The following is a 71,543-nucleotide window of genomic DNA, read 5'->3' on the forward strand; positions in this document are numbered from 1 at the left end:
CCTTGGAGCATGTCACGTTCAAGAGACGTCCAGGCGAGCGTTCCGCTAGCATGATGTCGGTCTTGCCTGCTTCGATCGACCTTGTTATGCCTGCTACGGTCGAGGGGCTATTGCGCCTGCTTGATCGAACGTGGGCTTGATGTGCCTAATCGACGGACTGCTGCGCCTGCTTCGTTCATGGGAGTACGCCAGGTGTGACGATGACCTTGGTGGGACCGGTTTCCTCCTTCAGATATTTGAGCCAAGAATGTAATAGAACTTGTATGCTCCTCTTCCCATAGACAACCGTGCATGTAACCTTGAATGGATGTGGACCCCACCATGTATATGCCTCGACCAAACGTTACCCTGTTGCACATGTTTGATAGGCATGTGGGCCTGCCTACTTCGCTCAACTGTGGGACTTATCATGCGTCTGCTTGATCGAACGTGAGCTTGTTATGCCTGCTTCGGTTAAACGTGGGGGTCCACTGTGTGCCTGCTTTGGTCGAACGTGGGACCCGATGTAAGCATGCTTGCTTCGAACATGGGCAGATGTGCATGCTTCAATTAAACACGGGTCAACCGTGTACATGCTTCAAACGTCGGCCCTGTGCTTCGACTGAAAATCGGCCCTTCTGTGTTCGCCTATTTCATTCGAATACCAGCCTTATGACCTTGATCAACTCCGGCTTCGTGGACTCGACCAACACCGGCCTTGTTTGCTGACGTGGCTCAATACCAGCCTTGCTTGCTTTGCCCGAACGTGGGACCCGCCGCGTGCCTGCTTTGCTTGGGGCCGGATGTTGCCTCACCCAACACCAGACTTGCTCCTTGACCAACACCGGCCTTGCCTTGACGAACACCGGCCTTGCTGACGGACATCGCTGCCTCGACCAACACCGGCCTTGCTGTCTTGTTTCGTTCGACCACTGGACTTGTCCCGTATACCAGCTTTGTTACTTCTACCAACACCGTCCTTGCTGCTGTGACCAACACCGGTCTTGCTGACTAACACCGGTCTTCCTAACCAACATCAGTCTTCCCTTTGCTCGAACGTGGCACCCAGGCGTGCTTGCTTTGCCCAAACGTGAACCTTGTATGTTCGAACGTGGTGTGGGTCCCACTGAGAGCGTTGAAGCAGCTTCTGAAGCGAGCAGGTCCTGGAGAGCATTGAAGCAGCTTCTGGTGGAGGGAGCGTTGAAGCGGTTTCTGCTGGAGAGAGTGTTGAAGCGGCTTCTGTTGGAGAAAGTGTTGAATCGGCTTCTTCAAGAGAGAGCGTTGAAGCAAGCTTCTTGTGGAAGAGCGGTGAAGCAGCTTCCTGTTCAGTTTGATTTACACTTGCGAATTACATGCTTCTTGATTGACCGTGTTGAAGAAGTCCCTAACTGACGGTGAAGGAACTTCATGCTGAGCCTCAGTCCCCAAGCGTGATTTACATGGTTCTATCTTGTATGGTCGGTGAGTTTACCATAATAAAGATATCGCCATCTCTCTTCCGTGACTCTACTACTTCTCCGTGGGAAAATAAAATATGCAGAAGTTCGGATTACCTCTGTCCATAGTGGTTGTTGCTACGGTGAAGCTTGAACAACGGTTCTCAACCGCAGCTGCGATCAAAAGAGACTGGGAGGAATATGGCGCGAACTTGGCGGTCTTCATATAGTGGTAGAGCTCGTCTCATTATTAGAGGGAGAAGCTAATGATGGAACCGATGGCTTCTTGATGTTGCCTCGTGGAATAAAGAAGAGGGGGACAGTCCCCTGACCACGAGTATCCATTGAGCCTTCGACTTGATAGATGTTGTCACGCTGGGTTCATGAGACCGTCTTTACGCCTGCGTTGTGCCTCACAGACGTCCAGGAATATCACCGGCCTTTGACAATACTTCTGCACTCTTGAGTATATATTCGTCTTTGGACATCTTGGAACGATAGCGTGCTTGGATCTCTCTAAATTCACCATCTTTGAGATGGGCAGTGCTAAGTGTCATACTCCTTTGCCATTATCATCTTAGGATAGTGTCTTTGAGGAGTAGGGAAGTTCCTTCATGCGAATGACTTAACTAATGATGAAGATCTTGACATGGAGAATCTGTATGTACCTCTTAAGACCCAGGTGCAATCTCCTTTGGTAACGCATCTACTTCTTCTACGGGAGACGAAATTCTGAAAGCGTCTCTCATTGATGTTGCTGTCGTCGATCCAGACATAGAATATCTTGGACGTAGTTTCATCATTGTGGCGGTCGTGCATGTGTTATTGGAGTTGGAGTTGGCGATCTTGGACGCGCAGGATGTTGTATCTCGGTGGTCTTCCTCTTACTTCTTCAGCGGAACTTCTTACAAAGGCTGAAGATTGTATTGCCCGTTGGTGAAATATATGTTTCCACGAACATTGTGAGGCTCTTCATTACTGGCAGGCTTGCTGTTTCCAGCAGAGCAGGTGCTGTCGTAATTGCACCATGCTCATACATCCTTATCTGGTTGTAGCCGCTACATCCATCCATGGAGGAGAACATGTCGTGTTCACTGGTAAAATCTACCAACATGTCGATGTTAGGTAGAGGAAATCGTCATTGGGGCAGCATTCGTTCAAGTCTCTGGAATCCATGTAACACCTGATCTCGCGCCTGAATTGCCTCGGAGATTGTTTGACTGGCTTGGATCGGAGATTGTATGAATTCTTACACAAGGTCGAGTTGATGGAGATAGGCCTAGGAGATTCCTCATCGTCGAGATCATCAGTTGTGGAGTTGGTACCATCTTGCAGCTGTCGTGGATCATCCAACACCTCTTCCTGTGGATCGTTGTTGTTGTAGCATTCCGTTGGGCGGAGAGACTGGGTAATAGTATCCCCTGCTGATTGCTAACAGAGGTGTCGGTATACAGTTTTTCCTTTCTGGTCACGGCTTGCCACGAAACATGGTTTGTGGCTTCACCAGATGAAGAGGAATGACTTGTCATCAAAGGTGCGTCGTGGGGATTAGCCATCAATAATGCAAGTCGGTCCTCCTCCTGGATTGACGCCCACGTGGAGAGTCGGATGCAATGGACTTTGTCTGATCCTTCCGTGGATTTCCCTCAGTTCGAACAGTTCTACTTCGCATATTGGTGCGTAAGGAGACAATGATGCAGGAATACGAACGACTTCTTTATCCAGCATAGTCTTCAGGCATTGGTGATACGTTGAAGGGACGATCTCGTATGTGTTGGTCTAGTTTTTTCAAAGTATGTCATTGTGGTAGGATGCCATACGATCTTTCCTGAGAGAACCTTGGCCATCCTTAGGGTCTTGAGAGTAATCAAATTCGAAGACGCTCCCGTGTCGATCAGGGACCTCTTGAACTATGAATCCTTGATGCGTGCAGTAACGTGTATGGCCCGGTTATGACCTTCTTCTGGTTGATTGCAACAAAACATCTCTGCCCTTTGATTCTTCGAGAGGTGTAAAAGTTCGCATAAACTTTCCACTAGAGAAACCTCTTCCTGATCCACCGGCCTCCGGCTCATAGTGAGACTATTGACTTGAGGAGGATCGTTGTGAGGATCAGTCCCCAATGTAGGAATCTCCATGATAGGACCGTTCATATCTGATGTCGCTTCTTTGATCAGGTTCATGTAGGTCCGCGCCGCTGAAGTACCTTCTCCGGGTGCGTTGAATGCATTCCTTGTTGGTTTCAGGGGATGTCGTGGCTCTTGTGGCAATCGATCAGTTAATGTCTTAAGAAAAGTGAGCACCTCTTTCTGAGTTGCAGCCATATCCGTTTGAGTCTTAGCAAGGACTTCCTTCCTATCCATGCGAAGGTATTGGGAGATGGTCCTCATCTTTCTCCTCCAGCTCCTCGTTCTGATGAAGGGGTTGAAGTTGTTGCTCTGGTGACCGCCGGAGGCGTTACACTTTGAGGAGAAGACGGGATTTGCGGCTGCTCTGTCTCTAGTGATGGGAGGTGTTACACTTACTGGAACATCTCCTGCTCCGCCGGTGCTGGTAATAGAGGAAGCAATTCCACGAGATACATTGATGGTATTGACTGTCTGCGCGGTGACACCTGAGATATCAACACCTAGAGTGTTGTCAACGCTAGTCCCGTCAGGATTGGTCGCTGATCCAGACCTAAGATCCACCATTTTCGAAATCAGTAAAATTGAATTGGTATTGAAGAAATTGACTTCACAACCGAGATATTAATCTCCCACTGTGGTCGCCAATTGTTTATGGGTGAAAACTATTCCTGCCGAATTTGGTAATTTGGGGTGTGTGGATGAGGAATGAATCTAAACCCTAAACAAATGCACTGCACGGGAGTGCTTTGTGATTCGAGAAATCAATATGTACAATTCTGTCCTAAACCAAGAAATGGTCGTTCCAGACTTGCTTCGGTCACAAAGTGAAGGAGATGGGGTTGATCTTAGGGAGGGAAGCGAAGAAGGTGTTGAGATTGTGAAGGTGTTGGCTATGTATGACTTGTATCAGAAAGCTGAACTGGCTTGCAGAATGTAAGCTATCAGTTCCGGTGTTTGAATACGGTTGTATCAGCACTTGCTTATGTTGTCTTGTCTTTTTTGAAAATAGGGAGGAGAACCTATTTATACAAGTCATTGAGCCTAACCCACGTCTCTCATGGGAAGTGGATAAAGTGGAGTGATGGAGTAGTGGAGTTGAGTGTGTTAGTGTTACACGATCAGTCTTGCCCACTTCTCCCATCATCACTAACCGTCCATGACTTCCTGACACGTTCTTGTGATGGCGCATTGTGCGCTGCACGCTCTAAACCGCCAGACCAATACCCTAGTATGTATCCCCCAGTTTGTGACATGATTGATGTCTCGAGTATGTGGATCGTGGGACCCATAGAAAGTAGCATGTAATGCTAGATTAAATAACTAAGTTATTTAGTAAGTCAATATTTATGAAATATCGTGTGAATCCTATGCATGTAATGCATCGAATGTATTTAGCATGAGTGAAGCATCACTGTTTTAAGGCTTAATGTAGTAAGTCACGATTAAACGTCTTAAAATAGATACATGTCTAGCCATCTTCAAGTGATCGTTTGGGGCTGTACAGGTAAGTCCTGACTGGCCGATCACTTGGTGTGGTAGAGTGACGGATGGTAATCACCACGAAACCTCATTGACCAGTTAACTCCTGACCAGAGTTGTATAACCAAGCAGGTGAAGTTGAACGGACGAGATGATCTTTGAGACACTCATCTGCGACCGTTAGTGGAATTAGGGTTTATGAAGAGGTGCGCAAGCATCACTCTTCAGCTTGGTCGAATCCAAGCTTGGGACACGATTTTGGCAAGGCCGATTGGGCATGCGTGTAGAAGGCATGCCGGTGTACATGTCCATACCTAATTGTCTCGTGAAAGTGTAATCTAGATCGCTCAATTTGTCCGGAAAAGAGGAGTGGCTAGGATTAATTTGTGACAGAGATTTTGTGCCGCAAAGGCCGCGCGTCATGCTTACTTTGGGTGCGCGTTTCGAGGCGACCAAGCCTGGTCGGTCTTGGCCGATTAGTCTGGTGTGCAAACGACAGGCTGGTGTACACGCATGTATTTCATTGTCCCATAGAAACGTGATCTAAGCCACTCAATTTGTCCGGAAAAGTTGAGTGGTCGAGATTAGTTTACAATTGGGAGGTGTGACCACGCCTAGTTTGGGCGTGCGAATCGAGGAAACCATGCATGATATGTCTTGGCCGATCGGGTTTGGAGATAGATAGTCCCACGGTGATCATGTTGATGCGCACCGGAACTGACTAGTCTATTCCTGGACCCTTCGTTCGTGTATGAGAAAATGGACGCTCGTGATGTTCAAACCCTAATTAAGGTTTCACCGGCCGTGCGTCATGCCTTGTTTGGGCGCACGAATTGTAATGATCAACTATAGTTGGTCCTGACCGATCGGTCATGTGTGTAGGACGGCCCACGGTGATTGTGTTGACATGCTCTGGGCCCTTTGAATCTACATCTACACCCTCTATCTATGCCTGCGAAGATGGATGGTTGAGACTGCTTCGCGACACATGTAATATGCTGCATACCCTAAATTAGGGTTTCACGTCCGCACTGCTTTGGCTGGACGATTTTGCAAGCCATGCTACCCTTTTGAGGAGGCCGACCATGCGGGGCCCGCATTGGGTCGGTGGTGAATACTCCAATACCTGCTTGAGGGTTATGGATTCGATCTGAGCCATCCAATCATGCTGGTGAAGTTGGATGGTCGTGATCGTTTCTGAGGCTGATATGGACAGTCCAGATGCTCAATCGGGCTAGCATAACACTCCGAGAGTTATAGCCTGTACGGGTATTTCGTACATGCTTCATTATTAATGCTTGGAGATTCGTGTTGCTTTGCTGAGAGCAACACTCAGTCGTCATGCCGCACCAATGATAAGAGTGGAGCAGTATAGGAAATACAAGGCTGGCCATACATTAATAATGTTATAAATTCACAAGGTATATGGGATTGTTGCTACATGCTCCATTTTAGGTGAATTATTAAAGTGGAGAAGTATTCATCACTTATCAGTGGCTTTATCCTTTGCAGGATGTCAACGCATAAGTTTGATTTTACAATTTTAGCCCTGAACTAAAATCCACCATCAACAGACTTGATCTGGTTAACTTGTTAATCCAGATCTCGGAAGATCTAAACCCGACAAAGAAGTTTCGATTTTAAGCAGAAAATCCTTTGTCACGGTCAAAAATATATCTCTGATTAATTTTATGAGATAAGAGAGTGGTTAACAAACAGATTAATACTTTACTATTTGGAAGACGATCGAAAGGGTTGAGTGCTTAAAGTATTTAGAAAAGCTGAAGTAACTTAAGATAGTGGACTCTATCTTAGGATTCACGTGCGTTGGCCAGATTGTTGTAGGCGCTGGGATACTGAGGAAACTTGGTAACTAGGGGTAGTTTACTTGGTCTCAACTATACGAAGTTGGCAGTGTCTTTGTATAGCGGCTTAATTCTGAGAGTATTCAAAACTGGACTAGGTCCTGGAGCTTTTCTGCATTGGTGGTTTCCTCATTAACAAAATATTTTCGTGTCTTTACTTTTACTTTCCGCAATTATAATTATTGTTTTAGTTATAATTAAAAGTAAATACATTGTACGTTAATCCCAAACAATTGGGTTGATCCCTATAGTTTTAGCTTCGATTTCGCACTAGTAACTATATACTAAGTGTATACCTTGTGGTTGCTATCTTCTTGACAATATCTTTCTATATTATATCAAGCACGGTATATGATTTATGGGTTGATATCGAAAAGATTGTGTTGTACTTGGTACGTCTTCGTCATTTCAGTTTTAACTGCTTCACCTTCATGATCATTATATGTTGGATTTTCCTTAAAGAAACAAATTTTAAAGATCCTCAAATTCTAATAAGACTGTACCTTTATCCTAATATTTTTGATAGGGGCTAAAATGTCCTCACTTAAGTGTTAGTTGTTGGATTAGTGAAAAATAATTTGTACTTCGTTTTTTTTTTCTTTTTTGAGAGTTTTACCTGTATAACCGACCTACGATTAGGATTGAGGCAAAAAAGCCGTCCGTAAGAACGTTCTATGGACAAATCGGTAACAAAAACTTAGACTGAGATTCTTCAACCCAGTTTCAGTAGGGAGTTTTTTTCCCTAGCCGCAAGGAAGATCTATGACCAAGTCGGAAAGCAAATACTCAACCGTAAAAATTCTTCAACCCAGTTATAAGGGAGTTATTTTTTTTAGCAGTAAACGTGAAAAAATTAACATAATGCTGGATTTTAGAACTTATTCGAGAAAATTTAACCTATTTCAAGCACCAAAAAAGTGGATGCTTCCATTCCTAACTTAAATCTCTTTAGATTTATTTTTCTAATTAATAGATAGATTTATAATTAGATGAAAGAATAATATAGGAATATTTGTAAATTCAAAGGGGGCAAACACATTTAAATGCCCCCTAACCAACTGCCTAGATGATATAATCTCAATACTTGAGGAGTACTGTACATCAGTTTAGTTGGATGTTTTAATTAATAATCAAACTTGAGAATTGAGGGTCTACTCAGTAAGCATGACGTAAGCAGTTCTTCCCTGAATTTGATTTGTGAAAGTTCTAATGAAACTACTAAATCTTTAAGCAATTCTTGTTATACTCAATTCAAGTTCCTATCTTTCTCTATTATCGGTTATCTAAATCACCTCATCAAGATTGTATTCAAAAGCTGCAAACACAAGACTACTTACAACACTACTGAAACCAACAAGGAGATTACCATTACTCCCCACCCTCAAAATCATCTTACTGATCCAACTCAAAGCCCTAACATTACTGCAATCACTACTGAAGAAGCTCAAAATAGCATAAACATTCACCAACATTTCTTACAAAATACTGAAGTTCTTGGGGATCTCATCCCTCAAGTCACACAAAACATTCCCGTAACTACTACCCAAAGCCACATTACATTCACCACAGTTAACACATTTACATACCAACAACAAAATACAAAAATACCTAAGAACAAAGCCGTCCGCCTGGAGAAAAGTAAGCAAAAGAAGTCCACCATTTTCATCATCTGCAGCAAGAAAAAAAAGGAGAAGAGCAAGTACCGAAAAATCTAATTCATCAAAAACCTGTTAATCATCTCCAAAATTTACCCAAAATCTAAAGATTTGGTTACTTTCAGTACTCTAGAAGAGACTTCTAAAAGTCCTCTTCATCGTAGCTCCAATTCTCCTCCTCTGCATACTGCTCACTATAATCATTGCCTGATGATACAGAAGATACCTGACTGTCATCTGATGACGAACTCCCCTCACTATCACTTCCTTCAATCTCATCATTCTCATCCTCTAAAAGCTCTTCATCATCACTTGGTTCTCCTTCACGCATGGTTCTGGCAAAGATCTTTGGATTGGCTCTCTCATCATCGAATCTTCTACGAAGTTTCCTATCATGATAAGACTCCATTCTCTTCCGTTCATCTACAAAACCGGAATCCTCATCACTGGTGTTCATCTCTTCCACTGGGTATTCAAACATATTTTCAGACTCGTCTGAATCACTCTCAGTGGCACTCCCCAAACCTTTCGGTTTCTCTGCTCTTGCTGCTCTTTCCTCATATTTCCGATCAACCCTTTCAAAGTATTTCACCTTCCAGACCTCAAACAAAGCATCAATCTTCTTTTTTTCTCGTCTCTAACGAACCAAGTCTTGTGCAACATTTTCTTCACTTTCTCATCTCTGACGAATTCTCTCCAATGCATGACGATTTATTTCCTCTAGCAGATCATTCCTCAACTTCTCTAATTCCTGATATTGCAATGACAAGGAAAGAGCTTTGGCTTGCTCGTATTCTGCCGATGATAATGGTGGAACGATGGGAAGAGGACTTTGCGAGTTGTCAGGAAGGTTTTGATTACTGATATCGACAATCCTCTAAAAATCTCTCATTTCTCTTAATATTTGCCTTTTCTGGGTATAATATTTTCGATCATCTGATAACCCCATTTTATAGACTCCTAATTAATACCATTCATAGCTATTTATGGTGTTTGGTTAAGAGTCATATCTCTAGACCATGCATGTCAGTTCAATAACCCATACACGGTACTCAGAACCATCATGACGCTTTGAAAATTATCCCACACAATCAATTTTCTCTAACCTTTCAGTTCTGGCCTAATTGCATCTCTTCGACCTTACCGCCCCAACACACCAAACTTAATGTTCTACCCACTTCTAGCCTCTATGGTTCCACCATTATGAGTGAAATTGGTAAGCCACCAAACCTAGCATTTTTTTTCTTAGGTATTAATCTTGGTCTATGATTTTATGCAGGTTCAGATATTGCAGCACCTGTTAGGAGGCACCATTGGCTCTTGGGGCACGTCGAGTAGCTATATGAATTACCATAGCATCAACTATTTCCTAATCAATGCTCAAAACCTTATACCCCAAAATAATAAATATCCCACTAAATCAAATCCTGAGTTTACAAATATCTCTTTAGTTCACTTCATTGTTATTTCATACCACCCCTCATTACACCCCATCTACCATTATTACATTTGGAAGCACTCGAATTCTGCTACACAACTCAAAAGTAAATAATAAATTAAAAGTGTACCTTAAATCTTATGAAGCAAAACCTCTCCTGCATGAGTCCTATAATTATTATACTTTTTGTGCCTCTACCATTATTATGGATGTCTTATTATCCTAGAAGTTGGATTTGATTACATCAATGAATTATCAGCATGGCACTACTATCACGGATTCTGCAGATACCACTGATACATTGCCCAACACCACTGCTACTGAACCTTACCAACACATACCCAACCTAAATCTTTCACAATTTCATTCTCACTTTACCAACAAAAACTCTAATCTACCTATCAGACTTTCCATTTTTAAGGTTCAGTCTTCTAGATAGGCTTATACTTACTTATCTCTGGATATCTCCATGACCTGTCTTTATTCTCCTCTGATCCCCACTATATCTTGGCATTATCAACTCCAAATACAAATATATATTATCTCAACATCCAATTCTAAAATTGCAGACACCCACTTGACCCTTAAGATCACCATCTGTTTTATTGATTGTATGGAGGATTCAGATTCTTCAAGTGATACCTATTCTGCTGCCTATATTCAAAACCTCTCTTATCAAATGTCTGAGAAGCTTACTTTACTCAAAAATATTCCTTCTTCCCTATCTGAACCAGTATACATCGATAAACAGTCGTTCTAGCTGAGAATGATACAAATTGGAAATGGTGTGTGGTGGGTTACCTATGCAGTTAGACTTTAGTGCCCACCTCTTCTATAAGATATTACCTCTGCTCTCAGTGTCCTTTAGCTCAAACTCCTACTGTTACCAACTTCATTGAATTGAGAAACAAAGTCCTTATCAGATTCTTAGCCGAAAGTGATTTCATCAGGGTCAATGAACAAATCCCTTGGTTCGCTTGTGGATTCCTTATAGTTCTACGAGTGGTTCCACCTACTGGTTGGCTTGCAAACTTCCAAGTTTCTTTTGAGGAATAAATGATATGGTTTATCTTATGCAATGTTCCTAAAGAATGCGTTGAATTTGAAGCAGCTTACACTTAAACTTGGAGAACTTCTTGATGCCAAAGATCCATATGGTAATCATCCTCTCAAGAAGAATGTTAAAATCTATGTGAGTATCCCCATCAATCGAGCTCTCCCAACTGGTATTCCTTTCCTTACTAGAGGAAGAGGAACCCCTTCTCATTGAATGCAGGTAATTCAAAGTCCCCAAGGAACTTTTGTCACTCTTGTCGTGTTATCGATCATAGAGATGATGTCTTTCCTAATTGGATGGCAAAACAAAAGCTTATTAAGGAAGCTAGCTCGTCTGCATCAAAATATATTTACTCATCAGTTTCTAGACTCATGATGCCATCTACTCAAGCACATGAGCTTCCTATAATTGTTCCAAACATCTCAACTGTTGATTCCATATCGACTCAAGTTGAGGTAGCACCAGATACGCAAAGTCAAATGTTGTTATCTACTGGTTATCTGGGTAAAGGAAAGGTTGCAGTTGTTGCCCAAAATTCAAGTGCTACCAACCATGAATCTCCCAATTGCATGATTAATATGGGCCTGTTTGGTAGCAGATCTATTACTCTCAAGATTCATGAAGTAGAAACAAATCAAATCAAGCAACTCATTCCTTTGGTCAACGGCTTACCACTTATTTTAAATATTGTCACTAGTCAAGCTGAGGTTTTCCCTTCCCTGAATCCTATCCCTGAGTCCAGCAATACAGGACCAATTCGTCCAGTAACTCAACTAGAAGATTCAAGACGACGACAACTCCTACTCTGAAATTTGTTATGTCAAAAGAACAAGTTTTATCTTTATCATATGAACATGATTCTCTAAAGAGAAAAATTAATCCCCATGCTGATCCCAGAAAAAGGACTAGATCATCCTCTTCTCTCCTGGTTGATTCTACTACCAACTCTCTCAAATTGATAGCTCTGAACCAGATCATTCTACTCGTTGCCCTCTCATCACCAAATTGGGTGACATCTCCACTTTCAACTTGTCTCAATGTACCTTCAATACCCATCCCTCTCCTGATGATTTTGGAAACTTCAATGTACCTACTGATGCTGCTTCAAATGGTAATGATGTTCGCAACAATTCCTCTCATGAGGCTGCTAATCTGAACCTGGATGCTACCCAAGGAACTATCTATGCTGGTGGAAATAACAATTCTCAATCTAATGGAAACCAGGACTCTGCTAATCAGGTTCCTTCTTCTCCCACCCCTATTGTCTTTCCTTCATTTCTTGCTGTTCCTTCCTCTTTTCCTGTCAATAATGTGAACATTGTATGGTGGAATGTGCGTGGTCTTGGAAAAAAATCAGCTAGTAAGGAACTTAGCATCCTCCTTAGGAATGTTAACCCTGACATTATTTTCTTGTCTGAAACAAAAATGCATAATGAATTTGCTGCCAGAAAACTGAGGAATATGGGCTTTCCTTGTACTGCAAATGTGTCATGTGTTGGAAGAAGTGGTGGTCTTGTGCTGGCTTGGAAGAAGGAAATCGATCTTACTATTGTTTTCACTAGTAATAGGGGCATCTATGTCACTACTAAGGATATCATACATTCCAAAACTTGTCAAATTTATTTCATATACGGAGAATCTAATAGTGCCTTAAGACAAGCCTTATGGGAAAACCAATGCCTTATACCACCTATACCAGTAGATGAACCAGCTTTCTTTGTAGGTGATTTTAATGCTCTCCTAAGTCGTGAGGATAAAAATGGTGGTCTAGAGGTTGATGACACTGATTTTTTTAATCTTAGGAATTTTTGTAATGTGTTTGAATTACATGATCCTGGTTTCTCTGGTTGTAGGTTTACTTGGTCTAATATGCAACAAGGTAATGATCTCATTCTTGAAAGACTTGATAGGTGTCTCATTAATCCTTATGCTGAGTTGTTATGTCCTAAATTATGTGTTAATAATCTTCCCAGGGACTCCTCTGATCATTTCCCCATGCATATTGGTTTTAATTTTGAAGTTAATTTTATGCCTAAACCTTTCCATTTAATTGCCATGTGGATGGAGGACCCTACTTGCAGGGATATTATAGCTAATGCTTGGTATGTTAATGTGATTGGTTCCCCGGCTTATAAACTTAAAGCTAAGATGCTTAACACAAAAAAGGCCTTAGGGATTGGAACAAGATTTCTTTTGGTAACCTTCAAACCAACATCAAAACTACTAGAGAAGAGCTGGTTGATCCCCAAACTCTCAATCCTTCTGATTCCTCATCTACTTCTAGATTAAAGGCTAGACTGGAATACCTGTATAACCTTGAGGAACTTTACTGGAAAGATAAATCTAGGATATCTGACTCCTGGAAGGAGACAAAAACTCTCCCTATTTCCATAGAGTCACCCTCTTTAGGAGAAAAAGGAACTCCATTAGCTTGATTAAAAATTCTCTTAGTACTGTTTGCACTAATATGAATAGCATAGGTACTTATTTTGTGGATTACTTTAGAAATCCGTACTCCTCCCAACCTCAGCAATTTCAAGATGAAGTTTTAGAAAACTTACCAGTCAAATTCTTCCCTGAGAATAACTCTTTGTTAAATATCCCTCTCACTGCTGAGAAAATAAAAAATCATGTCTTCTAAATGGGTGGTAAAAAAGCTCCTGGACCCGATGGCTTCACAAGCTTGTTCTACAAGAAAAGCTGGGATACTGTTGAAGAAGTTGTTATTGACATGACCCAAACCTGTTTTAGAACTGGTCATTTAACAAAAGTTTTCAATACCACCAACATTGCTTTAATCCCTACGGTCCCTCTGGCTGAATTAGTTTCCCAATATAGACCCATCATCTTATGTAATTTCATCTATAAAATCCTATCTAAAACCTTGTCTAATAGGCTCAAACCTCTGATGGATAACATCATATCTCAGAATCAAAGTGCCTTTGTCCCAAAAAGATGTATATCTGACAATATCTTGATAGCCAATGAGGTTGTCTATGTTGTCAACCATCATAAGAAGAAGAAGGGCATTGTTGTTATCAAACTTGATATGTCCAAAGCTTATGATAAGTTAGAATGGTCGTTTCTTAGTAAAGTTTTACTTAAAATGGGTTTGTCTGATCACTAGGTTAATCTGATTCATCAATGTGTTTATATTGTATGTTATTCTGTTTTATTGAATGGTCGTCCCACTGACCTTGTCAAACATGATAGATGCCTGAGACAGGGAGATCATCTGTCCCCTATCTTTATATCATCTGTTCTGAAGCTTTATCTGCTTATATTGATAATTTAACCAGTAAAGGCTTAGTTGAAGGAATTAAAGTTTGTAAGAATGCCCCTTGCATGACACACCTCTTGTTTGCTGATGATTCCCTCTTGTTTTCTAAAGCTACTGACAAAGATTTTAGAATTATTAAAGACCATCTTCAAAAGTATTTTTTAGCTTCTTGACAGGAAATCAACTTTGATAAATTTGGTATCTTGTTTAGTAAAAAGTTGCATGCACCTCTTATGAACCATTTGTCTAATATTCTGGATATCCATAACAAAGATCTAGGGGAGAAGTATCTTGTCACCCCTATATCTTTTCAGGCCTCTAAGATCCAGGCCCATATGGGTATTCTCCAAGCTGTAGATGGTAGGATTACCTCTTGGCTTCATAGACTGTTATCTCAGGCTGCCAGAACTACTTTGGTTAAGCATGTTGGTCAGGCCATTCCTCTATACCAAATGGTTGCTTTTCTTATTCCCAAGTACCTTTGCAAAAAGATGGATACTCACCTTTTTCAATTCTGGTAGGGAGAGATGCTTGACTCTAAGGATAGAAAACTGCACCTTCTAGGATGGGATGCTTTGTGCTCCTCTAGGTCTGAAGGTGGTCTTGGTTTTAGGAAATATGAATTTAACAACTTGGTTATGTTAGATAGAAATGCGTGGAAAATCATAGAGAACCATGACTGCCTTTTAGGTAGTGTGCTGAAAGCTCGTTATTTTCCTATGACTGACTTTCTTAATGCTGCTTGTCCTGCTGATTGCTCCTGGACTTGGAGAGGCCTTCATACCATTAAAGAGATGATTAAACCCTTTATTTCTTTGATTGTTGGGGATTGTAAATTTATTGATCCCTGGTGTGATAAATGGATCCCTACTTTAGGTTCTGTCACCCCTAATCCCTTGGTCCCTCCTGACCCTTGTGTTAAAGTTTCTTATTTAATTGATGATGCTACTAGATCCTGTAATTTAGAAAAACTAATTACTCACTTTGATGATGCTTCTGTTCAAAAGATCATCACTATTCCCTTAAGCCAGTTATGCACTCCTGATAGGAGGGATTGGGAGCTTTCAAAGAATGGCAGTTTTTCTTCGAAATCTGCTTACTTGGGATTAAGAGGGTCTGGACGCTCCCCTAGTAATAAACTTTGGAAGTGCATTTGGAAAATTAATGTCCCTCACCATATTCAACTTTTTACTTGGAAAGCTGCAAGAAATGTTCTACCTGCTAAAATTGTTCTTCAAACTAGAATGCCTTTGCACTCTGTTACCTGTAATAGATGTTCTGATTCTCATGAATCTATTATGCATGCCTTTGTTATGTGCCCTTTTGATAGCCATGTTTGGAATCTCAGTGCCTTATGTGCTAATACTTCTGCTTTTTCTTCGAGTTCAATGATTGATTGACTAAATTTTTGGTAGGTTGACCCTATTTATAGAATTCTTACTAATAGACACTGCATGTTTGTTGTTGTCCTGTGGTCTTTATGGACTAGTAGAAACAATTTAGTCTTTGGAAACCTTCAGGAAAATCATGTTGCTGTCATCCATAGAGCTAATGCTATGCTCCTCACTGTTAAAACCAGAATCCAAAACCCACATAGTCATACCATTTCCTTTAGTGACCACTGAATGCCCCCTACTTTTGGCTGGATCTAATGTAACGCTGATGGTGCTTATGATGACATTATTAGGGATAATGATGCAGGCTATGTTATGAGGGATTTCTCCAGCAATGCTTCTTTTTGTGCTTCTATTGTCTTTGATGTGGAATCTGCTGAAGAGGCTGAAGCTAGAGCTATCTGAGCTGTTTTGAAGAAGGCTGTGGAATCAAAGTTAACACATATCATAGTGGAAAGTGATGCTCAAGACCTGGTTTCCCAATTCTCAGCTGGCTATTTTGATGGGAATCCTATAACTGATGCAATCTTTAAAGATATTCAATTTTTTTTCTTATTCTCTTGGTGATTGTATTTTCTCTTTCCAACCAAGAACTTGTAATTTTGTTGCTCATGAACTAGCCAAATGGGAAAAAAACAACAGCTCGTCTATGTACTGGTCCGTCCTTCCTGTTTGGCTTAGGCCTTTTGTTGAGGAAGACCATTAGCCTTTTTGAAGGCCTTTGCTTATTAAAAAAAAAAGAAAAAAAAAAGAAAAAAAAATCATTGAGGAGTACCTCTATTGGGGAGTCCTCCTGGAATTTGAGGAGCCCTTGAAACAGGCTTTTATGTTTTAAGTTAACTCGAGTTCAGTCCCTTCAAAGTTTAGACTTTAGAAAGAGAGGAAGGGAAATGTCAAAAGAACAAAATCGGAGGTGATCCATCGATTCAACAAAAACACCTGCTGGTAGATCTTTAGTAAGAGCAAGTGTAATTTGAAGGTTTCTGAAAATCTGAGAAGAAGCAGAGATCAACAGATACAATGCTTCCCACAACCTCAAAAGGGCGCGCGTCTAATGTGCGCCCAAATCCAGTCTTCCCTCAATACCTGAGAAGAATTGTCAAGGTTTTCTTCTTTTGCTTATTTTCGCTTACTGTAAATTCTTTTGGATCTCATCTTCTTGCAGATTTTAGTTTTATCACTATTTTGTATTCTATAATTGTATGGATTTTCTTTTCAACTTTAAATTACATATTGTAGAGAACTATAGCAGATTTTTTAGATGATTCAGGACAAAAGTCGTCAGAAAACATGATATTTCTCAGTTGTAGTTCAAGTGCAATTAGTTAGAGCTTTTAAATTCCAAAATTGAAGGGGTGGCAAGGAATTTGGATGTTCTTATGCATAAAAGGTTTGTAGGTTTTGTGACGATTTCGTATTAGATCTAATTGTTATCTACTGAAAGCACAGACACAGATGATTTCGATGAGTTCATATGGTTGTAAAATTTTAATTGAATTTGAGTCTTACAATTTACTGTTGTAGACTTGTGGTAGTCTAGTGGTTCTCGAAATGGTTTCAGCTGTTAATTCTGATGAATTTTGGAGATACCATACTGATTTCTCATTAGAAATTCTCACATTATTTTATCTCAACGTTTGTCTTTGTTTGTATTTCCTTGTAGTGGCGACAAATGGATATTGAATATACGTTTTGGCAAATGCTGAATCTATGCACTTCTCCAAAAGTTGTGTATGTATCCATTCTTCTCAGTTAGTCCATCATTTTATTCACCATCGCTATTTTTTGATAATTATTTGTTTGGCATCTCATACTATGAATACTTGCAATATCACAACAATAATAAGTTAGTTGTCGTCTTTCAAACTTCACTTACTACTGCCATACAGTACCTTTTAAGAGTGTAATGATTGGGTTGGAACTGCATTACCCTTAAGTAAATGAAGCGGCTTCATGGTCGATAAGAACAAACCTTGAGAAGTTATTGAAGAACGTTTGTATCAAGATGTTACTCTGAGATTCTTATCTTTTATTGTTTTTGTTTGCGTCTGCATGTTGGGGACTGAATGGTCGAATACAGCTATCAGCACACTAAGTATCACAAACGTAAGTATCCAAGCCACTATTAACCTAATGGGTTGTTTATCCTTGTTGTTGCATCTGTTAAGTACAGATATTGCTAGATCGGAGTTTGTTGTAGAAATGACTATCTTCAACCCGTTTTAATATCTAATCTGCTAAATCTTAAGAAAATTTAAGTGTCACATTCTTGCTTTGCTAAACCATTCAAACAAGTTTTTTGATGTTTTTTGGTTGTAATTTGTAATACAACACCTTGTCAGTAATATTTTATATCAGTTTATCAGAGAACACTGTGCATTATATATACATGACATTTGATTTATCACTTGATCTCAGAAACAAAGAACCAATGGGCACGAGATGATCCAGCATTCATTGTTATTTGCAGCCTCCTTTTGATTGTTGCAACTTCGGCTTACTGTGCTGCGTATGTTCTCTCTCATGAACTTGCTGTCTTTTTCTTGTGTTAATAGACAATAAGAATTAAAGACTATACAGGTTAAAGACTATATAGGTCCCCTTTATGAAAAGCCTAGCAACCATGTTATAGAATATCTAATTTATTAAATGTATACTCGAATTTTAATTTATTTCTTCACGCTTCACCAAGTCCATGAAGAGAAAGTATATCATCCATATGGTTATATTTGATTATTTGGTGAATAATATGTTCATCTGTAGATGTCAGTATTTCCAATAGAACCTGAGGGAAACTATGAAAGGTTCACTGAAGCGTAATTTAGAGTCCTAAGGCTATGCTAGTTTTAAGCTCTTTGTGTAACATTAAGCCAATGACTGCAGTAATGCATATAGATAATTGTCATTTTTCTTTTCCTTTTCTTACGTTTGTTTTTATTTCTTTGAATGGTTACTCTGCTGCTGCTGGTGCTTATTTTGTTCCACCTTGTTGTTTCATTATTTCAGGTTCAGCCATAGCGTGGGACATGCTATTTACACAGTTCTTTCAGTATTGATTTTTCATTTCTTAATAACTGGAGCGATTCTGGCAACATGTTGCTGGTAAGCTGTAACATCAATGGATATATATGAGTTTTGAACTATGGTTCAATTTGCACATTTAGTCCCATGACTATAGCAGATGACGGGATCGATTTTTCTATAAAATTCTGCTATTTGTATTGGCTGTGCAGGTTTCTTACAAATTCATATCTTCGCGAGGAGTCTCCTAACAGTCATGTGGTTGAACAACGTGTGGAATGGTAAATCATGAAACTCTACTTTGTTCTGTATCAGAATGTTGTTGCTTTGTTTTAGTTCAGTGGCGTACATCTTTTTCTCATTATCCAATGTAGACTTCTGGACCATCATTGGCTTCTATGCTAGGATCCTGTATTAGTATCAGCATCATGTTTCCAACTTCATCCAACTTGGTATGTGCTATATTCATGTCAGACCTCACTTAATTTTGAAACCTTAAAAATCTACCAAAGCCCTCATGATGCATGAACAATTTTTAATGTGATAAATTAAGTAGAAACTGTATTTGAAGTTGGTCTTAGAATCTTGTGATCGTCCAATGCGAACGCGTTTCAGCAGATGGATAATAGCAACCTTGTTTATCTTGTAGTAGTTCCTGCTGTGCATTAACCCTTTCCTATTTCTGTAAAAATTGTGGATTAAACCCATTAAATACTCCTACCACCTACTTTTATCATTTCCAATCTGACTGAAATCAGCGTGAAACCTGGTCTCTGCTAACTGTGCTTTTCTCTTTTTCATGAAGGCTTTATGCATTTGATGTTCACTGCAACTCTTTCTTCCCAATGTTCGTTCTGCTACATGGTAATTGCTTTTTTACATTTGAATTCCCATTCGACTAAAAGTTTTCGTTGTAATGAACAAGAATAATTGTGTGACTGATACCTTTTTATGTTATGCCAGTGATTCACTGTGACTGATACTTTTTTATGTTATGCCAGTGATTCACTACTTTTTATCACCTCTCTTGATTGCACACGGTTTCATCCCAGTTCTGCTATCAAACTTGCTTTTCATGGTTGCGGTCTCTTACTACCACTATCTCAACTTTCTAGGATATGATGGTAAGTGAAATTTCTTTAAAAAAGATTCTAGGATATGATGAGGAGGAAAATAGATTTCTCATACACTGCCTTAGAAAATTTTCTCCAAGCATTAAGTGTTGGGTTTGCTTGCATTCAAGAAGGCAGGTCCACCATTCGCCCTCCTATCTCACATACTTGATTAAGATTCAAGATTCAAGCACTATAAAAAGAATCATGAAATGAATTTCTAGATTACTTGATTTACTTCCATATGTTAATTTCCTGATTAGATTTTTTTGGATTACTTGCTGCAGTATTACCCTTCTTGGAAAGAACCACATTCTTTTTGTACCCGATCGGTATTGTCATCATCCTTTCACCCCTCAGTAAGTATACACTTAACATCTGATTTCGTATTTTTGTTATCTTTTCCTCCTTATGATAGCAGGTATTTATTTGCTTTTCTTCGTTTGTAGTGATCTTGAGTGGCTTCAACCCGACAAGATACATGATGAGCATGTATTTCAGCTAGTAGATGTATTTTACTGAGGCTAACAGTTCGAGGGGAAAACATATGGAGAAATAGAATGATTCTTAGTTACGATATATGAATGGTCGATTGATGTTTGTATTTAGAGTAAAAATTTGAACTTTCTACATCAAATTTGTCAATTTTGCCGATCCTGTCTTTCTTTTTCTTCACAATATAGCTCTTTCGATAACATAGCCAGTATCAGAGGGAAATAATGCTTATCCCTTGTAATGACTAGTGATTGCTCAACTGGTAACTTGCATAATGCCCTTACTCGGTAAAATCAAACACTTTCTCTTTGGTAGGAGATATAATGACCAATGATATAGGAGAATGGCGAAGACTTAAACAGTATATGCACCAGGCAACCAGGGCAATCGTAGTCGATAGCACATCACTTAAATTTTGATGTAAATGAAAACCCTTGTTTGCTGAATTACTCATTTGGTTGAAGCTAGGCGAGGCTGTAGTCGGAGACTGGAGTTTTATTGAATAGAATTTGAGGATTGTCGAATAGTACCAAAATAGTCAGGTTGGCCGAGTGGTCTAAAGCGCCAGACTCAAGTTCTGGTCTTCCAGAGAGGGCGTGGGTTCAAATCCCACATCTGACAATTTGTTTTTTTTTTTTTTTATTAGGGACAAAGTCGGGATAGTACCGGATCACCAACTAAAGTATTTCAGCAACCGACACTTCTTAACCACATTGAAGAAATTATTTGTTTCCTTCCCGTAATAGGATCAGTCAGGACTCAGGACCACCAAAGTGCCTGCAAAAATGTAGAGTCAGTTGGGTGCTATAATGACGTTTGGATGTGAATGATGGAAGATGGGGCAGCTACACTTTGTTGCGTTTCAAAGCAAGCTTACCAACTTTTCTTGTGTTCACTTTTACGAAGACAAACTTTTCAAGGCTTCACTCTTACTACTCAAAACAGGAAACTTTAATGGTGTTGGAATTATTAGTTTAGTCTATCCGTTTCATTTTTATTTAGAACATAATTTTGCAGGTAACTTTAGCACTCAACAGTTTAGCAGTTGAGTCGAACCCTGTTTGTATCTTAAGAGAAGAACGAAACTGAGGACATACATTTTACACTCAAGTTCGAAGCATATTTTCACCATAAAAATTGCGCAAACAAAAACTACCAACAATCCAATTATTGGAAGAAGAATATAAAACAACAAGAAAGAAGCAGATTTTTTTAAACACAAAGATGATGTAGTTTTTCCCACCATTTTTTGTTCTCCACAAATTTTTCCTCCACTAGTTCAATCCCCACACACGCGCTATCATAGGATTTGGAATGATTTCAGCTCTCAAAGATCAATTTTGCTGCCGGCCACATCGACGACAAACCTGTATCTTACATCATTCTTCTCCAACCTTTCCATTGCTTTGTTAATGTAATCCATTTTCACCAATTCAATAGAAGAGGTTACACCTTTTTCTTTACAGAACTCAAGCATTTCCGACGATTCTTCCACGCTTCCGATGAAAGTCCCCGTAATCGATTTCCTCCCTGTACAAAATTCCAAGACAGAAATTGAGAACAAACAAATGAACAAGGTAAGTTGAGTGTAAAATAACCGGGATATACGACGTACCGAGCATGATCATGGGAGTGATAAATTGTAGAGGCTGAGCAATGACACCCATGATAATGAATCTACCATCGACTTTCAATAAAGGAAGGTAAGGTTCAAGTGGATGAACAACAGGAATGGTATCCATAATATAATCTAGAGTATCAACTGCTCTTCCCATTTGTTCAGGCTCGGAGCTAACGATATAATCATCTGCACCAAGATGATCCATAGCTTCTTCTTTTTTCTTGTTAGATGAACTTATTACAGTCACATGATGACCCATTGCTTTTGCAATTTTGACACCCATATGTCCAACACCACCAAGTCCTAGAATCCCAGCTCTTAATCCACTTGTTGTTAAATCAAATTTTCTCAGCGGACTATAAACTGTCAACCCTGCACATAAGAGTGGTGCTGCTTGTTCTGGTGCTAATCCTTCTGGTATCTTCACTACAAATCTTCAAAACAGAAATACAAAAACAAACCCATTAGAATTTGAAAATGATTTTCCATTCGGGGTTCATGTTGTAAGTGGTGAACTTACTTCTGATCAATAACCATTGTAGAAGCAAAACCTCCTTGAGTTGGTTTACCATCAGTATAGACATCATTGTAATTCCAGATCTTCTTGTTACAGTATTGTTCAATGTTTGAGGTACATGATGAACATTCTCTGCAACTTCCAATGATTAATCCAACTCCAACACTATCACCAGCTTTGAATTTTGTCACATCTTTTCCTACCTCAATTACTTCTCCTACTGTTTCATGCCTGCAAAGATTGATAAAAAGTTTTAGACTTGCAAAATCCACAATCAGCAAAAATATATAATGCTAACCAAATTTTTGTTACGTACCCAGGGACCATGGGGTAGTTAGACATGCCAAGATCATTCTTGACTTGATGAATATCAGTGTGACAGACTCCACAGTATGTAACCTTGATGTATACATCTTCTGGACCTGTTTCCCGAAGAGCAAAAGTGTAAGGAGAGAGTATCCCTGATGGGTCTGTTGCTGCCCATCCTGTAGTTGTTCTCTCGCTTCCTACACTTCCCATTATCTTTGTGGAGTTTTAAGTTTGCTGAGTCCTGAGAGAGAAAGAGTGAGTGGAGAGATGGGGTGATTAGCAAATAATGGAAGGAATAGTCCGATGAAAGAATATTGGATTGGACTAGGGAATTTATAGGGGCCAGAAATGCCTAACTTTGGCAGTAGGACTTGGAAATTAGAGGTAACGTCATTTTCACTTACCTACTACCGTTGTAGGTGAGAAGCAGCACATCAACATCATCTACCGTATAAGAATCTAGGATTAGTGGTAGAAACCTATAGATGTCTATTACTGGATCATCTTAAAGAAATGCCTCTAGCAGAAACAGTCTTTAAGTAGTTTTAAGTTTTCTAATTCGCAAACTAGTGTAGAAACGCTCTCTATAAATTTTGTGGTTCATACATTTTGTGAGGTCCATTCAGTGAGTGCTGGGAATTTGCCTGTTGACTACTGTGAGTAACGAAGGAACAAAAAAAACTAGAAAAATGAAGGAACAATGAGTGCTGGGAATTTGCCTGTTGACTAGTGTGAGTAATCGAAGAAAAAAAAAACTAGAAAAACGAAGGAAAAAAAAATCAAAAAGATTTGGACCATTTCTCGGGATACTAATCTTCTCTGTATCGTTCCAATTTCATCAGACGTCCCCAAAGGAACAAGCTGACTTCACAGCTAGCTGTATATATACCGGTATATGCATTGTGAACCAAGCAATGTGGGACTAACCAGAGCCCAGATTTAAGTCTACTTAACTTATAAATGGCAAGTCCTTGGACTACGTCGAAGGTGCGATACTCAGACTCGCAACTTATGATACACATACTCAAACTACGGTCTATGCAAGTTTTGCTCGTCAATAATGTGAAGGGAAACTTCAGGTAAGGTGAATTTTATTTCCGTCCTGAAATGCAATTGGAATCCAGTGTTGTTGTACATTTTAGGTGGGGAAAATTAAGTTGCACCGAACACAACAACTTAAGAGGCTCCTTGAAGGTCACTTATTTCACAATCCAAATGGATGGCCTAAATCCTTTAAAATTGATAAATTTTTGTTTCTTTTCTTGATTAGCAAAATGTATAAGCTTGTACGTATTCTCAACCAAACACAACCAATCTTATTTATTGTTACTCTAATCTCTATATCTCACTATTTTTATGCAAACAAGTGGGTAGTTGTCAGTACCAAACCCCAATCAACCAAGAATGAGCTACAGCTTACAGGGGTGTAAAAAAGTTCAAGGAAATAGTAAAAGAGTTAACTGTAGAGGCTCTGCAGATAGTATGCAACATGACAGTATATTTTTAAGAATTACTTTGATCAGTTCAAACATGACCAAGACCAAAAGGTAAATCTTGCTACAGAGCTGAGTAGGAAGTATGCAGCGGTTCTTCCTGCGGTTTTTCAGTCTTGTTCTAGAGAGGCATTATTTTCCTTGGCCACTCGTGAGATCATTTTTGTCTTGGTCGAGGTACAGGAGCTATAAAAAGTTTGGAGAGATAGCAGTACATAGAAAAACGACTGCTTAAGAGTCTAATGGTGTCCAATCTATTGATTATGTTTATTCATTTTAAAAACAATTGGTGATGCTACAAAGAAAATTTCTATCAAAAAAGAAGAAAAAATGATGCTACATAGAAAATGACAAGAGCTTAAGATGCTTATCTCATTACCAAACTGAATAAAGAAAGCAAAGACCATTTCTCAGACAAAAAACAAAAAAGAACAACAAGAACTTATATCTAAATCATATCTTAGAATAATAATGAAAATAAAATCCTAGTTTTCAACAGATTCTACATTTGTCCTGCCAGAAGCTATCATCTGCCCAATCATCACCAAACACGGTGAATTACGTTTTTAAAATGAAGTTATCAAACATTAATTAGATAATCTTGTTTCTTTGATAATGGCCTGGTCGTATTGTCGGTTCACAGGCAAGGTCAAAAATATCTGGCTGATGGTAATTTACGCAACCTAAATTCTCATATTTTTACCAGTAAATCCAAAACTTCTGGGAATAGAATTCATTGACATAAAAGCTACATTCCTGTTGTGGTGTTCCCAGAATGAAATTTTCAAGCACATGGCTTTGAGGGTGTTATTTTTAACTGGGAACCGTAATCTGGATGCAATGTTTTCAAATGATAATTTTATACTATACTCAGTTCGAAATTCTGCGGCAAACTTTTGCAATAATGAATCTACACTAAACTCTTATTTCATAAGTATACTTACAAGCCCAAGCCCCGTATTGGCCCTATGAGTTCAAGATGTCCCAGCTTCTTTGCATGTGTGCAGGCAAAGGAGCAACAAAATCGAGGCTCTCCAGCGTCGACAGATCAAGATCAGAATCCGAGTGAACATGTTGCAGGGCCATATGCACATCCGGAAAAATCATCTGCCTGCAGTGAAGGTGTAAATGAGGTTCCTTCTCTGAGATGCTTCCACTCTTAGAATCAAGAACGAAGAGAGGCATCTTGGGAAGCTTCTCAGCGGATCTCTCCTTTGGGTTGGTCCAAGGAAGACCTTTCCAATTCTTGTGAGCTTGCCAACCGTATTTGTAGTCTCCAACTATTGGTGTCCCCAAGACCTCGGCACAGTGAACGCGAAGCTGCATTACCAAAACGTAGAATGAGAGGATTAAGAAACTGAGATGCATTTCACGATCACAACTTTAGGGGTCCAAAAAAGAGCCAAACCTGGTGCTTTCTACCGGTGAGCGGGGACAATTCTATCCATGTTAGACCTACAGAATGTGTACGAAACATAATACAGTTATCAAAATAGTGCGATACTTCTGATTATAAGTTTAAAATTAATTCAGTTGCCAATAACCAAAAAAAAAAAAAAATGCTAAAGCAAGGGGAGGAAAATAGTCATTCCACAGCTATGTACTGAACAGATGTGATAGTAATATAGAATATAGATAATACCACGTTCTTCACTAACCTTGAACTGAAGATTGAACGAGGCGATACTCCGTGATAGCATGCTGAGATGGCATGTTGTGGTTATCATCAACGGTTATTCTTTCAGATTTCCCGTTATCTATAATCACCTGAAGAAAATCAACAGTATGGGGTCATTTAGAACCAAAATAAACGGGCGGCAGAAAAAATAAATTGCTCAAGCAATAAATTGAAGATAAATATCTCTAACTTAATTGCAGTACTTTTAGTTTTAGAGGTTTTTCTGCTGTTCAAGGTTAGGATTTCACAGTCTACATCAGAACTCATGGACCAACTTGAAGGAGCGAAAAGTGTAACATTAGAAATAGGTATGAAGATAGAAAAAACGAAAGGGAAATGAAGACTATGCAATATCGTGATTGTAGTATTCGAAGAACATGAAGACAGATTATAAATGTGAGAAAAGAGGTTATTAGATGAGTTCTACTCTTCAAAAGACGAACAGCGCACTACTATGTGTGAAATATGGGTCAAATTTCTAATTATATTAAGCAGATAAAAGTATTTGCCGAGAACTCAAGATCAAACTTACCTTTCCCAATGGAGCAGAAATTAGTCCACTTGCATGTCTTGGAGTTCCAATCACAAGTGCCCAGTATTTCCTTTGCAAGATTCTTTTGGTGTTGTCTGTAGCCTTAACAAATGACAAAAGAATCAGCTTGATCTTCGACTGTAATGGTGTCCAAGACTATATTGGAATATGTCACTTGGTAGTTTTGAGCATTGACAGCCATATGCACAGTCATGTGAAGGGGAGAAGATTTTACTCACATCAGCTGATGCTTCTAAGGTTTTTTCACGGAAGATAGAATGCAGGATGGTAGCACTTGTTTGTGTCCTTCCCAACACTAGAACACCACTACTATCTCTATCCAGTCGGTGTACCTAATAAAATTAATGAGCTCAGTTCATAGCAGGCCTAAGTTTGTACAAGAGATTGCACAAAAATAGTATCAATCCTAAGAGAATCAGCATCAAAAAGTGCCAAGCCGACCTTGTAGCTTAGTTCATGAACTGAAGAAGATGGTACGTAATTAGGAAAAAGAACACAAGTGCAGCTGCAGCCACATTATCTATCTTTCCTTTCTTTCATGACATATTGCAGCCATAAATTCATTAAAGATGATGAAACCCTTTTACTTGTCAGTTAGCAAGAACTCACCAGTCGAGGGGGTTCAGAGTAGTCATATCTCAAGTAAGTTGAAGCAAGAGCATCTAAACTTTGCTTGATGCCAATGCCACCCTGTTCCAGGATCAGCACCCTTCATAAGACACTAGCCAAAAAGAAACCAGAAAGAAAGTATGCCAAGCAACCAGGTACTGTCATTATACCTGAACAGGCAGGCCTGGAGGCTTGTTAATAACAATTATAGATGGATCCTGAAAATACATATGAATGACACATATGTCAAAACTCAAATGCTCAAACAATTAACGTCCTATTAACAACCAAATAAAGAGTCAAAATTTGAACATTGTATAGCTCGAGGCTACGAATGTAGGTTCGTTCTTTGTCATCAATTCTACATTCTTGCTTGTCTGGAGTCAACCGATGACCATCTCTGCTATTTATTCTTTCAGCAGGTGAATGAACACTGACAGGAAGATGGATTGTATCTCCCCAATTCATCGCGTCTTTGGCTGCAACCTACCAATGATATCACAGTCATAAGATAAATGGGATGTACAACAGTACTACTAGCCAAATTTCCTTTACCATGCTATTTAGAATTAAATCATTGTCATACATTTTGATAAATGAGAGGGTTACCCTTCTAAGCCGAGATTCTTGATCCTGAGCTCCCAAATTGTCAGCACTTGTTGAGTCCACAGATTTTCTTCGAACCTATCAAAACCACACACCAGGTTAAGAATATGATACAGACCTATAAAGGGAGCATTAATCACAAATTCATTAAAAGGATTTAAGATACAGACCTGTCTGAGCCGGAAGAGCTTTTGAATAAGAGTTCTTGGGATTTGTGGGCAACAACGAGTAACCCATTTTAAAGCAGTCATAGTTGATTTAGGGTCAGATACAGATGCTTCTTCTCCTATTCTTCTTCTATTAAATCTTGAAAATTCTTTGGATACTGAAGCAGCATCATTGGCATTTGAAGTGAAAGGAGGCAAAGTTAACCATTTCCCATCATTCTTATTATTATTATTTTTACTACCGCTACTACAGCTCTTTTCTTCTTCTTCCTCGCTTTTCACGGCGGCAGTGGCATAGGAAGCACCAGCCTGTTCAGGGAAGTATAGAGAAGTACAGATTCTAGAAGCCAGTGCTGTTTCCTTTAGGTATTGGATTGTAGCTCGTCCATGGAGACCAGCGAAACCTTTCATGTTTTTTTTCACTGTCGGAGTTTGGAATTCTGGCCTACCTAGAGAAGCAGCAGCAACACGGGTTTTACCCTGATGATGGGTTTCCAGATTATTTCCGGGTTTGGGTAGCTTATCAATATCTGGGCTTAGTACTTAGACCCAATATCATTTGGGGGCCATTCTTTAATTTTATTTAGGTCACTATGAAGTAAAAATGGAAACCTGTTTCGAGGTACTCAAATGATTCGAGTCATACAAAACTATTTTTCTATTTAGGGTGGGTTTATAAGGGATGTCCTAGTAATGGATAGATTATTAAGATACCCTTAATTATTTTATTATTTACTTACATACCCTTCATCTAAAATTAAAAATAAACCTAAATAATCAAAATCCAAAATCATTTTCATTCCAAACCTAATTTAATAATTAATCAAACCGTTCGGATTTTATTTTTCGTCGGTGATTAATTGATGATTCATAAATTTTTGATCATTGATTAAAACCACAAATATAAATGAGTCGTGTGAAGCGTTGCACAAAGAGATTTAGCTACAGATCCGCATATTGGATCCGATATTTTTTTTTTAGTGTTTCAGAAGAACAATTTGGCTTATAATTACACATGAAAATGACAGCCGAACTTCACTTTTTCAAAAAACACACTTAGTTCGGTTGTCCAGTTTTTTATTCGAATCAGCCGAACCTAAATTCGTCAGTTACAGAGTGAAGTTCGGCTGATAACCTGTCAGTCGAACCTATGTTTTTTAAAAATATACCTAGGTTCGGCTGATAACTCGGAGGTTCACCTGATAACTTTTCAGCCGAACTTAGGTATATTTTCGGATAACATAGGTTCGGCTGACAAGTTATCAGCCGAACCGTTCATTTTTCAGTAGATCTAGGTTGTAAAAATTCATTTTTTTTTTGACAAATTCAACTTATAAAAAGGAATTTAAACCTAGTTTAGAAGTTTACCCATGTATTAACAAACCTTAATTATCTATTAGTTCATCAAATCTCAAAAGCCTAATTTCTTATTCTTCTTCTTTAACAAACCCTAACCTAATAATTTCTTAAAAAAAAATTTGAAACTAAGACTATATAATTATAATCATTGACATTAACCACTAATTATTAACATCAACTACTAATTATTAATATTAAATTCTAATTATTATCATTAATACTAATGAAGTAAGGGCATTATTACCGTGATAAAAATATGACGAATATGAGGTTATTGATTTTACCACATAATGAATCTATTTTGACATTACCTTGTATGCCTCAAAAAATTTGAGTATGCCTCAAAACAGGTTTCTAAAAATGAAAATCCCTCGACCCTCGTCCATATATTTATAGAAGGGTTAAAATGCTCCAATATTATCTTATTATTATAGGAGAGCGTAGAGGGGTTAATATGCTCTGATGTTATCTTATTATTATAGGAGAGGTGAAAGAGGCAATAAGGGGTAGAGAGGCGACATAGGCGATGGTAAAGGGACTGTGTGATTAATCTTTTCTTTTGTGTTCTTTTCGTTCAGTATTTTCTTAAATCTCCTTTCTTTGATATTTCTGTTAGAGCACTGCTCGGTCGAACTCGCAAGTGTTGCTATCCCAAGCTTGTTTGTCAAGTTTAGTTGACGAAACTATAAGTCTTGATTTCTAGTCTACTTATAGCTAAGTCTCGGATTAGGATAGAAAGTGTAGTTGAGCATTAGACTTCACGGCGTTCATCGATTGAAGACGAAGAACTACTAAGGGATCTTGTGGAACTTCATCAACAAAAGGTATGTGGAGACTTGAACTCATCTATCACTCATGAGTCTATCTACTCTATCTCCTATTTGAGACAAAAGTCGTATAACTGAAATACGGGGGTCTGACAACCACACCCAACAATTCCTTTGGCAATCTGAGGGGACTTACTCCAATATACTTTCTAGAGAATCAGCTAGACAGTCAGACTCAATCTAGAGTAAAGTATATCAAAGAGCTTAATATCTCTAACTCTTAATTCAATCCGCAATCAGCAAATGGAAATATGTGAGCCCGATTGAATATAAGATGAGTTACTTGAACGGTACCAAAGACCAATGTTCAAGTGTCAATCAATGTAAATCAACAACCAAAGGTTGGATATTCTAATTGATTGATCTTAACGCACAACCTGTGATATTTCAATTATATAACAAAATATAATGTGGAAAAGAAATAACACAGACACCAGAATTTTGTTTATGAGGAAACCGCAAATGTAGAAAAATCCCGGGACCTAGTCCAGATTGAACACCATAATGTATTAAGCCGCTACAGACACTAGCCTACTACCAATTAACTTCAGACTAGACTGTAGTTGAACCCTAATCAATCTCACATTGATTTAAGGTACAGTTGTGTTACTTACGTCTCTGATTCCAGCAGGATACTATGCACTTGATTCCCTTAGTTGATCTCACCCACAACCAAGAGCTTTTACGACCCAAAGTCGAAGACTTGATAAAAAAATATGTTTCACACAAAAAAGTCTATAGGATTGAATAAATCTGTCTCCCACAGAAATACTCAAGAGTTTTTGTTCCGTATTTTGATAAATCAAGGTGAACATGAACCAATTGATAAACCGGACTTATATTCCCGGAGAACACCCTAGTATTATCAATCACCTCACAATAATCTAAATCATATGATGGCGAAACCAGATATTGTGGAATCACAAACGATGAGACGAAGATATTTGTGATTACTTTTTATCTTGCATATCGGAGAAATTAATCTCGAGTCAATTATTTCAATTGTACTCAATACGATAGAATCAGGAAAGATCAGAACACACAACTACAAGAGAAAGAGTTGGGCCTAGCTTCACAATCCCAATGAAGTCTTTGAAGTAGTTAACCTACAGGGTCTCGATAGAAACCTAAGGTTAAAGGAGAATCGACTCTAGTTATGCAACTAGTAACACACATGAGGTGTGGGGATTAGGTTTCCCAGTTGTTAGAGTTCTCCTTTATATATTTTTCAAATCAGGGTTTGTAATCCAAGTTACCTTGGTAACAAAGCATTCAATACTCACCGTTTGATGAAAAATCTGATTCAACCAAGCTAATATCTTTCAACCGTTAGATCGAACTTAGCTTGTTACACACAAATGAAATGTACTCTCATTTAGGTTTATGTAACCGTACCTAAACGTGTACACCATGTTGGTTCATAAATAGTTAACCGAGGTTAGCCATATAATTACTCATATCAACCTTATTCATCTTAACCATAACTAGTTCAAGTGACTCAAATGAAACTAGTTAAAGAGCCGTTCAATTTCTATATTATCATAGAAGTATACAAGAACACAATTGAAGCAAAATAGATTTGATTCACTCGAATCAATACATGAACATTATAGCTACGGTTTGCAAATATTGCATTCCTTATTTTTATAAATATTTAGGTTCATGTACAACCGATTTTAGAAAGCAACCACTTAAGTATGCGTACGGGTATGCATACTTAAGTAACATGATTTGAGTTTGTTTTATTTTTCAAACCCAACAGAAATTCACAGACGTGAACTTTCCGTCAGTATGCGTATGGGTACGCATACTTTGGTAACTGGTTTGAGTTGGTTTTGATTTCCAAACTCAGCAGAAATTCACGGACATGAACTTCCGCCAGTATGCGTACGGGTACGCATACGTAGCCAGTCTCCATCAACTATTTAGTACACACACAAGTATGTATACATTTGGTTCCAGGTTTTGGACTTATACACAAATGTGCGAACACAATATATGCTTATATCCAAATATGGTTACATGATTCTAATCTCTTTATTTCAATCATTGAAACATTCTTAGAGGATGATAATAGCCGTTTTCACACACTATTAGCATCAAAGCAATTTTCAAGATATTGAAATAATCATTATCGAAACATTCCAAGTCTACACCAAATGATTGTATCACAAAAACCATGTAAGATGTTACTGGGCAATTTTCTCATGATATAAGATGAACTTGGTCGAAGGGAAAGCTTGTCAACACATATTTCGAGAAATATGTAAGCGAGATAAACTCAGCTCGAAATCTCAAATGTGTATATAGAAAACTATACCGTAATACGAGTTATGTCTCAATACAGGAGATAAAGTAGAAATAGACTTTCCAAGTGATAGATGAGTTCAAGTCTCCACATACCTTTTGTCGATGAAGTTCCACAAGCTCCCCTTAGTAGTTCTTCGTCTTCAAATGATGAACGTCGTGAAAACTAAGCTCAACTACACAATATATGTCCTAGTCCGAGACATCTATAGATAGGTTAGAAATCAAGACTTATAGTTTTGATCACTAACATTGACAAACATGCTTGATATAGCAACGCATGCGAGTTCGACTGAGTAGTGCTCTAACAATCTCCCCTTTTGTCAATTTTAGTGACAAAACTATCAATACATATGGATTACAAAATAAATAAAAATTGTAACTTCTCATCCAAACGCTTGATCTCCTTGGAATCTTCAACACGACTCGAAAACTTCGTCACTTCGAAGTCCTTAATGTTTCTAAACGTGTTCAACTCAGCATCATAGTTGTTGAAGATCCGTAGTGATAACAATGAGAAAACAAATGCTCTCAATCATTGTTATACAGTGTCATAGTATTATTACACAACATCAAAGTTCAATTGTATCACAACTTTGACAAAAATACTATGGTGATATGTATCACTCCCCCTTAGTCAATACTTCATCTCAACATGAAAACCACTCCCCCTTACATAATGATCGGTAAACCATATGTGTTTGTAGTATGAAACTACACATTAATTCTCCCCCTTTTTGTCAATATAAATTGGCAAAGGTACGAAAATTAGTGGGATCCTCATGAAATTTTCATAGAGATACTTCATGACCAAAAGAGAATACCATACCAACTTATTTAGATGCCATCATAACGCCGAAGATAAATGCATTCATCAAGGAGTTTATAAAGATACAAGATAACCCCTATAATCTTCCACAGCCGCACTTCCCACAAAGATTTGGCAATTAAGCACAAGTTCAAAAAGAACTCTCCCCATAATATGTCATTCCCGAAGGAACAACAAAGGCGACCTTGCTTTTACAAGAAAATAAGGATTTCTTTGGATATAACCAAATCACATGAAAGACCTGAATTTGTATCCAAAAAGAAATTCAATTGAAATAACCACAAGAGAACCCATGGTTAGTTCAATTGGATTACACAACTAAATTAACCACAAAAAGTGATCAATTCAACTGTCCATGATCAATCATAAGAGAACTTACGGAGTAACACAGTATATGCACAAAAATTGTGGATCGGAGATCGACCAATACTGCGGAATACACAAGGATTCATTCTATTTTCCATCACTATTTGCACAATGACATACAATAGACATAATCCATGTAAACAAAAGTTTTATCCTTTCTTCCATCAAATAATGACATAAAAGGCTTTAACTTTTGTAATGTCAAAAGTTCATTCTATATTTTGAACAAGTATGGGACAGTCACAGGTTCACGGATGTAAACAACATATCCCATAATAATTTGCAATATATAAAATCATAAAGATTAATACTGCAAAAACATTCTTTGTCCTTAGAAGGTAGAATCAATCTTTTTTGCACGTATTTACACCAAGAGTGGTTACCAAAGGCGATAAAAATATCTTCTCAACAAAGAAGAACATACAAAGTCATTAAAGACCATGCATCATAGTTCACATAAGATGATTGTGAACATTCAAGAATCCCATAGCAATGCGTACTATTGCCTATTCTTGAACTTCCTTCTTTGTGATTCACCAACAACATTCTTGTAAAATCTACAAATGAGCTTAGAAGAGTAGTGCTCCAAGAATCCAAGTTCCCAAGTCCAAGAGAAATGGAACAAGTGCGACGAAGCAAAACACTCAAAAACAAGAGACATGACAAATACCAATCTTAACTCATCCAAATTCAAAAATTCTCATCTCCATTTTTAAGAGAATTCAAATAGGAAAAGAATGCAAAAAGAATGAGTTTATTCCGAGTTCGGATGAAGAAGTTACGGCCAAAACAAGTTTGCCGAAAAACGACATCTACAGGTATGCATACGGGTTTGCAAACGAATTTTCGTGTCCTGGTGCAGTATGCAAACGGGTATGCGTACTAAAACCCCTGGATTTTGACTTTAAATGATGGTATGCATACCTGTTATGTGTACCATGAAGTCCAAACATCCCGAACTACTATTTTCAGACCTAAACATTTAAGAACCTTAAACACATATCAAGTTAGGTAGAAATGAACGATAAGCAAGGTACATGGATCATTATAAGTACTCTAATCAAATAAAAACACAAATATTGCTCAAGTTTATAGACATACATTTTTAGAAGAATCCAATCGAATTCTACAGCCTTACCAAACATAATATGTGTGACCCAATTCTCGTGCTTCCCTCACAGTATACATAGCAGGGCATTCCTTGGTGAGGATGCACTTACAAGACACTCAAGTTGTGTTGAGGTGAACAATGTCTTACTCACCAAAAGTGACTTTGGATTATCATGAAAGAGATCGCTTTTAGAACCTTTCACATCCAAATCCATCTTTCCAAAAAATTTACTAAGTTCCAACATCATGGATAATGCTTTCTCCATAGTCATGGAATTTTCTGAGAGATCATTCCTTTTCACACTCAAAACATCATTGACTTTCTTTGGTATCCACTTCTGAGTGCGTTTAGTAACAACTGGAACTTTCTTCCTATTACTCTCTTCTAGAATTCTCGGAAGAGAATTTGAATGACTATTCTTTTGCAAGTTAGTCTTTCTCCAATTGGGAGCATCAGATCTTGTATTTGTCTTTAAGAAGTTATCCTTTTGATAACCATTACGATTATGAAAAGTATTCGTATGACGTTCATAGGAAAATCTAGGTTTATCATAAAACTGATTCCTTTGCCTAAAGGTTGGACAGTTACAACCTGTAACATTAAGGGGATTAGTCTTAACATATGATCTTGGTTTCACAACTTCTTGTGATGCCCAAACGACAACATCGTGAAGTTTCTCATTCCTTATACGGAAACGAAATCTCCTTTTCAGGTGACCTTTATTTCCGCAATAGTGGCAAACATAAGGAATGTTCTTACCTCGATCCGTGTGTGCTGACTTTGGAGGTTGATATACTTTGCTCTTTTGAACCTTAACTGCCGGTGAAGGTATTTCACTTTTTCCATCAGTGGAAACCTTTTGTTGAGAAGAATCACTAGCCTTGACAAGTTTTACCTCTTTGTTAATACTTGGAACATCTATTCCCTTATAGCCCAATCCTCGTGTATCACGATGATTTTTACTTGTTCCTACCATAGTGGTTAACTTGCTTGAACTAGTATTGAATTTTCAAGTCATCTTCCAACATCTTGATTTTATCAAGAGCAGCAGCTAAATCAGCCTCAAGACATTTTTCTCGAGCGAGAAAAGCGCTTTCTCTGTCATCAAAACTAAATTGTTGAGAGTTAATCCTTGCTTCAGATTCTGCAAGTTTCTCTTCCAACGAAAATTACTTTTGATAAATATTATCAAATTCAAGTGACTTCATACGTAGGTTTTCCTCAGAATCCTTGAGGATCGATTCGTTAGAACGATTCGAAACATAAACACCTGCGTAACATCTTCTCAATTGCTTGTTTTTTCGACAGAGAGGAGTCAGAAGAGGTGTGACATGAGAAGTTGTCATTTTCTTCTTTTCCAACGAATTCAAAACCTTAACATACTCTGAGACTTCCTCATCAACCTCTCTATCAATATTTGAATACCTTCATCAGAAAGTTCATCCAACTGTTCTTCTAAGAGTGTTTCCCAGTTATCAACAATTTTTACATTAAGAGAATGTTTAGATATTGACATAGATGTCACAGTTCTCTCAGTTGAATCCAAGCTTTGAAAAACATCTGATAATTTCTGACCTGGTACGTTATTAGAGATAGACTCGTCCATAATCAGATCGCTACCAACACAGACTTATAAGGTCTTAAATATGTTTGACTGCTCTGATACCAATTGAAAATGCGGGGGTCTGACAACCACACCCAACAATTCGTTTGGCAATCTGAGAGGACTTACTCCAATATACTTTCTAGAGAATCAACTAGACAGTCAGACTCAATCTAGAGTAAAGTATATCAAAGAGATTAATATCTCTAACTCTTAATTCAATCCGCAATCAGAAAATAGAAATCTGCGAGCCCGATTGAATATAAGAGGAGTTACTTGAACGGTACCAAAGACCAATGTTCAAGTGTCAATCAACGTAAATCAACCACCAAAGGTTGGATGTTTTAATTGATTGATCTTAACGCACAACCTGTGATATTTCAATTATATAAAAAAATATAATACAGAAAACAAATAACACAGACACCAGAATTTTGTTAACGAGGAAACCGCAAATGTAGAAAAACCCCGGGACCTAGTCCAGATTGAACACCACACTGTATTAAACCTCTACAGACACTAGCCTACTACCAATAAACTTCGGACAGTACTGTAGTTGAACCCTAATCAATCTCACATTGATTCAAGGTACAATTTCGCTCCTTACGTCTCTGATCCCAGCAAGATACTACGCACTTGATTCCCTTAGTTGATCTCAACCACAACCAGAGTTGCTACGACCCAAAGTCGAAGACTTGATAAACAAATCTATCTCACAAAGAAAAGTCTATAGGATTAAATAAATATGTCTCCCACAAAAATACCCAAGAGTTTTTGTTTCGTCTTTTAATAAATCAAGGTGAGCAGGAACCAATTGATAAACCGTACTTATGTTCCCGGAGAACAGCCTAGTATTATCAATCACCTCACAATAATCTAAATCGTATGATGGCGAAACCAGATATTGTGGAATCACAAATGATGAGACGAAGATGTTTGTGATTACTTTTTATCTTGCATATCGGAGAAATTAATCTCGAGTCAATTATTTCAATTGTACGCAATACGATAGAATCAGGAAAGATCAGAACACGCAACTACAAGAGAAAGAGTTGGGTCTGGCTTCACAATCCCAATGAAGTCTTTGAAGTAGTTAACCTACAGGGTCTCGATAGAAACCTAAGGTTAAAGGAGAATCGACTCTAGTTATGTAACTAGTAACACACATGAGGTGTGGGGATTAGGTTTCCCAGTTGCTAGTGTTCTCCTTTATATAGTTTTCAAATAAGGGTTTGCAATCCAAGTTACCTTGGTAACAAAGCATTCAATATTCACCGTTAGATTAAGTACTATCTTCTCTAAGATTTGCTCGAGATTGATTCTCCGATAGGCAAGATAAAAAGTAGTCACAAATATTTTTCGTCTCAGCGTTTGTGATTCCACGATATCTTGTTTCGCTACCATACGATTAAGATTATTGTGAGGTGATTGATATTTCTAGGTTGTTCTTCGGGAATATAAGTCTGGTATATCAATTGGTTCCTGTTCACCTTGATTTATCAATTAACGGAACAAAACTCGTAGGTTTATCTATAGGAGACAACTAATTAAGGGAATCAAGTGCGCAGAATCCGACGTGGTTCTAGAGGCGTAAGGAACGCATTGTACCTTGATTAGTGTGAGATCGATTAGGGATCAACTACATTCCAGTCCGAAGTTAACTTGGAGCAAGCTAGTGTCTATAGCGGCTTAATACAGTGTGGTGTTCAAATCTAGACTAGGTCCCGGGATTTTTCTACATTTGCGGTTTCCTCGTTAAAAAAACTTCTGGTGTCTGTGTTATTTTGTCATGTACTTGATTGTACAATGACAAGATTGGGTCAAGACTTAAGGGTAACCTCCTGATTCTCACGAATCAAGCCTTCAGGTTCAATGAAGAACATTGCCTAAAATCATTAAACGATTCAATTTCATTAATATTCAGATTAAGGGATTCATTACAGACTCTTGACTTATATATCTAGGTTTACCATACATAAGATCCAACGACCACTGGCAAGCCAGATGGTTACATCTTAAGCCACCCTTACAAATTGATAAAGACAACCAAAGATAAGCTAAGTACTACTACTATTGCTAATACTATATTTACTGACACTAAATGGGATATGGGCACCTCCTCTCCTAGACAGGTACATGACAATACCTTCCCCTCCAAAACATCCTTGTCTTCATCCCCTCCAAAACATCCTTGTCCTCAAGGATGAAGATTAGAGCCAACTGTTTTTCCTTAGTTGTCTTCTCATGTGCTTGTGATTGGAATGCACCGTCAGTAGCTCTTATCTTGAAATTTGTAAGTCATGGGGTCCATATAAATGTTGCACGAAGCTCTTACTTATTTCCACCTTCGACAGTTGGTATCTGCTCATACTTTTGGCCCATGGACTTGTCGAGCTCCACTTGTTGCTTAAGGTTCCTTCTAATCTCAGAAAGTAAGGCAACTACACAGACTGTTTCAGCAACATTCAGAGTGAAGTGAGTCAGAAAAACAAAAATTGTTGGTTGTAGATGCAAGGTCCTCTCACACTGGTTGGTGAAGTAGTTGTAGTTCCCTTGATTACGTGCTAAAAGACCAGTACCCAAACTGCCCTCGGGAGGCCCTTAAACACTGCATCCCCAAGCACACAGTCAACTGATCTCTTCCCCCATCAGTCTTGACCTTACACAAAATAAGATGACGCAACTGGTTCAACATTTCTCTAGCTTTCAGAATTTGACAAGGAATAAAACCTTTGGATGCAAGCCATTCTGGTTGTTCAGGAACTGCAGTATAGACCCTCACCTCGTATGTGAATTTTATGTCACAAGTGACAGCATAAACTTCAGTGATAAATGGCCATGGTGCAAACACATGTAAAATTCCAACCTTACTGAGAAGTTCCACCAGTACCCAGTTGCATTTAGCAACACAAGTTACTGTGAAATTCCACAAAGGGACCACCCATTGTAATGTAATTGTGTTGTTAGTTGGGTAAATAATGCAAACAGTTTGGTCATTTAAAATTTTTCTAGATATTACCTCTGTCCACTTGAAGGTTGTTATTAAATCTGTCTGTACTACCCCAGGTTCTCTGTCCTTGCAAGTTGTATTATCGCCCTTCTAAACCGGAACAGTTCGTACCACCTCATTAGCAAAATGCTTGAGCTTGAATGACTTCCTCTCTGCATTCACCCACTGATCTACAACCTGAATGGAAAGGATAACCGGGAAGTACTTTGTTCTCACTCTTGTCGCAAAGAATGTTACACTGTTATAACCTGTCATTGGCTTCTTCGTTACAATATGTTCTGTCGAGCCATGACAGCCTCCTGGCAGGTATATAAGAGTCGTCACTTGGCTACAACCTGAAATAAGATACTGAGCAAGGTACAACGTATATAGACAAATCTAGAAAGGATGTTGAACTGCTCCCAGAATCTCCACTCGCATCAGACATCTTCCATTTACCTTAAGTGTAAGCCATATGTAGTGCAAGAAGGAACCAACTGTCCAGAGATGCAAAAGAGTTCTCACATTTGTGGGGACTAAAATAAGAAGCCTCGGAAAATAATTAAATTCCTTGAAAGGAATAATATGAATACCACAAAACATGTGCGTAGGCCATAGATAGTGCAAGGATAAACCCACTCTTAGAATTTTGAAACAACTTCTAGAAGATACGAGTATCATCATAGAAGCATACTCCTGGAACCAAGATAAATGACCCGTTGTTTTGAAGATTTTAGTCACTTGGGTGGACCACTTATTTGCTAACATAAAAACTACTTTAAGAAATCTATGAAAAGAAACTCCACCTTCAGTAAAACTCCACAAAATACTATCAGACATTTTAACAAAGGGTTCCAGTGCCTTCTCAGTAACCAACAGTTGCATAGAAATTATATCTTGGACAACACTATCAACACTAGTTGCACCCATTTCAATACTTCTTGCATCCATATAAGCACACTCGTAATCATTCTTTTCTGTGCAATTATCAAGATTCTGAAATATAATCGCACATGTAGCATCTAACATCGTAGGATGAGAATTCCACAACATGGTTTCACCAATTTTACCTCGATCAAACAACATTCGACAACAAACAGAATTGGCAGAAACAACACATTCAGAATTAATTTGTGTTAGGTCATTTACCTTGTTTGGTATGCAAGCTTCTTTAAGAATTTGGTCAAAACAAACAGCATCCAAGGGCAGCAGCACACGATAAGGAGAAGCGTGAAGTCGTACTTGACAGACCTCATGATAGAAAAACCATTCTCGTGCTTTCCCCATCTCATACTTCTTTAGAACCTGAGTGACCACTGAATTCCAGAACGCAATACCCCAGTGAACTACTCTGCCCAGCCTTTGATAAGCTTGCTTAATTTCACCCACTCTTGTCAACAAGAATATCAAGAATTTCTCTCTTATCGACCTTTTAATAAATGGTTTACTGTGATCACCATTGCTACCAGTGTGAACCAACATCAATAGGTGTGACATTTTCACCAACAGCTTTCTGTCATCACCATAATCACCCTTTTCATCCAGCACAAATGCAATTAAATCCAGAAACAAAAAGTCTAGTGGGTACCAATGTTTTAGAACAAGCTCACTAACAGTTTCTCCATAGTGGTTAGCCATTAACATTGAACAGACCATGAGTATAAACGAACAAGAAGTAAGTAATTCCCAACAGAAAGTATAATCACTAGCATAGTAAGAGTACCCATCAATGGGTTCAAATTCTTTCCACGATCAAAAACTCTACCTATTTGGAGCTGCAAGAGAAAATCAACTGCAACACCACTGAGATTCACAACTTCACTCCCAAACTTAGAATTAAGTGTAGCAAAACAAAAAATACAGATAATAATATCGATTTCCTTTCCACGATCAAACACATTGCGGCTAGAATCGAAAACAAGGGAAAGACGACATACATCAATAAACCATTTGTAATGAACCTTACCCAAATTTGATTCACCAAACAACCAATATGATTGGTAACCATGCCTGTTAACCAGCTCATGAATAGAATAACCCTTGTAGTTGGCCACTAAAATCACACCAGAAGTAGTTGGATCAAAATAGTATCTAGAAGCATCAATAAAAGATGATAACCCTTGAAGAAGCTGAAATTCTTTTCCACGATCAAATACTGTATCCGTAGGTTTGAAAGAATTGTAACGAATTAACCCATGAGGCAGTGTGTGGTTAAAAAAAATTGTGCTCACAACACACAGCACCCATTAACAGCATTTTAACAAACAACTGCCAGGTGGTACTAGAAACACTACCATTAGACAACACACAAGCAATTTGATCTCGAAACCATGAACCTGACCAGTACTCATGTCTGTAAATGAACTCTTGAACAAGTTGTCTATAGTATCCATCCAACAATTTTAAGCACACATCAAATTGAGACCCAAATTCAGAATAACAATCAGTAAAACAAGAATTCTCTAAACTGAGCTCGATCTTTTTTCCTCTATCGAATAATGAACGAGCAAAATCAAAAAGAAGAGTAAAGAAATCCTTACAATTTAATTCACTGTGGATAATGATTAACTCCCTTATGCTTTCAAGGTTCTCATAACTAACCTCCACCATTTGAACATGATTCTCTCTGTCGAAATCAATCACTTCAGTTTTGGAAATAATTTGAGTATCATCATTTTCTTCATAGAATAAAAAAGAAGGAATAATAAACTCATCCAGAGATTCATCTTCCTTTTCTGATTGAATTGACGAGTTTTTGCTGGTAATTTCTCCCTCAATCCTGTTTGCTTCTATAACCCCAATTATCGACTCCAACTTCTTCTCTGCCCTGTGGATGAGCTTTAGAAATTGCATAAGATTCTACTCTCGAGTTGGGGAGTCATCTTCTCGAAAGTGAGTATCATATAACCATCGAAGATTAAGTAGGTCATCTCTTACTATCTTCTCTTCCTTTATTGCAGCATCAAGTTCCGCCATGGCAGAAACACCAAGGACCGGAACTGCTCCGATATCAATTGTCATGTACTTGATTGTACGATGACAAGATTGGATCGAGACTTAAGGGTAACCTCCTGATTCTCACGAATCAAGCTTTCAGGTTCAATGAAGAATACTGCCTAAAATCGTTAAACGATTCAATTTCATTATTATTCAGATTTCAGATTAAGGGATTCATTATATAGACTCTTGGCTTATGTATCTAGGTTTACCATACATAAGATCCAACGACCACTGGCAAGCCAGATGGTTACATCCTAAACCACCCTTACAATTGATAAAGACAACCAAAAATAAGTTAAGTACTACTACTATCGCTAATACTATATTTACTGACACTAAATGGGATATGGGCACCTCCTCTCCTAGCCAGGTACATGACATATTTCTTTTCCGCATTATATTTGTTTATATAATTGAAATATCACAGGCTGTGCGTAAGTTCAATCAATTGTGAATCCAACCTTTGGTTGTTGATTAAATTGATGGACACTTGGATATTGATTTTTGATACCTTCCAAGTTATTTCTTATATTCAATCGGGCTCGCAAATTCCTATTTGTTTGATTGCGGATTGAATTGAGAAATAGAGATATAACTCTTTGATATACTTTTATTAAGATTGAGTCTGACTGTCTAGTTGATTCTCTTGAAAGTCTATTGGATTTAGTCCATACAGATTGCTAAGCGAAATATTGGGTGTGGTTGTTAGACCCCCGTTTTTTCAGTAATTTTCCCATCCGTAAATGAATATGTAAGTTGAGAAATTTTGAGTTTCAACATGAATACGTACTACGATTGAAAAGTAGTAATACTTTCATTAATTAGACCACAATAAAATCCATTACATATTTAATAGATCCCATTACAAAGTTGGTTTTAATAACATCCCTTTCGATATATCAAGAAGTCTTTGTGATGTCGAATTGAGCTTAGAAGTTGAAATTATAACTGAAACACTGGGGGTACCAAAATACACCAACAACTTTTTCGTAGGCAATCTGTATGGACTAACTCAACAAAAACTCCGAGAGTAAAAACTCAATCAAGGAAAGTGTCTAGAGTTGTATCCGTCTCTCTCTTGTTGTTAGAATGTTTACAGAACTAAATCCTTGAACCTAACTACAAAGAGAGTTCTTGGACGGTACCAAAGACCAATATCCAAGGATCAATCAAGTCTTATCCAACAAACAAGGTCGGACCTATCTATTGTGATTGATCAACGCACAACCTGTGATATTTCAATTATAAAGATAACAATATAGTGCGGAAAAAGAAATAACATAGATACCAGCAATTTTGTTAACGAGGAAACCGCAAATGCAGAAAATCCCCGGGACCTTGTCCATATTGAACACCAAACTGTATTAAGCCGCTATAGACACTATCCTACTACCAATTAACTTCGCTATGGAATGTAGTTGAGCACTGTATGGGCTGTCGTAGGCTCAACAAATTAATAAATATATTTCCCACTAATTAACTGGTAACATAGCCGTACTAAGAGATCGTTCCCACAGAGAGCTGTGTAATTGATAGGTTATTTGTATTAGCAAAATAAAGTAAATAACAAAGGGGGTTTTGGTTGTAAGATAATTATAAAGACAATAATTAAGAAAAGAGATGATTAAGAAATCCTTCGTCGTTACCAAGCGATAACTAGATTAATATACTTATCTATTGTTCGTAAGAACCATTCATCACCAATCGTGGAATAACAGCTAGCTCAGTGTTATCCCCAAAACTCCTTCTACCACGTATACGAAAGCTCTCCAATACCAGATTCTATTCAACTGAACCACCAAGTAGTAGCTCACTCAAGGTGTAATCCAATGAATGCTTTAAGCTTTGTGAATTAGGTTAATCCCAGTAGTTAAACTCTTAGCTCAAGGTTTACTTGCTGGTGTTGTCTCTACACACGATTCCTCCACAGAATCCCTCTGTAAGGTCTCGTGATTTCTACTTGTGTAGAGAGTTATTCGACGATTACTTATCTCCTAACTTCCACTAGCAATAGAACAATCAATAGATTAATCTAGCGTGCACTCCAAATCAATCTAAGAATCACTCATAAACCCTAGATATGGTAAAAACAAACGATGATGATAAAAACTCTCAATAGATTTGTATTATTAATAAAGCTTCACGCTAAGAACATTGAATTCTTCCTTAATCAACAAAGGATTTAACTATCATATTACAAAGAAGATGAATAATGGTGGTTTCCCCCTAAAGGGGTAAACCCTAGGTTTGATGTAGAACTTGTGATATGAGATTCGATGATATGTGAAAGGCCAAATAACTACTTTTATAGGTTTAATTACATTGATTGGCCATCAAGTATCTAGTTCGGTTCAAGAACCCGATCCGAAAATACGACACAAAGACTCTCAAACGTGACCTTAGGCTTTCCAAGGTATTAATACACGTTTTACACCTGCTAAGTTCGCAAACCCAGTCCGCGAACTTCAAATTCCAGCAGAAATTCTCAGAATTAAAGTATGAAACCCATCCGCGAACTTTACTGTCTTCGGTATTCAATAAAAGATTGTTTTGGCCACAACTTCTTCATCCAAACTCGGAATGACCTCATTCTTTTTGAATTCTTGTTATCTTTCAATTCTCTTCAAGATGATGATGAGAAATCCTTAATTTGAATGAGTTAAGATTGGTCTTTGGCCCTTCTCTTGATTTTGAGCGTTTTGCTCCTTTTTGTCGTTTTTCTTCAACTTCTCTTGGACTTTGGCACTTGCATACTTGGAATACTTCTATTCCTAGCTCTTTTCAGCACTTTGTAGCTCATTTTTGGATGATTCACCTAATGGAGACAGATAAGAGAAAACAAGAGTAATAATACGAATACATGCAAGAATAATAGCTAAAACAAGTATGGAATGAATACTAAAATCATATAAATTATGCACTTATCAAATTCCCCCACACTTAGATTTTGCTATTCCTCGAGAAAAATAAATAAAACTAATCCTAAATACAATTACTCCATGTCGTGAGGATACGGTTACTCTTAGCATGAATAACAGACCTTTAAACCCCTAGGTGTCCCTAGTGGACGAGTTATAGTCTCGTGAGGGATTACAAGAGGTATACCCACAAAACTTACTCCAATTTCTCGCCTTGGAATAACTGCTAAGGATAGACACAAAGTAGAAATCCAAATGATTAGCTTGCATACGTTCTTTAGCTGCAAACATCCCACATACATTCCAAACATCACACACAAGCAATTACTTACGTGTGACATTCAACCTGATTGCAACACTCCACTAAGATAGTCATCGTACTTGTTGCAACTTTTGCCACAGCACTCGCATACTGAGATCACATGGATAGATAAAAAAATGGAAATAGAAAAATGAAGTGTGCAAATGTTGACTAAAGTGAAAGACGTTACCCACAATACTTGTGTGAATGTCGTCAAAGGATATGTATTTATAGCGTACTAGTTGACAGAAGCACCCATTTAACTCGAACACATGATTAGATACTCTAAGCGCATGTTCCTTTTTAGCAAGTACATGATAGTTGTCTTGGATCATGCGTTCCACGTTTGCTTAGGCGACGGAGACAGGGACAACGTTTCACACATACTGATATCCAAGTGTCAAGAACCTCATCAATAGTCTTTTTTGACTTGCTATATAATGATGATATGGTTTTTGTTTTCATCGACTATGATTAATCCGCAATTCCGGACCTATCATTTATTAGTGTCGATAACTGAAGAGGAGCCTTATTTATTTATTTTTTCTTTTTTTTTCTTCTTTTCTATATTTTTTTTGGCTCACTCTTTATGAGTGTAAGACAATTGTCTATGGGGCTTTCAAATAATCAACCAATGATTACCTTGCTACAACATCCACGGTAGTATCAGGATCCCACCAAATCACTTTAGAGAAACATAAAACTGCAAAGATAAAAAGAAAGTGATTCAGTAATGATTAATTGCGAGGATTACTCTTTCAAACGACTACTATAACTTAGTTTTGCATTCAATTATGAATGTATATATTTAAGGATTGAAATAAATGGAACTTAATTTATAGCTGTAAGAACTGTTTCAACCTTAAGAGGTATAGAGTGTCATCCTAAATAGCTCATAATTAACTCCAAAAGATGAATTCTCAAGAATTCAAGAAATCAAAGAGTATTATTTATTTATTTTATATGCAAACCAGACATGCTTAACTACTCCCGCACACTTAAACTCAACATTGTCCTCAATGTTCAGAACTGAAAATTATGATTTATGACATAACAGCCCTGTAAAAATCGAAAACTGTACAAATGGCTAGGGAACTAGGAAAAACATCCTAAGCGAAAGTTGTTCGCATACATTTTTTCTATAAAGTGTCAAAATTTCACAGCGTTTCGATAAATGGTCTGACTTTTATGGTCTCCGGACTGACAAACATGCAATCTGAAAAAGTTCTGGAAAAATACTGAAACTCAAATGTCCAAGCCTATATCCAACTTAATAGACTCCGAATTCAGATTTTATTTTTGTAAAAGAAAGGTGAGTCTGTTCTCTTTAAAATTTGGGGTCAACCACTCAAATCGGACTCCGTATGAAGTTTCAAGAGCTATTTTGGTGACAACTATGCCGTCAGAATTTTCTGACGAGAATTCGTCAAAACTTTTATTATAGATATAGGACTTGTAAAATCTAAGATGGGAATGCAAGATATGATACGAAAAACTAAGAAAATTAAAAACAAAAGGGATAGAGATACAAAACCAATGGGTTTCCTCCCAAGAAGCGCTTGGTTTAACGTCGTCAGCCCGACGTTATTGTTATCGTCTGTACACCAGTAATTTGAAAATTTGGTAATCTTTCCAAATAACAATCTGCAATTCAAATAATAGCTTCACAAAAATATTAGTAGCAGATATAAATGTTGAAGATATCACTTTATTGAAGTTTCCCCCACACGTAGTCCTTTCTACACTCGGAAGCGGATAGAGAACATAGAATTCGGGAACTTCAAAAGGTTCCTCAGCTTGTTGAACCTGCATAATACTCGAATCAAACACATCAACTGGTGGATACTTATAGGCAAAATAATCCATTAAAACTTTGGAAGCACACAACTCCGATCCTAAGTGAGGTATTTTCTTAGAAGTTGGGTTAACAACTCTTTTAGAATCTACTTTAATTGGAGAAAAAGGATCAATAAATATAGAATTAAGCAAAGGATTAGACAAACCTTGTACGTGATCCTCATCTTTCTTAATTAAATTCAGTATATTATTTATCTCAAGTATATCGTGGTCCTCTATCGAACTATTATTATCTAGCTTAATTGGGTCTTCCACGACTTCAATCAATTCGGTTTCTTTCTCAATCTCAATCTCTTCAACAACCTTGTCATCGGAATTGGAATCCTCTTCTAAAACGTCTAGTTCATTGATGCAACTCCTAATCTCTTCGTTTGAGTACGTTACACCATTTATAACAATACATATGTCATACCCAAATCTCCTCCTTTTGAATAGGCGAGTGATCTTTATTATGATCCGGAGTTGGAATAATTATATCATTGTTACAAGAAATTTCGAGAGGTTTCTCATCTTCATCGGAATCTTCGTCATCCATAGGAATTTCGGAATCGTTTTGGTTTTGAGGCCAAACATCTTCCTCATAACTATTCTTATCGAGTTGAGCAATTTGACTCCTTGAAGTTTCACTAGCCTGGTTGCGCTCATCCATCTTTTGAATATGCAGGTCTATTTTATCAATATGTTGCTGCATCATATCAATCATACTAGAAAACTTGTTAGAAGCATCACTATTCTCCCATCCTTGTGATTGTTCACTTACATGCCCGTCATAAGTTTGTTGACATATATGAGAATATCCATAAGGTTCAGTGGGATAATGATCATAACCAAAAGATTGGTTTCGATTATACCCATAGGATGTTTGGTAGTTGTCATATGAATGAGATTGAAAACCATATTGATTACCACTATAATATGATGATTGGTCTTGTGCTTCGTACATGTTATTTCCGTAAGGAAACATGACGACTCACAAGAACAAAAGAGAAAATAAAAACAAGCCAAACAAATAACAAATCAATTAGCGACTGCTCCCCGGCAGCGGCACCAAAATTTGTATGGGCTATCGTAGGCTCAACAAATTAATAAATATATTTCCCACTAATTAACTGGTAATATAGCGGTACTAAGAGATCGTTCCCACATAGAGCTGTGTAATTGATAGGTTATTTGTATTAGCAAAATTAAGTAAATAACAAAGGGGGTTTTGGTTGTAAGATAATTATAAAGACAATAATAAAGAAAAGAGATGATTAAGGAATCCTTCGCCGTTACCAAGCGAAAACTAAATTAATATACTTATCTATTGTTCGTAAGAACCATTCATCACCAACCATGTAATAACAGCTAGCTCAGTGTTATCTCCAAAACTCCTTGTACCACGGATACAAAAGCTCTCCAATATCAGATTCTATTCAACTGAACCACCAAGTAGTAGCTCACTCAAGGTGTAATCCAATGAATGCTTTAAGCTTTGCGAATTAGGTTAATCCCAATAGTTAAACTCTTAGCTCAAGGTTTACTTGCTGGTCTTGTCTTTACACACGATTCCTCCACAGAATCCCTCTGTAAGGTCTCATGATTTAAATTTGTGTAGAGAGTTATTGGACGATTACGTATCTCCTAACTTCCACTAGCAATAGAACAATCAATAGATTAATCTAGCGTGCACTCCAAATCAATCTAAGAATCACTCATAAACCCTAGATATGGTAAAAACAAACGATGATGATAAAAACTCTCAATAGATTTGTATTATTAATAAAGCTTCACGCTTAGAACATTGAATTCATCCTTAATCAACAAAGGATTTAACTATCATATTACAAAGAAGATGAATAATGGTGGTTTCCCCCTAAAGGGGTAAACCCTAGGTTTGATGTAGAACTTGTGATATGAGATTCTATGATATGTGAAAGGGCAAATACCTATTTTTATAGGTTTACATTGCTTGGCCATCAAGTATCTAGTTCGGTTCAAGAACCCGACCCGAAAATACGACATAAAGACTCCCAAACGTGACCTTAGGATTTCCAAGGTATTAATACACGTTTTACACTTGCTAAGTTCGCAAACCCAGTCCGAAAATCTAGCAGAAATTTTCGGAATTAAAGTATGAAACCCGTCCGAGAACTTTATTGTCTTTGGTATTCAATAAAAGCTTGTTTTGGCCACAACTTCTTCATCCGAACTCGGAATGACCTCATTCTTTTTGAATTCTTTTTATCTTTCAACTCTATTCAAGATGATGATGAGAAATCCTTAATTTGAATGAGTTAAGATTGGTCTTTGGCCCTTCTCTTGATTTTGAGCGTTTTGCTCCTTTTCGTCGCTTTTCTTCAACTTCTCTTGGACTTTGGCACTTGGATACTTGGAATACTTCTCTTCCTAGCTCTTTTCAGCACTTTGTAGCTCCTTTTTGGATGATTCACCTAATATAGACAAATAATAAAAAATAAGAGTAATAATACGAATACATGCAATAATAATAGTAAAACAAGTATCGAATGAATACTAAAATCATATGAATTATGCACTTATCAAGCACGAACTCAGTCTCCCACTGATTCAGGTACAGTCACGCTCCTTACGCCTCTTGAATTCCAGCAAGACTCTGCGTAATTGATCCCCTTAAACAGTCTCACACCAACTAAGAGTTGCTTCAACTCAATCGAAGACTTTAAACCAAATCTACCTCCCACAGATTAAGCCTATGATTGATTTCTTGATTTACGACCTAAACGGATGATCAGATCAAACAAAAGATCCAGGTGATGGAAATCGGTAGCAACTCGACAAAAGTCTGGCCATCCTCAAAATCCAGAATTATGTAACCTGAAGTGCAGCCTAGATTATTATTCACATCACAAGTATTAAACTTGCGGAATCAACAAAGTCTGAGACAAAGAGAACTTTGATGATTACTATCTATCTTGATCGTTGGAGCAAGGCTCTACAAACAATCAAGATCAGGATACTCGAGTTATCAAGATAAAAGATAACTGGACCTGGCTTCACGAATCCCAATGAAGTCTTTGTAGTCCCTAAACCCTAAAAGGGTTTCTGGAAAGGACGACTCTAGATACAACTAGGACACACCAAAAGGTAGTGTCAGGATTTAAAAATCCCAGTTGATTGATTTCTTGATTTACGATCTTAATGGATGATCGGATCAAACGAAAGATACAGGTGATGGAAATTGATAGCAACTTGACAAAAGTCTGGCCATCATCAAAATCCAGACTTATGCAACCCGGAGTGCAGCCTAGATTATTGTTCACCTCACAAGTATAAAACTTGCGGAATCAAAAAAGTATGAGACGAAGAGAACTTTGATGATTACTATCTATCTTGATCGTTGGAGCAAGGCTCTACAAATGATCAGGATACTCGAGTTATCAAGATAAAAGATAACTAGACCTGACTTCACGAATCCCAATGAAGTCTTTGTAGTCGCTAAACCCTAAAAAGGTTTCTGGAGAGGACGACTCTAGATACAACTAGGACACACCAAAAAGTAGTGTCAGGATTAAAAAATCCCAGTTGGTTGATTTCTTGATTTACGATATAAACGGATGATCAGATCAAGCGAAAGATCCAGGTGATGGAAATCGATAGCAACTTGACAAAAGTCTGGCCATCCTCAAAATCCATACTTATGCAACCCGAAGTGCAACATATATTATTATTCACCTCACAAGTATAAAACTTGCGGAATCAACAAAGTCTGAGACGAAAAGAACTTTGATGATTACTATCTATCTTGATCGTTGGATCAAGGCTCTACAAACAATCAAGATCAGGATATTCGAGTTATCAAGATAAAAGATAACTGGACCTGGCTTCACGAATCCTAATGAAGTCTTTGTAGTCTCTAAACCCTAAAAGGGTTTCTGGAGAGGACGACTCTAGATACAACTAGGACACACCAAAAAGTAGTGTCAGGATTCAAAAATCCCAAGTGATTGATTCTTGATTTACGATCTAAACGGATGATTAGATCAAACGAAAGATCTAGGTGATGAAAATCGATAGCAACTTGACAAAAGTCTAGCCATCCTCAAAATCCATACTTATGCAACCAGAAGTGCAGCCTAGATTATTATTCACCTCACAAGTATAAAACTTGCGGAATCAACAAAGTCTGAGACGAAGAGAACTTTGATGATTACTATCTATCTAGATCGTTGGAGCAAGGATCTACAAACAATCAAGATCAGGATACTCGAGTTATCAAGATAAAAATAACTGGACCTGGATTCACGAATCCTAATGAAGTCTTTGTAGTTGCTAAACCCTAAAAGGATTTATGGAGATGACGACTCTAGATACAACTAGGACACACCAAAAAGTAGCGTTAGGATTCAAAAATCCTAGTTTCCAAGAGTTCCCCTTATATAGACTTCAAATCCGAGGTTGCTTTAGGTTTAAGCTAAGATACTTTGGAACCAAGCAAACAATATTCACTGTTAGATGAAAGGCTACCACATCTGGATGCTCCCTATCCAACGGCCAAAACTTTCCTTGTTGGTGTTTTAGTTTAGGGACCGCTTTATCGGGAAACTACAAAGAATATATACATTTGGTTGTTACGATTAACAATCCAAAATAAAATTAAAATAACAGACATTAAAGTCAATTTATTACCTTTGCGGCATAAACCCTAGCAGCCCATGATGACTGGTAACCAAACAAGATGGATCGATCTTTTGGCTCACCCCAAGGTATCTCATTCTTCTTGATAGGTAAAAACTGCACAGCACCAATGATTTGTCTTGATGAGTCTTTTGGTTGATACTTCTTCTTCACCTCCTCCTCTATCACACATTTACCCTTATCAGCAGCGCTTGTTTCAGCCAAGTTTGGTTGTTCAACAATCATATTTGCACTTCCTCCACCTTCATTTCCTCCATGAGTGACAACTCCACCTTCCATTCCTCCATCAGTGATACCACCTTCATTTCCTCTATCAGTGGAAACTCCACCCTCCATTCCTCCATCAGTAGGACCACCTTCATTTCCTCCATCAGTGGCAACTCCACCTTTCATTCCTACATCAGTGTCAACTCCACCTTTCACTCCTACATCAGTGTCAACTCCACCTTCCAATCCTCCACCTTCCATTCCTCCACAAGTGGCATTCCTTGCATTTGCACCTAATGGTTTTGTGTGACGAGGTTGCAGAGTCGGGACATTACAAGGTGTTACTTCTTGCGATCTTTTCTTCCTCTTTTCATTTCTTTTGTTCAAAAGTTGATTGCATATCAATACAAAGAAAAAACGAAAGAAAATACGTAGATACGGTTGGGAAATTTAGACATAACCAAGCTGTGACACAAAAAACAGCTACGAAAACTTGACAGTCCCAGACGTAACAAAGTTTCCGGATGGGATTTTTAGTAATCGACCAAGACGTAACAACAATAACGGCTAAGAAATAAAATAAGCGGCTTGGTTTCTCAAATTACAGATAGGATAATCCTAGCCATAAGTGGGCCCACTGGATTAATTTTCAACATAGTAGATGATACGGCTAGGAATAACCTAGCCGTGACAACTACGGATGGGACTTTGACCAATCGACCAAGATGTTACACATATATCGGCTAGGAAATAACATTCACCACCAGGAAATAAAATTATGGATAAGAATAACCTAGACGTAAACGCTACCGTTGAATTAAATTTCAAACACAGAAGAAGATATGGCTAGGATTAACCTAGCCGTAAACAAATTGTTGCGGTTAGGATTTCTCAATTCCCGTCTGCGTCGCCTATGTTACGGCTGGGAGTTCTTAGTGATACCATCCACAACAGGTATTTACGGCCGGGAAAACAAGAACTCCCAGCCGTAAGCAGTTTCAGAAACTGTTTTTCAGACCTAAAATTTTCGAAACCAACTGAATAATCGTTAAAACGCTTAAATAAACGGTGGGTTTTCAACTCATAATTTATTGCAGTCATATCAGGAGTCTCGGCGGCTGGTTCATCTCCTTCATTCACTAATTCTTGATTTTTAGTTTCATCTTCACTTTCAGAACTTGATTTATCTGGTTCAGGAAGAGGTTGTTTCGACGATCCTTCCTTTTCCTTTGTCTTTACTATGGTTTTATACAATGAATTTAATTGACGATGATTTTTTTTGAGTCGACGATTAATCGTCTCAAACGAAGCAGAGAAGAAGAAGAAGAAGAAAAAAAGAGAGTACAAGAAAAGAAAAAGAAGAAGAATAAAAATAAAATAAAATAAACTCATCGTTTTTTTTAATTAATGATTTTCAGTTTTTTTTATTAGATTAATTAATTAGTGGAAGGGTAAAAGAATAATAAATTAAATTTATTGAGGGTATTTTTGAACTTTTACATAGATTAGATCCCCATCCACATTTTGGTTATAACTATCATATTAAGCCTCCAAAAACCGATACTATTCAAGCCCCAATAATATATTCTTGCCTTATTGGCTGCAGAAATATATTCATTGCCAAGGTATTTACTACTCCAACTTACACAGTAATGTAATCTGGGAAATCCACAGGAAATCGATAGTCCTTTAAAAGATGACAAAGTGCTGATTAAGCTAGGGAAAAGGCAGGTAAGATAAACGGCAGTTGGGGCGTATATCTAACAAGTACATATATGACATTAAATTAATTTGTCGTAAACTAGCAGGGTAGTCTAGGTATCTAATTTTTGCTTTTTGTATGGAAGTGAGGCTTTGTTTGGGTGGAGTATGATGAAATTAGCTCATTTCCAATAAGCAACAATTATCATGAAAGGTGATTCAAAAGAAACCTTAATTTTGTTGTTCTTCAATGCCCCTATCTCCTTCCATCTTCTCTTCTCCTTCTTCAATGTTTCCTCCACTCTCCTAGCTAACTTCTTCTTCTCAATATATGACCACTTAATCCCAATAAGGTCTACATGTAATGATGATGATGCTGAATATCATGCATTTCGTCATGAAGAAGAACATGATCATCATTATGCCGGCCAAAAAAGAGAATATGGTCATGGATTCTTTAGTTTTGATCTGCTCATGGAGCAGAAAGAGGATCATTTGGTGGCTGATATCATTCATGGTGGAGAATCCCTCTTATTTATACCTTTCCAGAGTCCCAAGAAAGAACAGGTTGTTTTTTACGAAGGTATCGGCTGCCAGGAGAAAATAATTCTCCAAGAAAATGGCGCTGATGAAGTTGAAGAACATCATATTCATGATTATACCGTTAAAGAAGATACTGAAGAAGACGTCGCCGCCGAGGACTCTACGTCATATCATAATGAAGACCCAACAAGTGATGATGATCAAGAGGAAATTATTATCATGGAAGAAGAACATTCTCCAGACTATTTTTCTCCACCTGAAGAATCCGATGATCAAGCTAGTGAACTAGATGTAGCGGTGGATGTTCTTCACCAAGACGAAGAGCTATCATTACTAAAAGATAGTGATGCTAATTCTGCAACAACGACAATGGTGTTCATCAGTACTGATCCTAGTGAAAATGGTTACATCGCTCCGGTACAAATCGATCTCAATAATAGTGGTCCGGTACCTAATGATGACACTTCTTCAGAAGGTACGTATGTGACGAACTTGAAAAATTAGTTTAAGGATTAAAAAGTATTAACTGCTTAAATTTCATTAAACAGAAGAACGAGATGGCAAAGAATCTAAGGACGTGAAGATTACTATGGAGACCAAAATGTTGGAAGACGGGAAGTTTTTTGTTTTACAAACCAAGAAAATCCAGAAAAATGTCGTCGAAGATGATATGTTTGAAGATTCATTTTCGAAGAAAAATGACATGTTCGGAGATTCGGTTACAGAAGGATCGACGTCCAAAAGCTCTTCGGAATGGAGAAACTCTGTCAATTATAGAGACTCCGGAACAGGAGATGATCCTTTTTCTACCTCATCTCGGAGGAGTTGTCCAACATGGGAATCTTATACAGTTTTCAGAAAATATGATGAAGAAATGTTGTTCTTGGACCGTATTAGTGCACAAAAGCTTAGTGAAACAGGTATGCATTTTAACTATTTTCATTATATTCATGTGTAAAATTTCATTTCATCGCTCTTTAAAGAATTGTGCACGAAATGTCTTCAGAATCTCTACGAGCAATAGAAGCATGTCCAAGATCAATCTCGCAGAGAATTGTGCATAGATTAACAACAAAGAACAAACCCAAATACCACCAGTTCGGCCGATGTAACCCGTATCAAGAACTAGAGACGGCCTATGTAGCTCAAATCTGTTTGACATGGGAAGCTCTCAATTGGAATTACAAAAATTACCAACGACTTAAAGCAACATATAGTAGCGAAAATGATCCCGGTTGTCCTGGTCAGATTGCGCAACAATTTCAGCAATTTCAAGTTTTATTACAACGATTTATTGAGAATGAACCATATGAACATGGTCGACGGCCTGAAATTTATGCTCGAATCAGGAATTCAGCACCAAAACTACTTCAAGTACCTGAATTTCGAGGTGAATATTCGTTTCGTGTCGCCATATTCATGAATTAAACTTAATTAGTATTTTTACTTTACTTAACATTAATATCGCAAATCTTTTGGTTTGTTGTTAATTATCTCGCAGAATCAGAAGAAGATAATAATAAGAAAGCAGGTTTTATCAATATGACAGTGTCATCGATCAAGTTTTCAAGAGTAATGGAAGACGCCATTCGAACTTTCATGAAATTTTTAAAGGAGGATAAAGAAAAACCATGTGATATCTTTAAAGCATTTTTCAAAAGAAACAGTAGTCAAACAGTTGATCCAACTTATCTTCATTTAATGAGAAAATCAAACAAAAGGGTAAGTACTTAGTTTTATTTTCTTCTATTATTTTTAGCTGACATTTCTGTACGTGTACAATTCGGAAAATTGGAGAACTGCTGCAATATTATTTATTAAAGGTGCATTTTTCTAATCTGCCGCAATATTAACAGTTGGGGAGTTTTTACTTGTGCTGGCAGATTAGAAAACAAACCCTGCTTCATAGTGCGACATTTTTACTTGAGCTCTAAATTAACAATTTAGTTGCATATATGTAATTTTACAGAAGAAAATGAGGATCGAAGACTTGCGGCGAGCTGGAAAATGCATTAGGAAAAGAAAGCTGAAAGAAGAAGAAGAGATGGAGATATTGATGAGTCTGATAGATCTGAAACTCGTGTCGAGGGTTTTAAGAATGACGGAAATAAGTGAAGAGCAATTGCACTGGTGCGAAGAAAAGATGAACAAAATACGGGTGTGGGAAGGTAAACTGCAAAGAGATTCTTCACCACTTTTTTTCCCCACACACTGACTGATTGACTCAGCGACTCACCCTGGCCTATAGATACTGAATGTTGCTTTCATGACTCGACCGTGAATGTGAATTGAGTAATCAACTAAGGCTGCATGCAGAATAAAGGAATGAATATCCTACAGAAACCTTGCAGATAACACTGTAGTGAGTGTTCACAATATGGGACGGTTGGGACCCCCGAATCAAAGTTAACTTGTTGCCGCTGCTGACAAAGGAGGGTTGTCGATGGAGATTTGGAATCAAGAAAAGAAGGGTGATAATTAATATAATAAAGTAAAAATAAAAAGGAAAGCAAGTCCTTTATACATGCAGCAGATCTAGTAGTACTAGTAGTGATCCTACATTTGAAGTGAAAGACAAGAGAAGAACATTAATTAAGAAATGGATATGTAGACAAGTTTAGCTTTAGCTTTCCCTGCTTTATATCATATATATATATATATATATATATATATATATATATATATATATATGTCTATGAATGTATCTTTTGCTTAATTAGTTGGTTCAACTTTATTATCTTCTTAATATGTGGTTTTCTGTTTAGTTTTGAATCTAAAGTAAAGGGTTAAAAGTGTAGTAGGGCAAAGCTGCTGCAGCAATTTGAAGTGGAGTAAAAATATGGCACATGGTATGCTTGAAAAGGAGAGAGTTTGTGGAGATCCTAATAAGACTCGTTTCTTTTGAGACTCTATCTCAATTTTATATAAAATATAAATGAGTACGGTTTAATTTTGAAAATGTCTTGCTTAATTTCACTCTACATCACTCATTATAAGCTCAAGGGTTGAGGTCCTGCAGTGATCTATGTATGCTACTACATGATTGGCCTCAAGAACAACTTGAGTATTTGCCAAAGAGGGGAAATTGGAGGAGAAAAATGAGAAGAAGATATAGGAGCGGATTGCAGAGTGAGGGACTATTGGTGTCTTTAAGTCTTGCCTTACTCCAAATGCTACATTCTTGCAATGTACGACAGTTGCTGGTTTTTCATCTTTGAAGAGAATTCTGCTATCAAAAACAGTAATTACCGGTGCATGGGAATTGAGATGCAGGAAGTTACTCTGCATTCTCTAACCAAGTACTACTTATCATGGTCAACAAGTCATATAATATGGGTTATAGGAACTAAGCCCGATTACTAATAAGCTACCCAGGCCTGAAAATAAGGCATTTGGAAAATTACAAAGTAAAGAAAAGAACATGTTTTGAGGCATATGGATTTTTTTTTCTTTTTTTTTTTGGAGGCATACCAAATAGTGACAAAATAGGGTTACTCGATAAAAAAGACCATCACCCGTTATCCATTCATTTTTAAGAATAGGCAAGTATATCCTTATTTAACTAGTGTTAATGATAATGATTAAGATTAATTAGTGTTGTTAAAGATTGATTAAAGTTAAGTAATTAGTAGAAAGAATTTGTTTTTTTGTGAGAGTTAATTTGGGGTTTTGAAAGGAAGTAGAAGTGAAAAAAAACTTAGGTTTTAGAGATTTATGAGAAATCTGACAATTTTTTTTGTGATTCAAAATGGATGATGAGGAACTTTATGCTAATAACACACATGTATAGTTGTATAAGATGTTTAGTCTCCTTTCTTTAGGTTGAATTCATCAAAAATTTTGATTTTTTCGAAGATATATTTTGGGTTCGGCTGAAAACTAAAGGCCGAACTTTGCGCGCAAAGAACCATTCGGCTTATAAACTTAAAGCCGAACCCAAGTATTTGAATTTTTGTTTATGGTTCGGCTCATTCGAGCTCCTCTAATAGTTAGCCGAACCTTAAATTTATTCTTTGTAGTTTAAGAGGTGACTTACAATAATGTTCGGTTCAAAATTTGGCAATACCGAAACCAGCCGAACATCAATGAATCTCTGAACCTATTCAAGTCAAAAGTTTGGCCGAAAACCAATCAGCCGAACTGATCTTCTGAAAAAGTAAAACGGAAAACAAGGCTAGGTTCTCTGATAATTTTGGGCCACACCAATATCTGTAAACCATACTTTCATCTTCTAAATCCTATTGAATCGATCAAACAAAACAAAAACAGTCAAAAACAAGATGGTTTCTTGCAAATACCTTCTAATATGCATCTGCGAGCAATCGCGATTTAGATTTCGCACTCAAATATCTTTATTTTTGATTTTAATTGATGCTCAAAATATTTTCATCGAAAAAAATGAAATTGTTTTTTTTCATTAGTTTTTATTTAAGTTTTTAATTTAGTTAAGGATATTTAAGTAATTTAATTAGTTTTAGATTAATTTCATAATAAAATGAAAGGGTATTTAAGTAATTTAATCTAATTAAAGGGTAACCTAGTAATATCATCATGGCTAGGACATCCCTATAAGCATAACCTATATGGTATCATCATTCAATACGCCTCAAAACATTCGGTAAGCCTCAAAATAGGTTTCAAAGAAAATCAAAAATTCTAAACATACTTAGGGGTGAACAACGGATGGGTGGACGCAAATTTGGTATCACCCACGTGCAATCTATCTAAATTGTGTATTTGAGATTTTCATCAGCGTCCAATCCATTACCTGTCGGATGTGACACCCGCGGGTGAGCGGGTGAGCGGATTGGATGCGGATATAAAAAATTTATAAGCAAAAATTGATAAATGTTAAATATGAGTAATATAACTTAGATTACTAAAATATAAGTAATCAATATAACAGAGTAACGCAATGTTTTTCTAACAACCAAAATTATAATATTTTATTAAGATCACGGATTAAGCCAAAATTCATACTTTTGGAATATCATTGAGGATCTTCAATGCTTCTTAATAGGAAACTATATGCATTATCTATCAATTTTCTATAATAACCTTCATATATGTATAATACTACCATTATCCCGAGGATCGGGTGTTCAACGGATGGGTGATGTTCCACTCGCGTCCAACCCTTGAAAACGGTTGGTCTTAAAAAATCACCCGCGTCCAATCCGCCAAGAAACAAATTGTGTATCCACCCGCCAAAATTCGGATTGGTTTGGATAAAATCTACGGATTTGGATGTTTTTGTTCACCCCTAAACATACTGCATGTTTAGACAACCCAAAAACAACCCACTCACATAATTTCCAATTGTGGGGCCCATAAGTGGACTCCCTGCTAACTCCAGGGCCCACCATATATGAGGAGGTTGTTTTTGTGTTGTTTTAATGGGCTGTATGTAACTATGTATTGAGCTGCTCATTTCGTCCCAAGAAAAGAGACATTTTCTCTGTTTCTTTTTGTACTTAAAAAAGAGATGCTTTCCCCTTTTATATGATATATTCCCCGAGTAATCTTTTGTAATGATTCGTATAGTTAGTTTTTATCCGACTGAATGTGTGCAATTTGTAGTTATATTTATACTTGTTGCGTAAATCTTTTAAGAACTTTTCCAACTACCTAAAATTACGAATTTTCGATCTGCAATTTTGGAACATGTCAATTCTAAGTTTTCTTATATTATGAAATATAAGGGAATAAATGAAAAACAAAATCATACTACTTTTATTTGTTTCCTTAGCGCTCTCCAAATTCAATATTTAAGTTGACAACACGTCAAATCATCCGCCAACCCCTATGGTGATTTAACTTTTAAACTAGTAGTGTTTAATTATTTGGCGCAACCAAAAATAGCTGATAAATTATAAAATAAATCTAATGGTTCAAATTTAATGTGCCAATGGTTGGACGGAAAACCATGAACGACTAGATTTTGACTCATAAAATCAAGGGTTATTTTGTTTTTGGTACTCAGGTTTTGTCCAACTTTTGAGTTTGGTCTAATATTTGTCCAACTTTGCGTTTGGTACTTGGAAAAAATGTTGACTCGCGTTGACTGCGTTATATCTTGACTTCTGTTACATAATTATTAATAAATTAAAATAAAATTTAATTATTAACTGAAGTTACTATTGTATCCTTACTTATATTAATATTGGGAAAAACTTTTGATATCTCTTCCATGATTCATCATCTCCGCCTCACGTCGTCCTTAACACCGAACCAACACCATCACTTTTCATGTCCCTCTATAAGCTTTAAACAGCCACCCATCCTATAAAATCTCTCGATCATGTTCTATAAACTTTAAATTTTATCAACCTATCCTCTTAAAACCCGTAAGAAGTCTCAAACAAACAACTTTGAATACATCAATTGAAAGTCTGAATCAAAAGATTTTTTTTCCGAATTTAAGTTTGAATTTAATTGGGTTTGTATGAAATTGGTTTTTGTATGAAATTCATATTAGGTTTGATTAACAGTTCGTGAGATAGTGAATGGATGGTTAATGGTTGTGCTTACTGTGAGTTGTCTTCATCGAGATGTAATTGGAATTAATTTGTTGATATTGTCTGGATTTTGGGGCTTTCTAGCAGTGAATTAAAATTAGGGTTTACATTTGGTGTTTTTGTCAATTGATTCTGATTTTACAACAACGAAGTGGAGATGCTCTTATGGTTTTAGGGTTTTCGATGTGTGAATGATCGAAAAATTGAATGACGGTGAAGAAGTTTGGGTTAAAGAATTGAATGAGAAATCAATTGAGAAGTAATATTGTTGTTGCCAGTCCAGCCTTGTTGTCATGAAATTGAAGCTGAGATGGACACAAAATTATTGGTTTGAGCTGTATACAGTTTTGGGTGTAGTACCAGTGAGGAAAGAAACAGTTTGTTTCCATATGATTGACAACGAATGATGCATGATTGAGAATGTATTTTGAGTTTTTGTGAAAGCTTTGGAAAATGGGTTTGTCTCTAATTTGAAATAGCAGAGATTGGAAAGATCATACAAACAGAATGGGGTAACTCTCTGTTATATCAGTTTCATGCACACACAGTGTTTGATAAAGGGCCCGAACGACCATTTCTTCCCCAGATTACTTTACTGCTGCATCAAATTATTATCCATTGGTCCAATGAGTTTACCGCTGGTTAATCAGGTAACATGGGTTGAGTTTGTGTCGGTTTTAGCAAGTTTTGAATCAAAAAGAACAAGGAACATGTAGAATGAGTTTTCGAAAGAAAGATTTGATGTATGTTAATGGTGGTCTGATCGTTACAATTGAAGAGTTCATGTGTGGTATTTCAATTATGGAGATTTTGTTTCGTAAAATATTAGCTGAAAAAATTATGGGGATTTCGTTTTATAAAATATGAACAGAGGGAGGGAACTTGGACGCTTGATAAGATAGTGAAGGGAAGTCAGGTTCTCTAATCGGTGGATATAGAGAAGAAGACAGTTAAGTGAAATTATTATTATGTAAATATTAGTAAAGTTAAGGGTACAATGGTAAATCTATTTCATTATTAAATTCTATTTAATGTTTTTTATAATTACTAAACCGAAGTCAATATTTAATGAAGTCAACCAGGGTCAACGTTTTTTCCAAGTACCAAACACCAAGCTGGACAAATGTTAGACCAAACTCAAAAGTTGGACAAAACCTCAGTACCAAAAACAAAATAACCCTAAAATCAAACTTGAAAGCTCATATTTGATGCGCTCAAAATTGGGCGCAAAAGTAAAACCTATGTATGCCTGATTATTGGGCGCAACAAACTTGGTCCAAGCTCACGTTCAAGCAATCCCTTAATACCAGCTTGATTCAAGGGTTTTCTCCACACTTTTGGTAAGTCGGAATCAAAGGACTATAGTGGTTATTCTTAAGAATTGTGCAACTAGGAAAAATATTGTAAAAGGTAAAAAATGATTTTTGTTTTAAATAATCTAGTTAAAGTTAAGATAAAGATAAATTGGGAGGAGAGTAAAGGAAGCCCTTATTAATCGATATAAGAGTTGCATCAAATACATTGTATAAGACAGGGAGGAAGGCAATAAGGGACAAGTGGGGTCCCTAGACCCCACTTGATTTTAAACTTTGGCTAGAAAAGACCTGAAGTTTCCGTAATTTTAATGAGTTGTGGGGCAAATTTTGTGGTATACTTGAAAATTCCTATAGCTAATGGGGTCATAATGTCAACCAATATTCATTTAAATATTATTTGATCACCCGACTAACTCACTAAATTAAACTAAAAAATGATACATATTAGTTTATGTTGTATGGACGTATATGAGATTCCTTGATGATGACTTGAACTTAAAACATTATTGTATTATTGGCTAATAGATCTTATACTCTGGGAAACATTTGCGATAATTTTATAAGCGTTTAGTGAGCTTAAGCAAAGTTCTATTTTATCATTGCCTTGGTAGTGATTAATTTAGCTAAGTAGGTAAATTAGGTTTGCAATTAGGAGTATACACACCATTTGAAAAATGTTTATAGGTCTCCAGTGAACTAAGAGGACTTATATACCAGGGTCATTGCGATATTGTTTGAAGTTGATAACTTTTTTTCCTTCTCATCAGTATAATTTTTATCTGTTTTTATTAAGTTTGTTCAATATAATATTTATGAAACATAACATGGGAAGATGTATATAAATAATACTCTAGTGGTTAGACTTGGTCATAACATTGTGATCAAAGTGTCAAGGAATTTATTGAATTACGAAGTATAAACACTTATCTTTTGGAACTTCGTAAATAAGACATCGACATAATCTGTTGTATATAGTTGCTTGATTATGTGTGCATGATATATGTATGATTTCACCCTAGGAAACAATGTTTTATAACATTTTTTTAAAGGAAGTACATATATGAACTTGTTTCATAATCGAAAGGAAATCATGATTGGTCGGGTTCTTTATTGAATATTTTTTGAATGACCAATATAAGATGACAAGGTATCTTAACTTGTTGATATTTATGGTATAACCGATCATAGCCTATATAATGTAACTAGTTGTAATAGGTCACAAGTAATATTGGAAATCAAGGTGTAACCGATCACAAGCTATATTGGAATGCAAGTTGTAACCGGTCACAAGTTATTTTGGGATCCAAGGTATAAACGGTCACAAGATGAATTGGGAAGTTAATTGTAATCGGTCACAAGATACCTTTGGGAAGCAAGGTGTAACTGGTCACAAGCTACTTCGGGAAGCAAGGTGGAACATCTAATTTGTGGAGCAAGGTGTAACCGATTACAACCTATCTTGGGAATCATGTTATATCCGGTCACAACATATTTTGGTGTGATGGCATAGTCGGTTCCATGAGCAAAACCAAGTTTTCATGGTTCATATATTTCTTCTTGATGTGTGTGGATTAGGGTTTTGGGTTTGCTAATATGAGAAGCTTCTAGATGTCGACATTATTTGAACATGTACATAACTCTTATCATTAATTGTTCAAAGATATTTCTTGATACTCAAGGTGATCCCATGTCCGAAAAAGTGAAAAAAACATTTAATTATGATTTTCATCATATATTTTTAATTACTAGAAATTAAAGCATACCCTATGGAAAATATTTTTAGTTAATGTGATTGACTAATAATAGAAATTTTCTGCGAGATTTTTCGGAAATATTGGTTTGGCATTTAAGTGGAAATAGGAAAACGGAAATTAGGTACTGAAAGAAGGGAGCATGGCCTAAAATCTTGTTGAAACCAAGCTCATAGTGTTTTTAAGATAAATGAAATATTAAAGAATTTCATTATAATGAAATATTATTATTATAAAGATAAATTGTTATAACGAAGATAAAGATAAGCAAACTAATGAGAGATGAAAGATTACCGAAGTCGGAACCTCTCCTGGTATATTATCATGAATGAGACATTCACCGAAACAACACTAGAAACTTGTTAGTAGCAACTAGCAGCTCTAAGAAATTTAGGTTTATCAAATCCCCCTCGGGAACAAATTATGACATAGACTCTCCCTCAATGGGGAGATCTTAGGCAAGTGAGCGCCTAAAGTGCAATGTAAGTCATAAACGTAGGCCATAATCCTTCATGAAGCATCATGCCATAAGTTTTTCTTTCTATATTGTGTTCATATGCAGCAGCTGCACCATGTGATTTTACTTCTTTGTCAATTCGTGAATTACAATGAGGTGATTCGGTTACCTGTATACTACCCCTCGGATCAAGAAAAGAATGACTCGAAACTTTTATGCACACAATATACGGAAACTTATGGCGTGGGAGGTATTCGATCTTTTCCAAGTTCATATATCTTGAAAGCTTTAATAATTATTGTTTGCGATGTGTTGTTCCTAAACAGTTGAACCATGCCTAATTTATAATCTGCATTGCTGAAGTAGTTTTTTTTATTCATGGTTGACAACAATCATATATTTACTTTGATATATATATATATATACATATATATTGTTAGTGATCGTTCTTTGATGAGCGGTCAGTCACCATACAATGTCAACAGAATAATGGAAGAGGAGATCTTATCACATCCGTCTTTCATAATTTTTTTTGAGAGATCTAACTACCTTCTGAGATTCCATGACCAATATATACAAATAAAAATGTTGACGCTCGTCTCCTTGACATTAATGAAGTTGTGATGAAAACAGTTGTATTGGGCCCAATACAACCTCAACCTAATTGGGCTTCGGTCCTTAGTGAAGGTAATCCTGGTACACTCTATGAACAATATACGAAGTACAAAGGCTCCAGTCCTTACCTAACAACTGAAGTGAAGAACTGCATAATATTTTCAAGGAACTGTATTCTTCACGTCAATGACCTTCATCAGGTACCTTTCATTTATTTTTGAAATGAAATTTTGGATGTTTTTTTATGAAACATAGCCTTATGGGTCATGATGTGATGGGGCGAACTTGATGTCAAATAAGGTACTAATATGCATTATGGGTGAATAAAAATCTATGCAATGTATCCACGTTGGAGGAGTAAGATGTGAAATGAAGTTATTATGTGTAGCTTTAAACTCGCATATACCAAACATTGGAGGGAGTTATTCATATGTTTTTAAAGTTTTTGCTTTGGTAATTTCTTTGGTATTCTATTATGTAATATAGTATAATTATGTTTTAATTTTGTTGACCTTGTAGGTAACTAAACAAAATATTATTTCAAGAACACAATATGGTATTACTTGGGAAGGTTGTGGCCGAAACTTATGTAATTTTCCTTTCCGTTCTGTTCCGTTTTTTTTTTTTAGTTTAAGAGCAAGGCCTATGGGGGTCTATCTTTTTTCTCTTACATATCTCACCTGAATTAACCCTTTCATCATCATCTTAATATTTTTCGCTATTCGAGATGAAATCAATTCTAATCTTTCTCTTCCACCACACATATCAAAAGTTATTCTGAAGTTTCATACTTCTCTTTTTAAACTCACTATTCAAGATCTTTAAAACAAACCTGAAAACACATGTTTACAGATATTTCTTGAAGAAAAAAACCTTACTGTAACAAAGATTGATAAAAAAACAAAGTATTGTTGAAATTAATGGAGTTTAGATATCAAATCCTAATAATATTTTCTTTTGTTTCTTCTATTTGCAGGGTAATTGTGCGACGGAGCCATCTATCCTTACATGAAGATATCTTTTTCTTGATGATAAACATTGAAGTGGTCAAGTTATTTTTAATGTCACACTCTGCGGGAGGGGCATGAACCTTATAACTCATTTTGTTGATAGTGTTATACAAAATATGATAAGAGGTGATTAGTCAAATATATGATAAGTACCTTGAACAACTTCCGCTAAAAGCTTGAGCTCATCTAGAGAACCATGGACATCATAAATAGAATAAGAAATGAAATGATGAACCAACAATGAAAGGTATTAGAGCATAGCTCGGTTGAACCCACCAAGCGTTGGTATGTCAAGTTTGGTTGTCATATTTTAGTGAATCAAAACTCATCTAAGAGTCGCTTGATTATGTACTAGAGACAATTTTGTATAGGTTAGACTAGAAAGTCTAGGAATATGAGACATACAAGTATTACTCGAAGACCTGAAGAACGTGAAGAAGTAACAAGCTACAACGATGACATCATCCTTCTTCTTAAGGTTAGTAATATTGACTTGAATTGTTTCATTCCTAACGTATCTTTCAAGTCGTGCTATATTGAAAACATAATTGTGACGCTGTGAATGATTATTATACTCTAGTAGTGAGACATGATCATATGATCATAGTATTAAGGAATTAGAATACGAAGTATACCGCTTATCTTTTGATCTTCGTAGATATGACATCGACATAATCGTATGAATGCTATTGTGATTATGTGTATGGGTAAAGGTGAAGATTTCATCCTTTACATTTGTTTAAAGGAGGTACATTCATGAACTTGTTTTATGAATCGAAAGGGAAATCGCTAGGCTTATTGGTATTGTTATTCATTGCATATCTTTGGATTACCAATATGTGTGAGTTAGTAGAACCGATCATAACTTGTTATGTATCTTGGTATACCTAATCACAGTGCCTAACTTATGATTTGGTATGACTGGTTATTATTAATTAGTGTAACCGATCCTAAGTAATCACCTGAGATGGTATGATCGATATTTGTAATTAGTGTGACCGATCCTAGTAGTTGATGTGACCGATCACAAAAGAATTGTGTAATCGATCCTTGTGATTAGTGTAACCAGTCCTAGTAATTGGTGTAATTGATCCTGGTAATTGGTTACCATGAGTATATGGTAACCGGTCCTGGTAATTGACGTAACCGATCCTGGTAACTGACGTAACCGGTCCTGGTAACTTGTGTGTCCGATCAAAAGTAATCCATATTGAGGTATAACCGATCCTAGTGATTGGTAGAACCGATTGAACCCATGATCGTGATTTAATACTTGATCAATCACATAGTTGTCTTGGAATACAGATGAACCAATTCTAAACTCGTTTGGAAGTGTGGTATAATCGATTCCAAGATTGTAAATATGAAAGAGGATTTACAAAAAAAAGATGTCAACATACTTTGAACATGAACTCTTATCTTTTATTGTTCAAAGTTATTCCTTAATTACTCAAGGAGATATCCCGGTCTGAAATAAATTAAGAATCTTTTAATTAAGTTTGTTAGTTTTATATGCTTTAATTACCAGCAATTAAATGCATATCTCTAGAGAATAAAAATTAGTAATGTGCATTTACTAATTGGAGATTTTCTATTGAGAGATTTCGGAAAATATTGGACAAAGCATTTCCAGGAATTATGAAAACCGATTTGGGCATTTATTGCATATCTTGAGAATATTCAGTTTTGGAAATTCCTTGGTGTCGAAACATCCTTGGTCTATAAATACCTAAGTTTGCATTTCTAGCAAACTATCCTAAGAGCCAGGCAAACTTCATATTTTTGTTGTTTCTGGTGGAGTCGTCTATCCGGATAGGAAAGTACCCTAATTAGGTGAAATCTCTTACGACCGCTCGTTTAAAGACTTCTATGGGATCAAGAAGCTCTACGAGTACCGTTGGTGGGAAACTAGATAATTGCAGTTTATTAGTTTTCGATTGATTTGATTGACTAACGGTTGTTGAAATTTTATTGCACCTAGTTTGTTTATTCTTGAGAATCTTCTCTTCTGATATAAGATTCACTCAAACTAGATCGAAGTGTCGACGAGATCTTTAGAACTGTTTGTAGATCTAAAGACATCTTGTGACAATCCATTGTTAGCAGACTCTGTTCTATGCGTGATTGATCACAAGAAATTCAAGTGGTGTTGTGCAGGTTTAATTGAAGATTAAAGAAGATTTTAAGACAAAGAAGATTTCTTATTGGTTTCTCATATCTTTGTATAGCACAAACCTTGATCGGCTGGGATCCAACTAGAATCGGATTTATTCGATTGTTTAGTTGCGTGAGATCGGCATCGCTTTATAGTTCCTTGTTGGGTTCTATATTGATTGATTGCAAATCTAAACTATGCTACTTCGGTAGCTGTTGGATGGATTGATCTAACCAGTCAAATGAGTTTATTGGTTTAGACAGAAGAGCCTTTGCATATGACTTGAGATATCTTTATCTGGAAAGAATCAATATAGTTGTTACCAAACAGATTTGTTGTTCCTTTACTGTTTGGAATATGATCCAAAGGAATTGTTCCAGCGCGTGCACTTATTGAATGTCGGAAGCGCAGGGATATTGAAGAAACTAAGTGAACTAGGTTTAGTTGCTTGGTCTCAACTATACGAAGTTAGTTTAAATTTTGTATAGCGGCTTAATTCTGAGAGTATTCAATTCTGGACTTGGTCCCAGGGTTTTTTTGCATTTGCGGTTTCCTCGTTAACAAAATCTTGTCGTGTCTTTTACTTTTCTATTTCCACAATTATAATCGTTTATTATAATTAAAAGTAAAATACACGAATGTTAACTCCGTATTACTTGATAGTGATTCTATAGAGTTTGGTTAAGTCTGAACCTATTATCAAGTAATCATACTTTGATTGTTGTATTGTCTCGATCTCGTATCCATTGAAAATCACACAAAGTGTGAATACCGACTTGTCCTATTCTCTCGAATTTGTCCATAGACGATCACTTTCGGTAAGAGGACTTATAGGTTGATATTTTAAAGATTGTGGTGTATTTGGGTACCCTCGTATTTTCAAAAGGGAAAATAATACGTTGGAAGCAAGATAGTAAGCATAAAGTAATGACTCGCCTTCTCACCCTTACATGAATATAATTTCTGAAATGTGCAATGGAAACACCTCTTAAGTATAACATCCATTTAATTTCACATTCAACAAATCTGTTTTGGTATGGTATCCCATATGCCCCAACAATCAATGCGCTTATTATTCGATCTTCATAAACCCGCATAAATATGGTACCTGCAGGAAAATCACATATGTTTTTCTCTCTCTCTCTCTCTTTGTTTCTTTTTCCAGATCTACTTTCTCTCTTTGTTTCTTTTTTTTCTTTTTTTTTTCTTATGAAGAAGATGACGATGAAGGCGATGATGATGAAGACGACGACGATGAAGATCATGTTGATGATGTTGAAGACGATAATGATGAAGAGGATGAATATTTTTACGTTTTTTTGTTGCTATTTGTTATTGTTGTGGTTGAAGATGATGAAGATTTTCTGTTTTTTCTTTTCTTTTGCTTCTCTTGTTGTTGAAGATGATGAAGACGATGAAGAAGATAAAGATTTACGTCTTTCTGAAATTTATTCTTCGATTTCAAATGAACTTTCAATTTTTATGGGTTTTTGTTGTGTGTTCATGTTAAAGAATGAACTCTGTTTTTAGATCTTGAATTATTAGGTGTTCATTCGAAAGAATGAACTGTAATTTTTTTTGTGTGTTCACGTTAAAGAATGAACTCTGTTTTAGGTTTGAATTGGGGTGTTTTTGATAGGTGTTCATTTTGACGAATGAACTCTGATTTTTGTTAATAATAATGAACTTTTATTGGGTGTTCATTTTAACGAATTAACTCTGATTTTTGTTTATAATAATGAACTTTTATCGGGTTTTCATTTGAAAAAAATGATCTCTGATTTAATAATGAGCTTTGATTAGGTGTTCATTTGAAAGAATGAACTCTGATTTTTGTTCATAATACCAAACTTGATTGGGTGTTCATTTTGAAGAATGAACTCTGATTTTTGTTCATAAGAATGAACTTTGACTGGGTGTTCATTTGAAAGAATGAACTCTGATTTTTGTTCATAATAATGAACTTTGTCTGGGTGTTCATTTTGACGAATGAGCTCTGTTTATTAAGAATGAATTATGTTTGTTCATATTAATGAATTTTTTGATGTGTGTTCAATTTTTAAGAATGAACTCGAATCTAAAAAAAGCATTACCAAACACCTGATAGTTCATCAAATTGAATGAACTCCTACAAGAAAGAAAATAGGAAGTTTAGAGTTCATCAGAGAGCATGAACTCAAATAATTATGGAAACAGAAAAGTTACGAAAATTAATACTACTCCCTCCGTCCTATTTTAGATGAAGGGGAAGGGATTTTTTCTAGTACCAAAATAGATGAAGGTTTCCATAATTTTCACACTTTCTTCCTAATTTGACCCTGCATTGGAATCAACCACTAGAAACAAGAAACAAAAAACTAAGAGATTTAAATATTTTAACAATTATTATTAAGGGATATATATGAAAAAAATTTAATCTCTTTCCATTTTCTTAATCTACGTGAAAACACCTTCCCCTTTATCTAAAATATGACGGAGGGAGTAAAATAATATGAAAGGATTTTTTTCCCATTTTATATTTTCAAATAATTATGGACCAAATAGGAAACGTCTTTCCCCAAAGGACCAAACAGATTTGGGACCATCTAAAAAACACCAAACGATTATTTCCCCTTTTAAGTATCTGATGAATTACATCAAGGAACTTTGCATGTATCCCATGCGAGTATTCCAATCAACGGTGACATGCCCACCAGTTTGAGAGGAGTTTTCATAAAAATTTCTTGTAAAAACTGGCATAATTTTTTTAATAATTAAGGAGCGTTTCCAAAATCCAAACTAGGGAACAGAGTCACGCGGTTCCTATATGACTCTACTAAGGGTGAAGATGGAGACATGACTCATTAGAGGTGCAAACCAAGAGTAAGAGGCTTTATGGCCTAATCGTATGCACAAGATTAAATTCACATATACCAAACTTTGGAGGGAGTTCATATGTTTTTAAAGTTTTTATTTTTATAATTCTTTGGTATTCTATTATGTAATATAGTCTAATTATGTTTTCATTTTGTTGACCTTGTAGGTAACTAAACAAAATATTATTTCAAGAACACAATATGGTTTTTATTTGGGAAGGTTGTGGCCGAAACTTATGTAATTTTCCTTTCCGTTCTGTTCCGTTTTTTTTTCTTTTCTTTTTAGTCTAAGAGCAAGGCCAATGGGGGTCTGTTTTTTTCTCTTACATATCTCACCTGAGTTAACCCTTTCATCATCATCATCATCTTAACATTTTCGTTATTCGAGATGAAATCATT

General features: G+C 36.9%; 6 protein-coding genes and 1 non-coding gene across 7 annotated transcripts; 4 read left to right on the forward strand and 3 right to left on the reverse strand.

Moving 5' to 3' along the window:
- The first annotated feature begins 13,679 nt into the window (after positions 1–13,679).
- Positions 13,680–16,117, forward strand: LOC113346871. The gene is made up of 5 exons (XM_026590421.1): positions 13,680–14,148; positions 14,307–14,362; positions 14,495–14,743; positions 14,840–15,584; positions 16,020–16,117. Exons 1-5 carry the CDS (start codon positions 13,680–13,682, stop codon positions 16,115–16,117), a joined length of 1,617 nt encoding a protein of 538 aa, XP_026446206.1.
- A 430-nt stretch (positions 16,118–16,547) lies between these two features.
- On the forward strand, positions 16,548–20,595 carry LOC113293077 (protein unc-50 homolog). Its single transcript, XM_026541844.1, has 10 exons — positions 16,548–16,816; positions 17,376–17,443; positions 17,793–17,818; positions 18,131–18,221; positions 18,719–18,814; positions 18,946–19,014; positions 19,539–19,597; positions 19,735–19,857; positions 20,133–20,204; positions 20,295–20,595. The coding sequence occupies exons 1-10, from the start codon at positions 16,733–16,735 to the stop codon at positions 20,348–20,350; spliced, it is 744 nt and encodes a 247-aa protein (XP_026397629.1). The 5' UTR covers positions 16,548–16,732; the 3' UTR covers positions 20,351–20,595.
- A 282-nt stretch (positions 20,596–20,877) lies between these two features.
- Positions 20,878–20,961, forward strand: TRNAL-CAA. The gene has a single exon. It is a non-coding gene; the product is annotated as a tRNA-Leu (tRNA).
- Positions 20,962–21,349: 388 nt separating this feature from the next.
- LOC113293066 (probable cinnamyl alcohol dehydrogenase 1) lies at positions 21,350–23,092 on the reverse strand. The gene is made up of 4 exons (XM_026541836.1): positions 22,795–23,092; positions 22,482–22,709; positions 21,956–22,395; positions 21,350–21,870 (listed from the first exon to the last, which is right to left on the reverse strand). The coding sequence occupies exons 1-4, from the start codon at positions 22,995–22,997 to the stop codon at positions 21,668–21,670; spliced, it is 1,074 nt and encodes a 357-aa protein (XP_026397621.1). The 5' UTR covers positions 22,998–23,092; the 3' UTR covers positions 21,350–21,667.
- Positions 23,093–25,006: 1,914 nt separating this feature from the next.
- LOC113293084 (RNA pseudouridine synthase 4, mitochondrial-like) lies at positions 25,007–28,322 on the reverse strand. Its single transcript, XM_026541853.1, has 10 exons — positions 27,897–28,322; positions 27,730–27,804; positions 27,433–27,606; positions 27,291–27,338; positions 27,121–27,201; positions 26,730–26,843; positions 26,491–26,592; positions 25,939–26,047; positions 25,689–25,735; positions 25,007–25,600 (listed from the first exon to the last, which is right to left on the reverse strand). Exons 1-10 carry the CDS (start codon positions 28,302–28,304, stop codon positions 25,247–25,249), a joined length of 1,512 nt encoding a protein of 503 aa, XP_026397638.1. The 5' UTR covers positions 28,305–28,322; the 3' UTR covers positions 25,007–25,246.
- A 9,860-nt stretch (positions 28,323–38,182) lies between these two features.
- LOC113293097 lies at positions 38,183–42,422 on the reverse strand. The gene is made up of 2 exons (XM_026541861.1): positions 40,434–42,422; positions 38,183–39,781 (listed from the first exon to the last, which is right to left on the reverse strand). Exons 1-2 carry the CDS (start codon positions 40,938–40,940, stop codon positions 39,740–39,742), a joined length of 549 nt encoding a protein of 182 aa, XP_026397646.1. The 5' UTR covers positions 40,941–42,422; the 3' UTR covers positions 38,183–39,739.
- Positions 42,423–54,028: 11,606 nt separating this feature from the next.
- LOC113293108 lies at positions 54,029–57,098 on the forward strand. The gene is made up of 5 exons (XM_026541870.1): positions 54,029–54,942; positions 55,016–55,387; positions 55,474–55,857; positions 55,969–56,189; positions 56,437–57,098. The coding sequence occupies exons 1-5, from the start codon at positions 54,132–54,134 to the stop codon at positions 56,680–56,682; spliced, it is 2,034 nt and encodes a 677-aa protein (XP_026397655.1). The 5' UTR covers positions 54,029–54,131; the 3' UTR covers positions 56,683–57,098.
- The last annotated feature ends 14,445 nt before the right edge of the window (positions 57,099–71,543 follow it).

The sequence above is a fragment of the Papaver somniferum genome, chromosome 1 (genome assembly GCF_003573695.1).
Source record: "Papaver somniferum cultivar HN1 chromosome 1, ASM357369v1, whole genome shotgun sequence".
In the NCBI taxonomy this organism is placed as follows: Eukaryota; Viridiplantae; Streptophyta; class Magnoliopsida; order Ranunculales; family Papaveraceae; genus Papaver; species Papaver somniferum.

Excerpts from the sequence above, each read along its gene's own strand:
- LOC113346871 (XM_026590421.1), top strand. The coding sequence starts at position 13,680 with ATGGGTGGTAAAAAAGCTCCTGGACCCGATGGCTTCACAAGCTTGTTC. Across the intron at positions 14,149-14,306 it reads TAAAGTTTTACTTAAAATGG|CTTTATCTGCTTATATTGAT; the intron begins GTTTGTCTGATC and ends TCTGTTCTGAAG. Across the intron at positions 15,585-16,019 it reads GCCTTTGCACTCTGTTACCT|GCTATGTTATGAGGGATTTC; the intron begins GTAATAGATGTT and ends ATAATGATGCAG.
- LOC113293077 (XM_026541844.1), top strand. The coding sequence starts at position 16,733 with ATGCTTCCCACAACCTCAAAAGGGCGCGCGTCTAATGTGCGCCCAAAT. Across the intron at positions 16,817-17,375 it reads ACCTGAGAAGAATTGTCAAG|TGGCGACAAATGGATATTGA; the intron begins GTTTTCTTCTTT and ends ATTTCCTTGTAG. Across the intron at positions 19,858-20,132 it reads CAACTTTCTAGGATATGATG|TATTACCCTTCTTGGAAAGA; the intron begins GTAAGTGAAATT and ends TACTTGCTGCAG.
- LOC113293066 (XM_026541836.1), bottom strand. The coding sequence starts at position 22,997 with ATGGGAAGTGTAGGAAGCGAGAGAACAACTACAGGATGGGCAGCAACA. Across the intron at positions 22,710-22,794 it reads AACTACCCCATGGTCCCTGG|GCATGAAACAGTAGGAGAAG; the intron begins GTACGTAACAAA and ends CAATCTTTGCAG. Across the intron at positions 21,871-21,955 it reads CACTCCCATGATCATGCTCG|GGAGGAAATCGATTACGGGG; the intron begins GTACGTCGTATA and ends AATTTTGTACAG.
- LOC113293084 (XM_026541853.1), bottom strand. The coding sequence starts at position 28,304 with ATGAAAGGTTTCGCTGGTCTCCATGGACGAGCTACAATCCAATACCTA. Across the intron at positions 27,607-27,729 it reads AAGAATCTCGGCTTAGAAGG|GTTGCAGCCAAAGACGCGAT; the intron begins GTAACCCTCTCA and ends TATCATTGGTAG. Across the intron at positions 26,844-27,120 it reads ACTCTGAACCCCCTCGACTG|GTACACCGACTGGATAGAGA; the intron begins GTGAGTTCTTGC and ends TAATTTTATTAG.
- LOC113293097 (XM_026541861.1), bottom strand. The coding sequence starts at position 40,940 with ATGGTCTGTTCAATGTTAATGGCTAACCACTATGGAGAAACTGTTAGT. Across the intron at positions 39,782-40,433 it reads AAGCTTGCATACCAAACAAG|TTGGTTCCTTCTTGCACTAC; the intron begins GTAAATGACCTA and ends ATCTCTGGACAG.
- LOC113293108 (XM_026541870.1), top strand. The coding sequence starts at position 54,132 with ATGAAAGGTGATTCAAAAGAAACCTTAATTTTGTTGTTCTTCAATGCC. Across the intron at positions 54,943-55,015 it reads TGATGACACTTCTTCAGAAG|AAGAACGAGATGGCAAAGAA; the intron begins GTACGTATGTGA and ends TTCATTAAACAG. Across the intron at positions 55,388-55,473 it reads ACAAAAGCTTAGTGAAACAG|AATCTCTACGAGCAATAGAA; the intron begins GTATGCATTTTA and ends AAATGTCTTCAG.